At 37.1% G+C, this 69,937-nt stretch overlaps 1 protein-coding gene across 1 annotated transcript; it reads right to left on the bottom strand.

The window, feature by feature from the left end:
* Window positions 1-25,884: 25,884 nt before the first annotated feature.
* CCDC172 (coiled-coil domain containing 172) lies at window positions 25,885-51,285 on the bottom strand. Its single transcript, XM_039352086.1, has 8 exons — window positions 51,157-51,285; window positions 50,155-50,240; window positions 45,943-46,059; window positions 44,957-45,122; window positions 42,688-42,789; window positions 40,560-40,662; window positions 28,550-28,637; window positions 25,885-26,567 (listed from the first exon to the last, which is right to left on the bottom strand). The coding sequence occupies exons 1-8, from the start codon at window positions 51,233-51,235 to the stop codon at window positions 26,535-26,537; spliced, it is 774 nt and encodes a 257-aa protein (XP_039208020.1). The 5' UTR covers window positions 51,236-51,285; the 3' UTR covers window positions 25,885-26,534.
* Between the last annotated feature and the right edge of the window lie 18,652 nt (window positions 51,286-69,937).

Here is a 69,937-nt window from a genome sequence, read left to right as displayed (position 1 = left end):
GTGAGTTTGTAAACAGAAATCTCTTTCATGTTAGCCACTATATATGAGTACATACAATATTCTCTTAAGTGCCAAAACTGTCTGCTGCCCAAAAAAATTGCTTAACATTACATTAAATTAAGGAAAGCGAGGCAAGGTCAAAATGTTGTTCCATTAATAACTAAGCCAAATCTTGTTTCAATGTTTCCTTTAGTAATAGACCAGAATTAAATCAAGCCTGCATATTCCCTTGTGATATGGCAAGTGGTAGAAACACTATTATTTGGCCATGGAATCCAGCAATACAAGTCTTGCTCTAGAGTAGGCGCTTTTAAAAATTGTGACCACCTCATTGGCAGGTATTTTTCAGATTAGAAAATAGTTTTGTTCCTAGCCGAGTAACTTAAAGATTTGTTTCTAGTCAATAACTCCATGTCAGTTTGAGCATTCATATGTAAGACTCTGGTCAAAAATTTCCCTTGCTTGGGAGGCTGTTGAGAATAAATATTGTATAGAAAATCCATGGTATGAAATGACTTTGCTAAGCCAGCTCACCCAGGAATTGTTTAGCTAAGCATCTTTGGGGAAGTCTTTCAAGAACCATAAAATGAATCCTTTGCCAGTATGTGAAACTTTATTAAATCACTATGTATGGAATGCATACGTGTCTCTGCTCTAACCACAGAGTACTGTAGATTTATTCTTATTATTTTCCAATATGCATCTTAAAAAATGGATCTGAACTCCCACAACTTTTCATCCTAGATCAGCACTGGGGCTATTTTTATCCTAAATACCTTTAGTACAGAGATTGAGGTACCTGAGTAATTATAGTTAAATAATATAACCTTTTAGTACCTTATCCCTGCCAAGCTTCTTTTAAAATGATTTATCCACAACACTTTGTTAGGAAAAAGAAATCCTAAATAGCAAATAGCATTTTTTTTTTTTTTTTTTTGGTTGAGAGGACCCATGGCATGCTTCTCTCCTGCTGGATTTAGAGGGATGGGTAGAAACATCAGGGTAGAGGTGCTGCTGCAAATAATCTGGCCCTCTGTCTTGAATGACTTTACTGTATAGATACCAACCAACATCTTGAACTGCACCCAGAAGCAAACTGAAAGCCAATGCAGGTAGCTTGTTGCACACACTTGGAGAGTGCATGGAAATAACTAGTAATAGTGTGTGTTAGAAATGAAAATCTTTGATAAGTCCTCTGTTCATCTGCTGCCATGTTGGCATTACCAGAATGCAGATTTTGTTGTGGGAACAAATCACGGGGTGGTTTAGAAATTATTTTTAAGGCAGTAAATAATTTGTGAGACTTATGATCATTAGCAAACAGGGGTATTTGGGAGAGACAAAAATAGTCTCACCCTCCCTATTGAAGCTCCATTCCTTCTTCTCTGTGTTGATTGATTTAAAAAGGAGACAGGTCTTTGATCACCTCTCGTGACGTGACTGCCATCTTGAGATGTTTCAACTTCCCAGCAGACAACCTTGTCATCAGTTTTTCAATGAACATTCAGAAACTTTTAGAAAACTGATTTTATAGCATATAACATTTAGTTCCATAATGAATTGCACTAATTGTATGCATGAATTATATTTGGGAAGCAAAAGTTAATATTTTGATAAGAAGTCACTTGAGTCCCACTTTAATTGGTTTCTAGAGCTCTGTTCAGCAGAAGACAACAAATAAGAGCTAAGGAATAACAAGTTTAGGGAACTAGGAAGCAAAGGATTTTTCAATTGCTTGACGTGATACCACCAAGAAGAAATACAAGATCTATCCTCCAAGAATGCAGGATACAGAATAACCTAGTCTTGTGTTATAGGAATCCTGCGAAATGCTAACAAAATTTCTTAAAAATAAGATATATTCTGAATGCTAGTGATTAGACATCTCACACCTGCCCTGTAGAACAGGGTGATTCAGATTAGAGACATTTAGTTACCAGGTGTCTCCTAACCACTTGACTTAATAGTATAACAATAACTAAGCCAGATCTTCCATACAAATTTTAAAAAGTATTATAATTTATTGCTAAGAAAATAAAATACAGAAAGGATATTTAAATTAACCATATACACATGAAGGGGAGAATGTTCTCAGTTTAAGTAATATACTTGATGTATCTCTTTTGCTTTAGCTGTAAATCAATCCGAGTAATAATCAATCATTGGTTCCTTTGGACATGGAAAACATTCTCCCTAATGAAAAAAGACATGCATTTAACACTCCAGATGGTTCCACAGATAACCTAGACAAGCCCCAGGCTGTGAAGGACTATAGTAATTCCTACTGGCTCAACAGAGGTGCTTACTCTTGTCTCCTTCAGTCTGTGAATCAGAAAGAGCTACAGGACCGAGACTCTTACACAATTTGTCTTGCTCTGAAATCACCACCAAAATTGAGGTTGGGTGATAAGAGGTAATCACTCTCTTTACACATGTCAGCCTACCAAACCTCTGAAATGCCTCCCACTCCCACCACACACAAACTGCTGAAAGTATCCTTGCAATAAAATATTTCCCACAAGGTGAGATGATCTTGCATGGCAACGGGGAAAAGATTCAGTTAGGAACATGTGAGCCAGTAAATCAAACTGTTTCTATTCACTGACCATATCTCAAAGATAGTATGGCTAGCATGCTGGCTTAGTGGGAAAGGAATAATAATAATAGTAGTAGTAAATGGGCACAAAACTTTGATGAATCGGTTTCATTAGATACTTGGGAGATTATTTGGGTGAGGAATTCACACAAGCCCAAAACTTACGGGAAAACTTTTATAAAATGTTTTATAGATGGCACCTTGATCCACAAAAAATGTCTCGTATGTATCTAAACTTGCAGCCTAAATGTTGGAGATGTGGTTGCTTGGATGCTACTTATTATCATATTTGGTGGTCATGTAAAAATATAAAAGCTTTTTGGATTAAGATATGGTGGAATACTCAAAGAATTTTTAAAAGAAGGATAAAATTTACTCCACAATTGTTTTTGCTGGGTATTGTTTCTGACTGTGACAGTAGAGAAACTATATTAATGTTAAATTTAATTAAAGCGGCTAGGTTGTTAGTAGGGCAATGTTGGAAGAATGAATCTTTGCCTACTTTGCAAGAATGGTTTCTTAAAGTTTCCTACTTAGTGGAAATGGCAAAGATTTCGGCTTTTTTGAAAGATCAATTGCAAGAGAAGTACCTCTCGGTATGGAAAAGATGGATAAATTTTATACAATATAAATATGATACAAAAAATATTATTTAGTTTTTGAATAATTTATATTTAAAGTTTAAGATTTTTTTTCTTTTTTTCTCCTTTTTCTTGTTTCTTTTCTTTTTCTCTTTTTGTTTTCTAAATATGGGTGTTAAATTTTAATTAAGCCTGTATTCAGCTCTGGGAAGGTTGGGGGAGGGCTGGGGTGGGTTGGGAGGGTCTGGGGAAGGGAAATTTTTTTTTTGTAAAATTTTAAAAATTTTCAATAAAAAAAATAATAATAGTAGTAGTAGTAATAGTAATAGTAGTAGTAGTAATAATAATAATAATAACAACAACAACAACAACAACGATAATAACAACGATGATGACGATGATGGTGATGATGATGTCACACAAATGGGTTTAATCTGAAATATTTAAATGTTATGCAGTAATTCTCACTCTGTCTGCCTTTTTCTTTGTCTCGTCTTTGTGGCCCAAAGGTATATAAGCTTTTCCTCATGGCCGTTCAGCAAAGTATCAAAGCTTTGTTGGGGGCTTAATATATACTATATTATTGTTTGTGTGCATGCAACTAAAATTATGCAGTATTTTCAAAGTGAGTTGGTAGCTTTGGGTGAGGCGTTGGCTACAACAGGTTTTACCCTGGGAGCGAGATATAGGGGCTTATATGACAGGAGCATATATAGTTTGTTCTGAGGCGTCTTCAGCATTAGACACTGTGAACAAGATAATCAGAGGATTAGCTGTAAGGAAGGCTTCAGACAATAGAACTACTATATTTGGACTGCAATATTTCAAACAGCCATCAAAAAGTTTGTGCATGTCTTAGATGTCATCCAGGTATCATCCAGAATTTTTCAGCCCAGTTATAGTATGGCTAAGTTGTAGCAGCATCTGGCAATGGCTGGCCTACCCGTATCAGATCCTTTATGCCACACATGTCAAATTCGCAACGTTACGTGACGTCGCGCAATGTATCGGGACTATTTTGCCATTGCCGGCAATGGGATGGGTGCAGCTTCCTCATGACGCATCCGGCCGACGAGCCAGCAGTTTGACACCTCTGCTTTATGCAGTCACTGTGGCTCAGTAATTTTGCAAGAAGGTAGAAGAATGGATTATTTCATGTATAGGCAAATAAACTGCTATAGATGTTCTCAAATCTACTTTAGAGTTCAACCATTATTTTTCTTTTGCTCATGGTATTTCTCTTGCACATCAGTCTGCTACCTTTCAGTTTCTTAGGCCTCTGTAATGTATGCACTCCTTCTGAACAAATTTAAGTAATCCTGCCAAGGGCAGTGAAACAATCGTATAAAACTTTCTAAAAATATCACCACATTAGAATTCTTACTCGGAAGCCTCATATATTGAGGCTTATTTATTTTAGTGATTTGGGGAAAAGAGAATGTTTATCTTAAGGTAGTCCACAAATAAGTCAGCTTAGCTCCAAGAACATGGACGTTTTGCGCTACTTTCAACTATAAATTAACAGTATCAGCTTTCCAATCCACAATAGTGCAATTTATAACTTCTTTTAGCCAGAAGGCCATCCATTAATATATAAACAAAACAAATATTGTGCCACTTTGAGCATTCAAAAATATTATAGATTTTTTGCCAGACTTTTTGGTCTAGCAAATGCTGGGTAAATAACTACTCTTTCAAAATCAGCAATTATTTGGCTGATACATTTTGTGTTCTATTACATTTAAGAATGATACAAGGAGAATGAAATGTTGGAAACTGGAGTATTTCATTATTGGAATTAACTTCCTTTATCCTGCGTGAGATAAAAGTCTCTGCAACTTACAAAGCAATGTTTGATTCTCTCTTTCTCCAAAACAAATGATCTGCCCACCCTCACCCCATCAAGACCATGATTTCAGGGACCTTTTAGCTAGCAACCCTTCTATTTAATTTACCATTTCTTTTTCTCCTTTGTATTACCTAGTTGCTCTTCATGTTTCAATTAGGAGACAATAAAACATACTTCCCAAGGCTATAAGCGACACTTTCAATTCTGCTGTTCTTATTTCAAGGCCTACACATTGACACTAGTTCTCTGTCATCCATGTTCTCAACGGCATTCAGACGATACGGGTTATTATTACTAGGAAGCAGACCAGTTTTAGTAATTGCTTATCAACAGTCAGTGAAATTATGGAATATTCACTTAGGGAATGCTTGACATCTGAACGCCAGAGATTAGGAGGCCGATCTGGAACTGAGGTACCACGTGATTTTAAGACATTCTCAGACCACTTACCCATTTCATATAGAAAAGATAAGCTCACAAACATGTATCAACAAGCTATAAGCTTCTTAGAAGCACTGAAAAATGAATAAAATGAGTCTAGGAAGAGAAAGTATTCATAAAAAAAGTTCAGCAATCCTTTAATCAACCTCATCATTCCACCCTTTGGATATCTTTTATATGATGGATAGTATCTGTTCAGGACTACATAGCAGGACTATTTCAGAGTGTGAAGACTGAGCATATTCTGGTTTGGTAAAACTTTCATTCGTTTAGTTCTGTCAGAGCTGGGTATTTTTTATATTTAGCAGAACTCCTTTAATATTTGCAAGTTAATACGGAATATCCAGAAAACATGTTTCTACTGCCACCCAATGAATCTTATGCCACATTGCAGTTTATTGTGTCTCCAGTTAATTACTAATGTGATAAAAGTATTGGCAAATCATGGCTATGAAAAGTACATAATATATATATAAAAAGTCAAATTTGGGGAAACCTCAGCCTATTGCTCAGATTATATCTTGTATTCTTGAGGACTACATTCAGATTTAATTATGTATACTGATAAGGTTAGGTTTCTTTTTAATATCATTTAATTTGTTATTTGTTTTAAAATGTTAAATGTTTATAGTATTACAAATAAATAATCTTTATGAAATAAGGGGTTACATTGTGAAATACTTCCTCTTTGTTTAGATTCTGACACCTTATTAAATGCTGGCTATTCCAAAGATCAACTGCTTTGATTGTAATTGCAACTTGATGTGTTTGTGTGTCATTTTTTATAAATGTATTTTTTTAACATTCTTACAAAACAAGTTAATCTGCTGAGAGTTTTTACTGATAAAAGTTGTCGACTCTTAAGTAAGGATTTTAATAAGTAGAGAATTCTGAAATGCCATTTGTTGCAACTTTAATTCTGAAGAACAAAGAACAAAACTGTGACTTGCTGTGACTCTTTCCCTTTCCATGCGCACCAATATTAAAACCCCCACCTCTCTTTATGCCCACTGAAACAAAATTGTGATTATTTTCAAACACCTTTGATCAGAGATGGTGGCCAAGAAGGCCTCTAGTTGATGCTGAGCTACAGATTTTATTCTAGCTGATGTCTTTGGGGTTGTAACTTGCACTGTTCTTATATTCCCTATTTTGGCATCTATGCTTCCATCATGCTGATGTTGTAGAATTATATCAGACCCTTCCCTCCCCTTTCAAGTGATATGCCATGGCAGTGTGAATCCCAGCTGAGTGCCATGCCCTGTTGGTAAAAATGCTTCTATGCGTCCACTGAAGCAGACATTCCAAATCAGAGCCTTATGGGCTGAACTGGAAACTTAGCTCTTGACCTTATACTGTTAATTCAAATGCATTTATAGTCCTGAGAGAAGACCTCAGTGCTACATTGGGCTCCGATGACCATACCTTCTATGTACATTACAAAAATCCCATGGCCAACCCTATGGTTAATGAATTCTTCCTCATCCATTGCTCAAAACAGCAGAAATCAAACTTTGCAGAGCTTTGCCTGTCTCTAACAGCAACTAGTGCCCTTGAAAGTGACAATTCAGCTGAATTCACTACCTATTTGGCTCCTGACTGAGCACTATTGACTATAGAATTGTCTCTAGGACCTTCTTCTTATGCCCAGATTGTACCTAAAATTGACAGTGATCACTTCCTAAAGCCTGCTCCAGTTAAAATTCTTTGCTCAACAGACACATACTAAGGCCCGTTACTATCTCTTTATAATGCCAGAAGAAAGCCTCTTTGACTGATCAACCTCTGCTTGATTTAATACATATGCTACATATGAAGGATTTCATTCAAAGTAAGATGAACTCCCAGGGCCATCTTACCACTACCAACGAAATTTAAAAGAGTCCGATGCAAGGCGGCATGTTGGCTCCACTTTTATTCAATCAATCAACTCAATACTGAGCCATCTCCACAGGGAGTTTCACTTCACCATAACTTACTGAACGACACATCTCTGTTCTACTCTTTGCAGATGATGCAGCAATATTTTTAATAACATCCACTGGCCTTAAAAGAGCACTGAAAACCCTAGCACAGGAAAACCCAGGGAGGTCAGCTACAATTCAGTTATGAGAAAACTAAAATCATGGTACTTGCCAAGAAGCCCAACAGCCATTCCTGGAGTATAGAGGGCAGAAGATTCAGCTGGTCTCCTGTTTCAAATATCTGAAAACAATCTTTTATTTTGCCAGCAGTAGGAAAGCAATAGGAAAGCCCACAGGGACTATGTTGCTGAAAACACACAAAGGACTTAGCTGTCATTCGTAAATTCCTTAAAACAAGAGGTGGTGACTTTATGCCCACAGTTCTCAAATTATTTGAAGGCAAGCCAATAGCACAAGTTTTCTGGGATGCTCAGTTGGCTGCCTTCTCCAACTTTGCACTGTTAGAACTCCTACAAGCCAAATGTTTAAGATCAACCTTTCAAGTCCCTAATTGTGTCTCTAATGCCTAGACATAGGCAAGATATATAGATAGATAACCTTTATTGTCATTTTTAACTGTGGGCACACTGGCACACATTAAAAATGAAATCATATTGCTTGCTTTCAAAAGATACACATACATAACACACATATAAACATGCTATTTACAACATATGTATATACCTATATCCTTACATATAAATACATATAAATATTAATCACTGTCCATCTTGAACACATAGCAGAAGGAGAAAGCTTGAGAATTCACAAGGTTAATACTGTATGGAACAAAACTGTGACTGAATCTGGATGTTCTGCTTTGAATACCATGAAGCCCCCTCCCAGAAGGTAATAAGGAAAACAGGTCATGAAGAGAATGTGTAGTGCCCAGACAATCCTGCAGACCTTGCTCAAGCAACGCTTATATGCAATGTCCTGAATGGAAGGGAGGGAACTGCCAATAATCTTTTCTGCTATCCTCACCACTCTCAGCACTGCCTTCCTGTCTGAAGCAGTGATACTTCCAAAACAGATTGTAATGCTGTATGACAGGATGCTCTCAATTGTCCCTCTATAGAAAGTGGTAAGGACAGGAGAAGAAAGATGTGGTTTTGTCATTTGATGCAGAAAATGCAGGCGCTGCTGTGCCTGCTTCACCAGTATCTCGCTGTTGAACAGCCAAGCCAACCTACTCATTAACTGCACAACCAGAAATTAGATGCTGGTAACCATCTTTACAAATCGACAATGATCTCTTTGGTTTTTCCAATGTTTAAAACTAGGCTGTTTTTCTTACACCAGTTCACCAAGCCTTCCCCCTCCTTGCAGTAAGCACCTTTATTGTCATCTTGAATAAGGTCAACTACTGTTGTATCATCCGCATACTTCACAATATGGTTGGTGGTAAACTTAGCACAACAGGGTCAACAGGGTGAACAGCAGAGGACTTAGGATGTAGCCCTGAGGAGAACCTGTGCTCAAGAAATGGTGTTAGAAATATTTGTCCCGGCTCACACATACTGGGGATTGTCAATAAGAAAATCAAGAATCCAGTTGTACAAAGGAGTGTTTAAGCCTAAAAGGTCCAGTTTGTCTACTGGATGCTGTGGAATGATTGTATTAAATGTTGAACTGAAGTCGACAAACAGCATTTGCACATGAATATTTCTTTCCTCTAAGTGCTCCAAGTTCAGATTGCTTCATGAGAGTGGAACTAGAGCAGTGATGGCGAACCTTTTAGAGACCTAGTGCCCAACAACTAGCCCTGCCCCTGTTCCAACCCCCTGCCTTCCCCCACTCTGCCCCCCCACCCCCACCCCACCTGCCCACAGGACCACTCACCGCCTCCAGGGCCCGCCGCAGATCACCCAGGCAGCCCAGCAGCACTATGGCGGCCAACCCTCTGCCCGCGCCCTGCAGCATCAACTGCATGATGGGGTGTGAGGGCAGAGTCTTGTCCACGCTGCCTGGCTGCCATGTTCTTGGCTGCGCTGCTCCATGTAGGCCACGCTCAAGGGCGAGTCTCTTTCAGGGGGGCTGCTGGAGAGGAGGAGGTCATGGGGGGAGGCAAGGCTGGGGCAACGGCATGTGTGCCCACAAAGAGGGCTCCGAGTGCCGCCTTTGGCACCTGTGCCATAGGTTCGCCACCACTGAACTAGAGTATGGGTCACCATAATCAAGTATTGGCTCAGACTATCCTTTTCCCCTCCCTTGGCCCTGCCACTGATTATTTTCAGTCCACATGGAAATAGGCAATTAAAATCTCATCCCTGGGTTTTTTTTCCAGGTCTTCTACTCAGCATGGGATATGATCAGGCCAAAGCTCTTATTAAACAGTATGCAGCTGACACAAAGTTCCAATGGGATCTCTGCCAGAACCCCAAACTTTATTACCAGTGAATCCAGCAGATATTCTGACTCCCCTACGACACACCTAACTAAACCTAAGTATCTAAGTCTTGGAGCGCCTTTACTCTGCCACAAATGCCTTGCCTTCAACTCAGCGGTCCTTAAAGGCTCATACAGATTCCTTACTTGAGAAGACAACGCCCTTGTGATAAAAACAACAGAGCATCTACTTCACTGGGGCTTGTACTGCAGATCCGTTTCTTTCAGACCAACCCAGCCACATCATGCAGTATTGCAGGTTCTGTGCAGTAGCACGCAAACTTCAGATTTCCCTGCTGTAAATTATATTTAATGAGCATCTAGTTTACCACATTACAATGCTTTATAACTTGGATGAAAGTGTAATCTTCTATGCACCAAACATTTATGCTCTCTTACGTCCCTCTAAATGCACCTACCCCCTTTTTTAGATTGGCTTTTTATATATACTTCTATTTTTTAAGTCATAGATCTTTTATATCTTGTAGCTTTTTTTTATAGCTGCTTAGATTTTATGTTGACTCTTGATACATCCTTTATGTTTTGTTAATGACTGTACCCCCACCTTTCTTATGCTGGTCTATGACCATAATAAATATTAGATTTGATATGTGATTAATAAAGAAATACAACTTTTAACATTGTTTGGAAGAGCCCTCTCTCAGCCCTTCCAGCTACATATCTCTATTTATTACTAGAAGGTCAATTTCCTTCTAGTTAGAGCTAATTTATTAGAAGAAGTTGGATATTGAACAGTAGATGGATGCCTTTGGAAAGGTTTATCAATCTGCATTACAATTACACATTATTTAAATGATTGCATGTAGCTTTGATTCTTTGTTTTATTCAGAAGTGAACTGAGAAGAATCATCTGGATTGTGGTGCTAACGTTTTTTTTTTCCTTCCAAGTTTCACTTTTTCTCAAATTTTCTCTGATGGCTAGCATTATTAAAGGAATAAATAAACCTTTCTTTAGTGTATGTCAGTATTTTCCTTTGTTGGAAATTAAAGCTATGTATTCCACGTCGGCTACCTAGAATATGCTTTAAATATTAAAGGAAGTAAATATGGCAAAGGATACTTGCTTAAGATTTCATTTACAGCCTAGTAACTTTCTGTAAGCAGAATGGGGGTGGGCACCAGCTGGCTTTCACCTGGGGCAGCAAAATGTTTTGCCCATAGGTCTCTTAAAACAGCTGGTATTGAGCATTTTCCCATCAATAGACTCCATGAGCTGAAGAGAAACTCACTGCAGCATGAAAAAACAGGGCAATTTAAATTAGCCTCAGTTTGAAAGAAATTGCCAACTAGGGATAGTCTAGGCTAGGCTATTTGGTAATCAGGATCCCTAGTAGTTTTCTATCCAGATCATTGAAATATAATTAGCATCATGATTAGGATTCATGTTTTGGTATGCTTTGTTAATTCATGTTAAACAATCCCTAGCTATTGCTATATTTAAAGCTTAGGGAAATTTCAGTAGAAGGATTGCATGTTTTAAGACCAGTCTCCTTCTCAGAATTTGGAAACAGGTACATATATTATAGCAGCACTCCCCAACCTTTTGGGCACCAGGGTCTGGTTCCATGGAGAGAGGTTTTCCGTGGACCGGAGGGGGTATGGTTTCGCATGCTACCTGCAACCCGCAGATGGGGCTTTGCTTGTTTGCACGGCCCAGCTTCTGGCATATCATGGTCCAGTGCCAGTCCACGGACTGGGGGTTGGGGACCTTTGTATTACAGGATTCTTCTTGTTCTCCACCAGCCCCTGAGACTGGTTGTAATAATTGCATGAGGAAGTGAAGCTTGGGTTTTTTGTCTGCTCTTGGAAAAAGCAGCTGCTGCCTGGCAAAACTGCTTCCTATCCCTGCTTCCTTGAGGATCAGCATCATGCCTTTTCCCAAACTTGTACAGTCACAGAAACTTGAGAGATTAGTCCGTCTTCCTTCCTTCCTTCCTTCCTTCCTTCCTTCCTTCCTTCCTTCCTTCCTTCCTTCCTTCCTTCCTCCCTCCTTCCCTCCCTCCCTCCCTCCCTCCCTCCCTCCCTCCCTCCCTCCCTCCCTTGCATTAACAGCTGGTGCATTTGCAGGAACATGTTGAGCTCCATCCAACTTTATCTGAAAAAAGCCCTTAGCTTAGAAAAGCTAACACTAAAACAGAGCATTTGGGGCGGTGAGAGTGGGGAGGAAAAAAGGAAGTAAGAACAATCAGATGGGAAAGTGGGAGGTAACATTTGAAGATTGACAACTATTAAAGGTGGGCAAGAGGACTATCAGTGAACTGCCAGGAGCACAAGCTACAATAAGAAGCATATCCTGGTTGGATTCCTGCCTGGAGTTTAATGGCAACAATCAAAAAAGGAGCAACCGCACTTCATCCAAATGAGTGCAAGAACTTTTAGAGAGAGTCAAATGTCTGGTCGAAATGTCAACAGGCTCTTGGGCTTCTTCAGATGGTTCTGTATTTGAGGTTCTGTCACCAAGTATTAAGTTGTTAGCCAGCCTTGCCTCATCTCAAAATTAGGGTACTATGCAGTTAATACTTGGATAGGAAATCATCAAAAAAGAAAAAGAAAATTGTAGGCTAGCTGAGAAATTGAAAAGCTCAAATTCAAAGGTAGCAATGGCAAATCACACCCATACTGTTTCTAAGGAAATTGCATACTCATGAGGGTGAAGTCACCAGAAGTCAAACTTGGCTTAGATTTTACTTTTCAGATTTTCCATCTGATAGTTACACCGTATCAATATCAATACGTATTCTATCTTCTATATAGAGCACTTGAGGAAATATGTGTGTCTATAATATATATATATATATTAAAATCCAGTAAAAAGAGCTACATTTATAATTGAAAGGTTTAATTTATTTCCTGAAGACAAAAAGGTTGAAGGAAGTTTAGGAGCAAAACAGGATGTAGATTTTTATTACATACCTGACAGAGTTTCTTTTCCTGTGAAAATCATATCAGGTTCATATCAAAATCGGTAGTCTCTCAAATAACTCAATTTTTTCAGAGATTAAAAACATTAAACCCAACATCAATGAAAAGGGGTTGAAATCAAAGCAAGTATTTCAAGATGAACATTATATAATTCTGATACTTAGACTGATTAACATCTAATTCACACATATTAAAGGAATTGTTTTAGACAATTTATAACTATCCTGCTTCAGGTGTCAAATTCTCACACAGTTGCTAGGTAAGAAAAACAATTTACTGAAGGCTGATAACAACAAAGAAGGGAAGAAACGTAAATCAAAAAAGTCTCTTTGGAAAGGCAACTTGCATGAGTGGGTTTTGCTTTCAAAAGGAGCCCACAAATGAATAGTCAAAATCCAGTCCAGAGAGCCAATTCAGGTGAGAATTTCAAAAGCAAAATTCATAGGAACATGTCAGGTGTGAAAGACCAGTTCTACTCCTAAAGGTTCAATTTAACTGATTTATTGCTAAAACACTATGCACAGGAATCTTCTCAATTAACAGTACTTGATAAGGATTAGATAAGGGTCAACAGCAGTCAAGGGAGGGGTTGGAGTTAGTCATTTGGGGCTATGTAGTATGATAGTCTAGGGCAGTGGTTCTTAACCTGGGTGATATTGCCCCCCAGGGGGCGATTTCATTTTTCAGGGGGGCGATGGAACGAAAAGGGGCAACACGGGGGTGAAGGAACAAAAAAGGGGCGATATGGGAGCGATGGAGCGAGACGTTTTGGGGACACTTTTGAGACTTTTTCGTACAGTGAATGGCTGTATATCTGTTGTACAAAAACATCAGTTTGCTCGCTATTAGTGGATTGAATTGTGTTTTCAAATGTTCCTCCAGCTAGCTTCAGTACAGAACACCGTACATATGTGAATACGCATCGCTTATCTTCATGCGTGTTGCATAGCAGCCTCTACCCATACAGTGGCACGCCATTGGCCAGAATATGGGAGATATGGGAAAAAGACTGGAAATAAATTATTTGCATCGATATGTCCTGATGACAATTTTAAAGAAAACAAAAAAAGTGTTTGCATAAATTGAAGAATTATTTCCTATGTTGTGACTGAGAAGTTATGTTGGGGAGGGGGGCGATGACAACTTCCTCATTGGCTCAAGGGGGCGATTCGTTCAAAAAGGTTAAGAACCACTGGTCTAGGGCAGGGGTAGGAACCTTGGCCCTTTTATGACTCATGGACTTCAACTCCCAGAATTCCTGAGCCAGCATGGCTCAGGAATTCTGGGAGTTGAAGTCCACGAGTCATAAAAGAGCCAAGGTTGCCTACCCCTGGTCTAAGGTTATCCCTCTTTTCACCCTTCCTCCCCGGCTCCTACAGAACAACACTCCAGAGCAGGAGGTCAAATAGTTGTTTCCAACAGAGTAACACAGGACAGGGATGTCTTTTAAATCAGGCCACAGCCCTCTGTCTGTAATCAAGACCATCTTTGTTCTACTCTCCAATGTATAGGTCATCATCTGATTTTTCCAACTGTTCTGATGGTGTCTGTGTTTGATCAGCCTCAGGTGATTTCAGGTTTTGATTTTCCCAAGACTGGTTCAACTGGAACAGCTTCTTCAGAGTCCAGATCTGAGTCCTGGGTCATGGCAATAACAGCAAAGAATTTTTGAGAATTTATCATTGTGCTGAAAGGTTATATAATCAATGTAACATGTACCAATTTTATACTGCATATTTATAAAATATTCAAAGTGTCCACAATAAATGTGCAAGGATGATTTGCAGCTTGCTCAGTAAATTTTGGGACCCTGTTTATTTTCACTAGTTCCTTCTTTGTTGATTTTTTTTTTATTATTTTCTATCCAATTTGAACATTCCCTACAGGAAAATTTTATTTTGTTTTTATCAGAAATCCAGAATTCTTTTATATGATAATATTAGAATTTTTAAATCTGGGCAACAGATTTCTGGATGACCACTTGATGGGACCAAGAATTTTCAACCCAGATCTGGTAGCCCTAGTTTTATTGTGTTTGATCACTGTTAAACATTCCTATATGAATAAGCTTAATGCATAGGTTAAGGCAGGGGTGTCAAACTGCTGGCCCGGGGGCTGGTTGCATCATACAGAGGTTGCGCCCACCCCAGCTCCAGCAATACAAAAATAGTCGCAACACATCGCCACACGTCATGTGACACGGCGAGTTTGACACCCATGGATTAAGGCATTAGGCTACAAACTAGGAGACCAGCTGGGAGTCATTATACCCCAGCCCTGGAAAAAAGGCAACAGCTAGCCACTTCTGAAAATCTTGCCAGGAAAACTGCAGGGACTAGTCCAGGGACCTGTTAGGAATCAACACTGATTTGAAGGCATACATACACAAACATTCTCTAATTTGTCTTTAATACTATGCATACTTATTCACTTCACTATAATATAATTTTATTGGGTTCTGTTTTGCTGTTATATGTCAAACTAGCCATTATAAATACAAACCATGTTTTATGAATGAATGTTATATAAGAACCAGGCCAAACTATGGTTGAAAGGGATAAAATAAACTTTTGTAAAAGATTCAGTAACGTAGCTACTGTGTTCAGTGATCTTCTTGCTCACAGTGAGTATGGTCTGAAGGTGACTGAATTGCTCTGGCAAACAAAAACAAAATCAGAGCCAAATGCAAATAACCCTGCCTTCTGCTGGAGAACATTAATTTCAGCCTTAATAGCCAAGCCAAGGTCCTTGTCAATTTCCGTCAGGAACTTCAGTACATATAATTATTCTAAATGCAACCTGTCATTAGTGAAAGTAGGGCATTTCATTTGGGATGCTAGAGCTAAGGTTCATTTGATATCCTGAATGCTATGATAAATTTATATGCTTTTAGAGAGAGATTATGCTAACAGCATTGCATTGCAGTTTATCTTGAAATATGTGACATCCATCTTGACTGATTACATGGACAGTATATTGATGGCACTTTAAGACGGTAAGCTTCTGCAGGGCTGTCAGTTAACCGTTATCTCTTGGGTTCTCTATCTTGTTCTCCTATCACAGTTTAGGAAAGATTAAACTTTATATTATGAACAGAATTACACTTGAATAATGCATTTGAATAAGCTTTTTAAAATGCTATGTAAGATCCTGTTGAATGCCAAGGCAATGTACCAATAAAAGTCTCTCCTTGGTAAGGTTGCCTTTAAGAATCTTATCCACTGAGACAGTTCTTTCTTCTTGTTTTTTTGGAGATTTATATTTATTTTAATGTTTAATCAGATCTATATCTGAATAAGTAGATATACAGGGGTGCTTAAAAGTTTGTGAACCCATTTAAATTTGAAAGAATCATGATTCTTCCAAACATCTTCCAGATAATATCATACCTAATAAACTTGCCACTTAGTAATTTTTCCATTCATTGTTTCTTGCTTTGTCTGTGCATAGAGCAGACATGTCAAACTCGCAACGTCACATGACATTGCACAATATATCGGGACGGTTTTGCCATTGCCAGCAATGGGGTGGGTGGGGCTTCCGGATGACATGTCTGGCCCTTGGGCTGGCATTTTGACACCCCTGGCATAGAGGAATAACAACAGAATTCATCTGGTTATCAGGCATAGATGCAGTCTTCAGTTGTGTGTGTTATATGAATCATACAACCACACAAAAAAACCACTCCATGTTTTAAAATTTCTCCTGCTGCACTATCTACACCTCTAATTGTTCATTTTTCAATGCTCACACTATTTAGGATTTTCTTTTTATAACTTATTATTATATACTGACCTTAACAAGTTTCTATATCTCTTTGATATCAGTATCATTTCTACTCAAATCTGTAAAATTCACTTTTCAAATATCCTTTCTTCAGGTTTATCTGAAATAATTTTATTACTTTCATTTTTAATTCCACTTCCTTTGTTAGAAAGCCCCTTAATTAGTTCTCACATACTTTTCAAACACTTATTTCCATCAAAATTATTCTGCCTCTTTTAATTGTCAGTGCTCTTTGCACTTTTTGACTAGACTCTCTAACTCTGCAACTATTTTTTTCTGTCTTATGAGTATTATAGAGCCAATCTGGTATAGTGGTTAAGGCTTCAGGCTAGAAGCTGAGAGACTGTGAGTTCCAATTCTGCCTTAAAACCAGTTGAATGCTTTGGGCTAGTCATTTTTTCTCAGGCCTAGGAAGGAGCAGTAGCAAACCACTTCTGAAAAATGTTGCCAAGAAAACTGCAGGGATACAATTGAATGGAAGGGAGAAATACATTATATCAGGAGTGTCAAACTTGCAATATCACGTGACATGTCGCAACGAATTGTGATTTTTTTGCCGTTGCCGGCAATGGGTGCGGTTTCGCTATGATGCATCAGGCCTGTGGACTGGCAATTTGACACCCCTGTATTATATCCTGCTTGGGTGCAGGGTTGGACTAGATGACCTACAAGGTCCCTTCCAACTCTGTTATTCTATTCTATTCTATTTATACAATATTTATTTCACCCTTATTCTTTCTAGCATTCATTCTCTTACATGCGTTTTTCTTATCTATAACCTTCTTCATGCGATTATACCATAAGCATCCTTTTTCATACTTCCCATTAATATAACCCCACATATTTCTATGACAGTTCCAAGTTTCTTGCACCATTTTTTATTTTTGGAGACTAATCTATCTAATAATTTTTTTTCATATGGGACAGTTTTGGAAATATTCTGTTTGAACATATTCTACTTTCACTCTTATTTCTTCTACTTCTTTCTAGGTCTTACAAGCCATTTTCCCCTTAATGTGGAGTTATTTACTCCACATTAGGTATATTATATCCTTCACAAATTATCTTAAATGTGTGTAATAAATAATAAATTGGGCTTTTAGATTGAGAGATCCTTTCTTTGCTAGAATAGTTTAGGCTTAAACTATATGTTCAAAAACGTGAAACAAAGCAAAATGTAAGCAGGGCTATCTCATTCTTTTTTTTGTCTAAGGTCCAGGAATAGCAAATACTTTTTTTATATGCTTGTTTCATTTCCATTCTTTCATGCCTCCTAGAAGAATTTTTCCTCCCTTTAAATTGTATTAATTCTAAGTGATGTACAATTTCCCGTCCAAATTCATTGTATTACCATCTTTCCCTGGAAATATCATGAAACTATCCCCAGCCTATGGATGTTAAATTCCTATTAAATTCATACCCCAGGTGACACTAATTTTTACTGACAAATACATGTTTTAGCCATTTCATTCATAATTAAACCTGCATATCCTTACTTCCCTACCTGTATTCATCAACTCCATAAGATCTATCTTTATTAAGATCCATTACAGCTTTCTCCTTTGCCTTATTATGCCATTGGCACACATATATCTATTTTTATTTTTTCCCCATTTAATTCTTTTGGCCTCTTAATAGTCACAATCTTCTATATGCTACAGTGTTACAAGATGGGCCCTCTGCCACCCACCATGGTTTGGTCAATTGAAGTTTTGACAAAATGCTTTTTACTAAGGTAAAAAAATGCAGAATATGTTTCAAATGTTAGTCATACATATAGCATTTTTGAGCTAACATGCCATATGGGTTTTACTCTAAGCACGTGGACAAACCAAAATCAGGCTAAGTATCTTGCAAGTCAACATACTGTAGCCTAGATCTTGTCAATTACAAGTTATATGCATTGTTCCATTCCATTCAGGATACAAACATTCCTATTTATATACAGCCTTTGAATGCAACAGTTGCATTTTTGTTTGTTATTCAGGGTGTTTCTAGTTTAAAATTTATACTTGTGTTTGTCATTATAGTCTGTCTGTGCTCTGGAACTCTGTCTCATGCTTTGTTACGTCTTTGCCTATTTTGTGCTGCTGAGAAGACTTCATGGATAAGTGGATTCTTAAAGTGAATTATGTAAACAATGAAGCTTTGACTTCCTTTCATTTCTCCAGGGAGAGTTTGTTTTCCCATTTAATATCAAACTGTTGTTGTCCTACTTTTTAAAAGACTTTTTACATCTGAAACAAGTTGTAGCTTCAGTGCCTCTACACCAAAGGCATTCAGAAACTTCATTAGTAATCTTTTCAAGTTTAATGGGAGAAAGTCTGTAATAGATGGAAGAGGTATCTGAAGAGTTATGCTCTGTAGTTTTTTGTTTTCTGTTCTCTTGGGTAGAATATAGAATTCTACAGAAGGCCTATGAATCATCACTAGAAGAGGCTGAAGGTTAGAAACTGTTCTTCATAATTTTAGCAATTTGGGGTTGATAATAATACACAATATGGGTGAAGGGTCTTCATAAAGTACCAAGCTGCAGGAGGAAATAGCTAGCTTGGCCACAGAAGTACTTACAATTCCAAGAACCCATAGCATAATTACCAGAAGGGGCTTCAGAGTGAGGAATGGAAACATTTGAGCTGCAAAATATCTGCAAGAGGAAATTGCTAGCTTTAGCCACAAGAGACAAGTATATAAATTGTGGAAAACACCTGATATTCCCCCCCAAAAATAGGTGGTTTTTGTAAGAAGAAGTGGATCACAATAGTAAGCAAAGTGCATGCTTAAAATATTGACACACCTTGCATATATAATCTGCTAATTATAATGTACATGTGTTATGTAATGTAGTAGCTCTAGGGAGGGTTTCAGGAAACATGTAGGAGGCAGTCAGAAAAGAGTGTAACCTCATAGTACCTCAGCCACTGGGGAATGAGGAGGGATGTGGCAGTTGGGATAGTGGTGTATAAAGAAGGGAATAGTTTGAGTTGAAACTTTGGAGAGAAGCAAGCTATGATAGCTTCTCCCCGCTTATTGCAATAAATGAAACAAAAAGATCTTCCCTGTCTTGGCTGGTTATTGGTCATGCAAATTTGCCACTGGTTGTGAAGAAAAGTAGCTGAGAAGTAGCTAAGGAGAAAAATATCTTTATTCCTTTATATTTTATATTTTTTCTGTCACTTTCTACTCCCCACTTAGGGGAGGTTCAGTGGAGAAAATTCCACCTTGAATGGACTGAAGTACAAAGTGTCAGGTAAACAGCCAAGTGCTCGGCAGATCAGATGGAAACTTTTTATTTTTTGCTGCTTCTTAACAGAATGTATGTTCCCGAAAATCACATAAAAATGGAATTTTGTCAGTAACATGAATACACTGAAATATTTACTTCTGGTATTCAACCTGTCCTATATAAAGTTTGAATTATTTTATGGAATTCTAAATATTACTAGAATTCACATTTTAGTAATATGTAAGTGGCATCTATAGGAATATTGTATTGCTAATGAAGAATGTTCAGTAACAAACAACTATCGGTGTAAGACTATAAACAAAAATTCTTCCATTTTAACAGATATTACCAGTAAATAGAGACTTTACAGAAACATATTGGTTCAGCTCTTGGGACCAGAATAGCAAAGGATCTTACTAATCTTCTTTTTACTATTATAATAGTTTTAACCACCAGATGGCGGAGAATCATTCTTTTTTCTCTCTTTTTCTAACAGAGAAAGGGACATATTTAAATATTTCTGACCTTATGTAGAGGTTAAATTCACTTTGATTTCTTTTATAACCTTTGATTTGTGGATGGCAATTATGATGGCAGGTTTTTCAGGGTGGTTCTGCCTGTGCCCTGACTGCAAAAACCTGACATGGTTGCCTGGATATGATTTCATAGTTTATGAAAGCAAATAATTAGGATTTTGCTGCTTTCATCTTGATAGTTATTAAATAAAATATTAGTTACTATGAAGTAAAATTTAAGTGGATAAAAAATTGGGGAAACTGTAAAGCTGTTTCAAGAAAAATATATGTGTAATTGTTTTACTTCTATAAATACACAAGAACTTATAAACAGTATACTGTCCAAATGTTGGGAGCAAACTATATTTTCTCACCAGTTTTGTAATTGGGAAACTACCATTATTCTCTCTCTGCCATATCTGTTTTTTTTTTTAATGTACAACATATTTTCAGAAGTCTTTGCTTGTAATATGAAAAAGTGATACTGTTCTGTACATTATGGAGGATTTGAGGTGTCCTAGTAAGAATGCATTGAATGGGCCAATTCAGGTAAATGAAAATCTTCATAGGAATTTTTCAATTCTTATGAAGATCCTATAGGTCTTGTATATTGTTTTGAATTGCTGTTCTCCAATTGGGATAATTCCCACAAATTAGGTTACAATTCTCGAGTTATTAGTCTATCTCAAAGGGAATTTTGAAAAAAATCCTCTCTGCCCTATCTGATACTATAAATAGAATCAGGGTAGATTTATATTATGAGTTTCTTTTTCATATTTTTCACTTTCCTAGAACTGAACTGGTTTTACCTCTTTTAATGGTTATTTTATTCTATTTATTTGATTTTGATGCTGCCCGATTCAGATTTTTTCCAAAGTTTACTTTCTTTTGCCAGAACCTACCATTTACCGAAAGCTTCTAAATCAGGGCAGTCCCTTCTAACACATAGTTTAAAGTTTTATTCTAGAAGTTTTAATGCACTGATTCTAGTTTTGCCCTTTGAGCAATAGACAATATATTCACTCTGCTTTTTGCATGACAATCCTTCATATAGTTGAAGACTGTTGTTTATTTATACATCAAATTTATATAGCCACTCATCCCCCACCTCCTCAGGGGATATGACTGTTATCATGTCTGCCAGCTTTTCTGTATTGATAGATATACAAAGAGTTTTTAAATGTTCCTCATATACTTTGGTTTTTAGACTTTTCCTCATTGTGCAAGTCTTCTCTAAACTAACTCCACGTGATATCATCCTATTTGAACTATGTCGCCTATAGGTAGACACAAAAGACATCCTCTGGATCCAATACCTTTGTCAAAATGACAAAAAGAGTGCAGTATAACCTCTGCTCCTTTGGTATATGTGTGCAATAGAAAAGGGATGCAACAGTGTGTGAGAATGGCCTTTGGAGACAAGAGGAACAGCTGTAAACTGGACAACTGATATGTAAAAGATATCTCAGTACACAATACAGAAGACATGGGAAGTTTCAGAAGGGAGTTTTCCAGAAAGTAAAACTCTTGCGAGAGTCTACTAATATATAACCTTACAATAAAGACAGAGCTACTATTCACTACTGTGTTTCTTGTAGAGATTGCCTTGAAAGAGGTGCAGAGCTCACATCATTATGCATGACACTGCTTTGGCCCCTTGATCCCTTCCCCAATGCTCTACTTGGAGAGCAGAGTGGTGATCGGGACACGATGTTCTTATTAATGCTCCACAAGAAGTACAGTATATGTGCTTTTAACAGTTATGACTACTTTTGATTCATGTCTAACTTGTAAAGACACCTATATTTCCTCTCACATGCAATATGGGCCAAGCCAGATCTCTGACTTCCTGTATTTATGCCTTACCACTTTTCTTACATGCAAAACTTTACATTTGTCCCTGATAGATTGTCTCCTATTCATTTCATCCCACTGTTCAAGTCTGTCTAGACATTTTCTTCTTTATTTAGACTGTTAGTCACCTCTTCCAGCTTTGTATCACATACAGACTTTACAAGTATGCTCTCATCTTCTGAACACAAGTCACTTATAAAATTGAAAAGCATAGGAGCCCATTTAAATTGTGGATCATAAGATGAAATTATATGAAAATTAACATTCAATACACAAAACAAACCATTTCAAAACTTATGTGTGAACTGATGGGCATTTGTCTGAGGTAAGAAATGTGGTTAATCTGTGAGCCCAGAAGAGAAACAAAAGTATTGCTGTTACTAATGTAAGAAAAAGAAAGCTTCATGTGCAGATATGGTTAAAAAAACCCAGAAATTTTTGAAAAATATTTTCAAATGTTTTCTCTATTCTATTTATGCTAGTAACCTATCTGTTGTCTGTTACCTGTCTATATCTTTCCATCACATATATATGAGCTTGGCTAAGCTTACAAGTGGCTGCTTTATAGCTCTGAGGTGTAAATTTAGAGGGCTTGTTTTACTCAAAATTTAAACACCTTGTCAAATTAGTTGCCTAGGCCTACTATGTCTATATTAGTGATAAGTAAGGCTTCTTTCATTGTCTTTAACAACATTGTACAAAAAGCAAACAGCAAACTTTTTGTCAGTAAAAGATTATAAACAGAACTGATAATGTCTTCAGAACAGTAAAAACTAAGTTCATCTCATTAATAAACACAAGAAAATTATAAGTAGAACTGGAGTATAGTGAGCAAATTTCCTACACTACTAAAAAACCTCTCTCTCCTGATGTAATCAAGCCATGAAATATTTCAAATCAGCTAAAGTCAGATGATATCTAGAGATTGACTTGGAATAGATTAGTGCAGATTTAAATCTGAAAGTATTAGAAGGTTATCTGGTTTAATCTATAGGGTCTTCCACATCCAAATAGCTAGCCACATTTAGTGTCTAGTGGAATCAATCAATTATATCATTCTAAAAAGAAATAAATAAAAAGTGGAGACAAGGCCAAAATGAGACCATCTTCATTCACTGTTTATTTGACAAGTAATGGAAACAGTATATTTCCTTTACCACTTACCTTTTTAATATTTTCTCCATGTCAAAAGATCTGTTTAGATTATTGATGTTCTTAATCTTTTTTTTAAAAAAAAATCAAATATATTTTGTTTCATTTATGAACATTTAACTTTATTCAGGATATGTGGTATATTGCTAATAATCCTATGTACTCAAATCTAGAAATGTTCTGTACTGTAGCAGTCTAATTAAAATGACATAAGATTCATCTTTCGCTTCTTGTTATTTCAAGAATGACTCATCTTTGATTTAAAAATTGCACATGCAGACATACCCACGCTTTGTGCACAAATAGATTAAATGAGCCTGAGATTTCTGTATGAGTAAGATAATGGTGCTAATTTCAGCATCTGCATATACAACACACTTGCATCAATTAAGTGCCCCTCATAAATGTTTTTGGGATCATAATTCTATTCTTCTTCACTGATGTTTTATTTCTTCTGTTCACTATGATTGATATGGGCCATAATTTTGTTTGTCTGAAAAATAAAATTTATGAACTTACTGATTTTGAAAGTCTATTAAATTTTGCTTGAACATTGTATTATATAAAAAATTTAAAAATGGGATATAGACATTATGAAAATAGATAGGATAACTGTTATTTTATTTTTATAAATACATTGCTTAGAGAATAAATGGATTTACCAGATATTCTTTTAATACTTTCTCTAGTTTCTGGTTCAGATCTTCTTCAGACTAGAGTTGCAGTATGAAATATACAAAGTAGAGTGTACATACAACTTCAAAGCTTATAACACTGGAATTTTATTTCTTACCACTTTAGTTATGACCTTCAAAGTCATAAAACAGATAGAGGCAAAATGGTGCTGTAAACATCTCATTTGGCACCTAACAGACTTTATGCTTGATCTGATCTTTTTGTTTTTTTTAAAAAATGAGAAATTAGCAGGCTCTAACAAGGCATCATGATCTGGAATGGGTTTCCTGGTGTTAAAATAAACCACTTAATATAAAACAAAGTTTGAGCAGATTAAAGTATGCTCACAAGCCCAGAAGGAAAAAAAAAAGGAAAGAAATTAAATTGGAGTATTCTGGTGAGCTGGAGAGAGGAAATTAAAGGAAGCTATTTTTTTTTTTATTTTTTTTGCTGATATACTAATATTTCCTATTTGAACTTGCCTACTGTTGAAGAAAAATCGGGTCCAGTTCCAAGCCGGGAGTAAATAAAATGAAGGCTAAGACACTGGAAATAAAAATGAAGGCTACTTAAGAAAGAAGGTTCCTGTTTATGGATGAGCAGAACCAGCAACAGTATGAAGTTCTGAGACACCTGACCAACTGGAGCTGAGAGTAGGTGGGTTTTTATACCTTCTTTGGGCTTTGTATTTGAGGTGCCTGTTCCTGTGCAATGTACTTTGATCTGAGCTTGAGTGTGCCCTTTTGGTATTCTAATGGTGGGGGTTAATCCTATTATGTCCTAAAGGTCCTGTCCTGTCCTTGGAGTTGGATGGGGAATGTAAATTCTTAATCCCATCAGTTGTGGTTGCTGAAAGTGTTTTGCTTATGAATACTGTGCCCCAGTATTTCTGAATGGATTACCAAATCTGCATTTCTAAAGAGTGGCCTCAGGTTTCTGCCTGAGGAAAGGGAGACTGGAGCTGGTTTCTACCTTCCTTAAGATTTTTCTCCTTTAGGGGAAATATTCTGTCCTGCCTTTTTTAATATTCCCCAAAATATTTCATTCTCTGGGGAGTGGGTACTGACTCCCTACATTACCATTTTGTGAATAGATAAGCTCCCCCCCCATTTATGCACTTTATGAGAATGGCCATAACATGTCTTCAGAATTCCATTAGTGTGTCTGGCTCTAAAGATTGCTGCCCTTTGATCAAAAACTAATGTATGATGAAATATCCATCTTTTGGATTGAAAAGAAGCTGCAAAAGTATTATTTAAAACAAGTATTTACAAAGACTGTTAAGATGTTTGGAAGACCAAATATTTTTGTGAACAGCTTGTGGTCTTCCTACACTACATGGAACAGATGTGAACTTCCATGGAATTATCAGGGTTGGTTTTATGAACCTTGCATGATTAATTAACCTTTTATCTTTCAGACTATAAATTTAGCCTAACATTAAACAGAGGTACAGAACAAAACTGAATTGGTTCAATGCAAACTGTAATATAAACTGTTAGGGGCAAACTTTCAACTTTTATATAATTCAACTTTTATATAATGTATATAAAATTTTATATAATTTTGATCTTTCATGTATTATATTATCTTTAATTGCCAAAACAAATTGTCTTCAGGAATAGTTTAAAAATTATAATTGCTCATTAACTAGGTAATGGTTACAGACCAAACAAAAAAGGTTACCATAGTAAAACATGCATAACCATAGCAATGCATAATCTGTACACAGTATAACAATATAACATAACTTGGCCATATTTATTTATTATCACAATTATTTATATGTTGCCAAATTGATCAATTGTATATTACATTAGAAATATACAATTAACATGTGAGAACTTTTATACTAAACAGTTTAGAAAGATGGAAATTTCAAGCTGGTGAAATGAATTGAAGTACCAATTGTGAGCATTGGTTAACCCCTCCCCCATGAAATATATATTAGTATAAATATTGGCTATTTATGTAACAATTGATTTCATAATAAAAATGATAAAGTAGCATGGCAACGTAAGTACAGATATGTGAAAACTGGAATAAAATTACATTGGAGATATTGTGAAATTCAAAGTTTCACAAGTTATTTAACCTTAAAGAAAGGAAACATTTAAATGTCAGGAGAAACTTATTAAAAATAGCAAGTTATACTGTCCCAGAAGCATCAGCTTCATTTATATTTTCCAACTTTTAAAAAAACTATACTACATGACAACGATAATGTCTATGTTCTGTGTGAAACTGTTAATGCCTCTGTCACAACTGATAAAAACAGTATGTAGACAGGTTTTTACTGTTGAATATGGGAATGGGAACATAACCAAGGAAAAATCCCACTGTGCGAAAAGAAAATGATTTGTATACAGTTGTTAGACATTTGTGGTAATAAATATCCAGAAGCAAAGATACAATATGTGTAGTGAAAAAGCAGACTCCTTGCTCTGCTAGCAGGAAAAGCAGAGGATGATAAATTTAACCAATAAGGATGATAAAAGTAGCATTTTTCCAAATACTACAATATTCTGCTCCTCTGACATTTGAATCAGTTCAAAATACGTTATTTATTTGGCTGAAGACTTTTTTTGTAACAATTCCTGCAAGGGAAGAAAAGAAAAGAAAACAGAGTGGGAATAATTAGTTGTCTGAAGTTCCTTGCTCCTTACTTTAAACTGAATAACAAACTAATTTTTACTTGATATTTACTAACATAAACCTGAATCCCTAATAAATTCTGCAGAGTGCTGACAGGTTGAATTGTAAGCAGAAAGGGGTGGGGGACTTTGCCCTGCTCCCCATCACTACTGATAGATTATTTATGAAAGAGACAAAGGAAATAGTCTGGGATCTGCAAGTCATTTTCTTATAACTGCTTTCTTGCATCTAGCATTTGATGGAAGGTTTTGATTTCATGAGCAGCACATTAAAGGAAGCCAAGTTATCTTTTGTCAGTTTGAATGTGATGGAAGACTTTGTTCTCTCTATCATTTGGAACAACTACGAGGTAGATTGCAGGTATCTCTTTTATTTTGCAGATGAAAGAAGTATGTATGAATAACCAATAGCTGGAACTGTTTTCAGCTTGAAGGGGAAGAGGGAGGTTGGGAGTTCTATTATTTTGTTTTGGAAGAAAGGGATTTCTACCAATTAGAAATGTACTAATTAACTACATATTCTAGTGATGAAATAAATAACTGTTATATAATAAACTTATATAATAAGCAATGCACTCCAATAGCTTTATCTAGTTACTTAAATCACTTCTGTGTCATCCATCTGTCTCTGCATCTTCAACCAGTATATAAAGGGTTTCTCCTTGTGTGTATTACAGTTGCTTATAGCTAGTGTTCCTGTTGCAACTGGAAATGTATACAAAGATGAGGCTGCTGTTCTCTATAGCAACTGTACAGATGAACCTCAATTTACAACCATAAAGACCTTCCCTGTTATGGCCATTAGGTGTGATGGTTGTAAAGCAGGTCACCCACATGACTCACCTGACATTACAACCTTGTTTGTGACATTTGTTATGCAAACACCAAGGTCATTAAGCAAACCCATTGTTTACTATGGGGTGTTTTTACTGAAAACTGGAAATAAATATTTTTTGACAAAAAGGTTGTAAATTACAATCATGTCACCATGGCTGCTGCAAACAGCTGAAAAGATAGGTTGGTGGTGAGGTGCCCTAAATATGGTCCCATAACCAGGAGAACGGGGCTGGCCATTAGAACTCTGGAACGAGATTATAAGTACCTTGGGGGGGGGGAGATTTCCATTCTAACTTTAAGTGGTCTCTAAGAAACCAGTTGTCAGTCAATGTATGTGTAGAAGACTGTGAAAAAGAGACTAAAGCTGCTAAGGGCTAGATAGGCTGAATGAGAACAGGGTTAAAAGTCTTGATGATTAAGATAGAGAAGGAAAAGGAATAGTAAAAGTGGAAGAACAACAAATTGCCCAAGTTACTGTACAATCAACTTCTCCATCCTGTAATTTGGCCACCATTGCTTTAAAAGTGAAATCCTATGCTATTTTATAATTGAATTTTCAGTTATTTTAGCTGCTGTGGTCTCTTAATCATGACATCAGATTGCATTGCTATGAATATAATTGCCTCATGTTCCCATTTATATTGTGGTCTGCCCATTGTTTAGATTGCTCTTTCACGGTCTTACAAATGTTTAGTTTGAAGCTGTTACACTAACAAGGACTAAAGGGCTCAGATATTCCAGACTGAGTTGAATGTCTATCCTGAACAATGAATTGCATGAGGGCACTGAAAGTAAACAGACAGAATTACCCAAGATGGAAAACAAAGACCAATCTGATTTCTAAGGATAACCTACAAGCAATAAAATGGATTTCCTATCTTTCCAGAAACTACTTTTGAGCAACATACTGATTCTAGTAAAAGGAGTGACATGTGTATAATGGGAAATACAGATAACTGTCTATAAGGCCTGTAGATCTACCTGCCTGATAGTACACTATTTATAAAGAAGTATTTTATGTGCAAGATAATAGAATCTATTTCCCCACCTCACACCATAATGATACATGTTAAGTTAAAAGAGTGTACCATCTGCAGAAATTCAATTTCCATTTGAAGAGCCTCACAGGCATTTTCCGTTTCATCGTCTTTATAATTCTCCAACTGCTTTTTAAGCCTGTGCCAATATTAAGAAAGAAAAATATCGTGTCACCTGATATGGTGAACTTGTCAGCTTCCTCTTAACTGCAAACCTAATCCTCATTTAAGCTTGATTATCTTAGCAGGAATTTACAAAGCTGCCCAATAATTGGTGGGTCATGCATTAATATACAATTATAAATTGCAACCAAAATGTGTTATGAGGTAACAACTATATTCAACACCCTAGAAATCACAAGGCAGTTTCAGAAAAAGATTAGCAGTATGTAGAAATTAAAATAATTTGGGGAGCAGGGGTAATGATGTTTATGTCTTAAACTTGTATTACAGATCTTTGTATAATTTATTCTGGCTGGATCTCTCAAGCCTTGGGAGAAGATGGTTGTTTATCCCCCTTTAGTTAGTTTAGTTTAACCAAAGATTAAATATTTGTTCTTGTGGTCAGCCATATTCTTTTTTATATCTGTTATTTCATTTATAAACTATCCAAAGTCATTGGGGAGTCAAGTAGCCTCAACATTTAAATAAGTAAATAAATCTACCATATAATCATATGATAACAATGAGAAAAAATGTTCTACAGGCATTGGCTTCAGAATATTTTGCTAGAGTTATAAGCTTCCTATTTTCTGTTTTCATTCTGCCACAAGACAAAAATATGTCTATACGATGGCTGGGTAATGGCAGCTCAAGCATTTTTATGGTACTTGGCTTGATTCATTAAGCATAGTGTCATGTGAAACGACTTCCTGTTGGCTTCTCCACTGACTTTGCTTGTTGGAAGCAGGCTGTGAAAGTTACAAATGGCAATCACATGACCCTAGGATGCTGCAACTATCTTAAATGCATACCAGTTGAAAAGAATTCTATTCTGTTCTGTTCTGAGCAGAACACGGCAACAAGCTTAAATTTTATTGGAGAGTATTGAATTCACATACAAAAACGTGTAGGAGCAGGACAATAACATTTTCAAAACAAACTTTTAAAGATGAAGCATAAGTCTATCCTTCCTAATAGATTGCTGATAGAATCGTAGTTCAGGTGACACACTGAATATTTGTCATAAAATGTCCTTAATGTTCTTTAGTTGCACATGGCAAGTTATTCTCAAAATGTTATTCATAAAAAAATTCTGATTTTTCTGAAATAGTTTGAGAATCAGGTTACCTAAATTCATAAAATATTTTTTTAATTGCAGACTAGCCAATTCAATTTTAGAAAGAAAACACCTTATATACCACAGTTTACTTAATAATACAGGCTATATAAGGGATATGTTTGAACTAAATCTTCAAAAAGAATTTAAATGTATAATGCATGGACATCATATTACATGAAATGTTTTACTAGCATAGAGATTACTTGAAAAGTTAATTGAATGAGTGATACTAATTCCATTGGTGACAAGTTAATATATGATCTTATAATACAAAGGGCAAATTTTAGTGGTACCATAAGTTTAAAAAACCTTCTGAAATATGGGAGTTATATTAAATTTATTCTGGCTTTCTTTTTGCAGCCTCTGAACTTGTCTTAGAATTTCGACCTGATAGAAGGATAGAAGACAATTGAAGAAAGACAACAGAAAAATGAATAGAAGTGAGAAAAATAAATATTTGTAGCATCTCTTCTACAAGAAATTAAAAAGATCTAAAAACCAAGAATCCACATGCAGTATACTACCTATTATGTAGTATGCTGCATGTGTAGCTTAAGTAGATACTTGCTGGACCAAGAAAAGGCTATTTCAGATCATTTAATGGCCCGTAGTATATGCAGCAATAAAGTTATACTGCACTGCTTGTCATACTTGTCAGGAGACTGCAGAATGAAAGTTAATTATAAAATTGTATCAAATCCATTCATAATAATAGGGGAACAAGAAATCCCAGAAATTGGGATTTTGTGAGTGCTAAGTGAGCTTATATAAGAAAGTATTGTGTTCTGGGTACAGTATATCAGTTAGAACATGGGATGTTGGCTGAGACTTTATAGCTATATTAGATACTAATGAGATTCACAAGCTTTCTGTTTAGAGAATGGTACATTATTGCATGAATGCTACTTCCATGCATACGGATTCTGTTGAGCGTAATGGTAGCATGCAGTTCTGAATTAAAGATGGCTATTTTAATGAAACATTAATTCAAAAACTAGTTTCCCTGTAAGTATGCCTTTATCCAATGTAGATTTTTTTATAAGGCAATCTATACCCTACTGGCAATTGTGAGAAAAAGGATCAAGCAGCTCACAGAGAGTCCTCAGTAATATACTCACTAATAAATGAGGGCTGGAGTATACTTATCCACTTTCCAAGATTACTGTCAAACTCCTAATCATAGCACACCAAGGAAGTTGGATTCACAGTCTTATTAATGAAGTTTAGTGCCAGAAAAAAAGCAGTTAGGTTATGAAAACTAGATAAGTATGTTCTAGCTTTCATTTATTATTATAACACTCCATGATCATTCCCCCCCCAAAGGACACATATGCAAATATTATGCATATTTGTTGGCGTTAAGCATTCATGTACACAAACATACCATGTTTCCCCGAAAATAAGATCTGTTTTTTTGGGGGGGGGGCTCCAAAAGAGGCACCAGGTCTTATTTTGGGAGGGGGAGTCTTTTCCACTCACCTCTAGTACCGATAGCCCAACCCAGTCAATCCACTTCTGCAGCTGATGGAGCAGCTTCATTCTGCAGCTGAGAATGGAGCTCCGGCCTGCATTTCGCAGTCAAAGTCCTTTCCAGAAGGCAACTGTAGCTGAGAATCGAGCTATGGATTCAGTCCTTAGCTCAGTTCTCAGTTATAGAGGCCTTGAAGAACCGAGCTATGGATTGAATCCATAATTTGGTTTGCGGCTGCAATGGCCTTCTGGAAAGGCTTCTGACTGTGAAATGCAGGCTTGGGGTAGCTGCAGAAGAAGTGGACCAGCAAGGAGAGGCCTGGCTGCAAGGTAAGTGGGTGCAGGGCACAGGGGGCAGTTCCACACCCCCACCTAGCTTGATGTTTAGGTATGTGCTTCGCCCCAAAACTAGGACTTATTTTTGAGGTAGGGCTTATGTTAAGCCCACCCCCAAAAATCAAACTAGGGCATTTTCAGAGTAGGTTTTACTTTTGGGGAACCATGGTAGATAGATCACTTTTAGCAATTCTGATACAGGAGTACAGTGGTTCACAAGGTTAGGATGTTTAGCTGACAATTGGACAGACTCGTGTTCGAGACCCAATTGCTGTCACAGTGTGCTCCTATTATCCAGTAGTTTGAAAGCAGGCAACTGCAAGTAGATAGATAGATAAACTTCGGTGGGATGAAAGGATCAGCTGGGCTCTCAACCCAGAAGTGTTTTGATATTCCTGACTCAACTGTAATAATAGTAAGACAGATTTTAGAAAAATTATTATCCTTTATTTTACTTGAAACTAAGCTAATATTCCCCAATAACAAACAAAGACTCTGAACACAAACATTAAGTTAAAGAAAACAAATTCTCTCATCAGGCCAGTTTTTTCAAATCAGAAGAAATAAATCCTGCCTAAGATCTGATTACAGTTCTTCATATTGCTGCAGTTTATTCTGCTATAATGTTCAAATTTCAGGGACATATTTTTTCATACATGAAAAATCTCCTAGAGGTATAAAATCTTCTCACTAAATTCAGAATAGCTAAAAATGTACATATTATGCATCAACTGTGTGCCTGGATGTCTAAGTAACAGAAGCAGTTGTGAATATCATAGGTAACAAAACAGGAAACCAAAATACACAAGCTGCAGTTAAAATATGCAGTAAAATGGGTAACAACTAGGAGGAAACTGGTTTAATTAATTTAAAGAGTATATTTATGCAGGGTCAAATAATCAGTCCCGGAGGTTTGTAAGAATATATGTTACATATCTGCAGTCAGGAAATCACCATATCTAACCTCATGTGACTATATCTAACTTCATTGAATAGGTATGATTTATGATCTCATCTAGCAGGGAAGCTACAATCTGTAGTTTTATCAGAAACCAATGATTTGGACAAAACAAAAGTCAGAATATTAATTCCTTCCTAATGTCTATTTAGATTGCAACTCATTTGCTTGAAGTAAATATGAGTTTCAACATATGCCCATGTGTTGAAGAGCTACTGCTGGTCAGTTAGGTAACTAGTGCTAGTTTGCTCTAAAGACCAACTTAATATACTTGGCAACCAGTCCCCTCCAGAGCAATCACTGCAATATTTTTATAGATTACCATAGTCATTATCCTTTCCTGACCTGTTATTATAAGACCCACAACCTGAGTGAACAGTTTTATAACAGGGTACATAATTGTTGCTCCAGTAGGGATCGGTAATGCACACCAGATTTGCCTGTTTATCACATCATTGCATTCTTATTGGAACAAGCCTGGAATTTACAAGCAGCAATTCATCTGCATGTGCCCAGAATAGAGGCAACTGGCTTAGAAGAAGAGAAAGTGTAAGTTATCTTTCTCCTGTAATGATCTTGTTTACTCAAATTCCTTTCACAAAGGACTCCTAAGCTCCATCACAACATAATCTCCACTGATTGTCTCTCTATGGAAATCAGCTGTAGTCAGAATTGGTCACAACATTGGTAGAATGGCAGTCACTGTTTGAGTCACTGTTTATTAAAGCAAGTAGTGGGAGAAAATTAGTCCAGGATAAGAGAGGCAGAAGAAGAAACTTTAAAATGACAGATCATTGAGAAAAGGGAGATGAGAGACAAATTAGTCTAATTCTAAAGATTTCCTCCTTCATGCTGCTTGTGCTCTGCTATCAAACCTTCAACCTGGATTCATAAAGAGGGGCTGGGTAGCAATTTCCACATGTGGAGGGAATGATCCAATAGGTCAGCTGGAGAGAGTTTGTTTTGTCCTCATAAGAGAGTAGGGAGAGCCGAGTGTGTGACAGTTGGTGAAGCTGATCACAATCTAAATACAGATAAACAGCCCATTTAGATTTGAATTAGAGGCAGTAAAGAGAAGATACAATGGGGCTCAAGCCCAGGAAAGAATGAAAAGAAAGAAAGGAAACTGCTCCATAAGATTTTTGCAAGACAAATTAGGATGTTGAATTGTATAAATATATTTAGGTTTTAAAATGATTTAGATTTGAAAAAGCTTGCCTGGCTGTTGGGTGACAGAAGGGAGAGATCATTTTCCAATACTACTCAATGTTTTAAAATCTACAGGGAATGACAAATGGATCAACAGCTTTTCTAAATTAAGTTTCCTGTATGTGCATCTGAATAAAGAAAATTATTCCCACGTGAAATTCCAACATCACAATGTACCCTAGAGTAAGTTTTTATTTTTGGATGACAAACACTGAAACTGGAGTCCATAATAGAAACTCTGACACATCTCTCACTTATAATGGTTCTATTGTGCATTGATATAAAAAGTTTTAGGAAATCAAAGAGCAGTTGTCATTACAGAAATTCATTCTGTATCCCAGAGATTACTCCAGAGATGAAAATTTCCTTGCTTATAAAATTAACATTAAATTAAATTGAAAATATTTGCTTAAAACCAACACAATCATGGCCTTAGGCAACCTACCACTAATATGAAGGATTTGTTAAGCTCTAGTGGAAATATTTCCTTGCAGATTTTTGTGAATGCAGTGTTCTTTGTTATTCTATGGTTTCATTAATATGGTTTCTTTTCCAATAATAAGACATAAAAAATATTTTAGATTAATCAAGTAAACAGAACCCACATCAATGAAATAAAAAGCATGATATTCCAATGCTGCAGCAACTCACATCTCAATCAGAACAATTCTTCCTACCTAATCTGTCTCTAGAAAGGAATTATTTTAAAACATGAGAAAAGAAACAAGAGACCAAAAATGGAGTAGTGACATACAGCTCATCTGTCTGAAAATGTAATTTAGACGTATACATACTAGGAATATGAAAACTGCTGTAAATCATGGATGTGAAAATACAAGATTTGAAGGGCTGGGGCAGGCATGTTAAACTGCCGGCCCGTGGGCCGGATGCATCATATTGAAATCGCACCTACTCCATTGCCGACAATGGGGAAAAAGTCGCATTACGTTGCGCAATATCACATGATGTCGCGAATTTGACATGCCTGGGCTGGGATGTAAAGATTGAGTCCTTTATAACTGAAGTAATACCTAATAGAAAAGAGGAGTTCTAATAAGAAAATTTAGTCCAAGGTCTATATTTATCCTTTACCAGATCAGATCTCCCTCTCTGGGGCTCTCATATACTGAGAAGCAGTCAGTAGTGTTCAAAACCGAGCTTTCTCACTGGTATCTTTTCCAGCTTGGGACCTAGAGTGTCCCCCACAGAGAATCCCAGATGCTATTCTGAAGTTCTCTGAGAGGAAGCCTGTTATAATCTGCAAGGTCAAATTACAGCTCTTTCTAGTTATGGTAATATTTTAGTATAAATGTACTCTATATTTAATTATGTGCCATCAAGTTGTTTTTGACTCCTAATAACCAAATGAATAGATTTCTTCCATTATGATCTATCTCTAGCCAGGCCTTCAACATTATACCAATTTCCACTGTAAATAAATCCATCCACCTTGCCATTGGTCATTTTTCCCCCAGCATTACGGTCTTTTCCAGAAAGCTAGCTGGGGAAGTAATGACTTACTGACTTAAATTCATCTTCTAGCAAGAGAGGTTCTGGTATGTGAGGAATATTTTCTAAGACAGGGGTCCTCAACCTTGGCAACTTTAAGACTGAGGAATTCTGGGAGTTGAAGTCCACAAGTCTTAAGTTGCCAAGGTTGAGGACCCCTGTTCTAAGGTATATTATCATGCCAATTTGCTTTAGAACCTTTTTCTGGGTTCAGAGATCTTTTCCTTGTTCTTCCCTGCCTGTTTTCCATTTTCAGTGTCTTTGCAAATGTTATTGTAATACTGCTTCTTGTCTCTTTCTAATAGCTCTCTGAAGCTTTTTGTTAAGCTCATCTCTGAGAACTTTTTCTTTAATGGTGTTAGGTTCCCTTCTCTTGACAATTTTCAGTTTGTTCTGACATCCAGTTTGCTTTCTTCTCTTTCCTCATTTTTGGTAGTTTTTCACCTTTATTGACTTATTTGATTAATTACTTATTTAAGTACATTCAATAATCCTTCTGATTCTGAATCATGAGATTCAGGACTTCAAAGAGATTCCTGATATTCTCCTTCAAAATGGTGGGTTGATATTCAACATTGTATTGTGGAAACCAATTGTTCTTCAAACATATTTAAAGAACAGTGACAAAACTTGTTTGAAAGTGTTTGGAAACATTTTCTAATATATGCTATATTGGTAATTAATTAGTGAATGAAAAATTATGTGAATTGACTTTCCAGAATTCAACAGGTAGATGTATGTTGCTTTTAAGATACATGGAATTGCTCTAAGCAAAAGGAAGTAGTTTTAAAATATGAACTATATTGAATATGTCACCTGCTTATTATAGCATTATATATGCCAATAAATCAAATCATACAATGGAATTTCAAAAAGGACACTAGCAAATCAAAACAGCTAGTTTAAGCTGGTATTTCCTGAAGCAAACTTCATTTTCTAACAAAACATTGGCATCACATATACTGCAAATAGAAAATAGTTAATTGATTACAATACTTTTCTTTATTCTAAAACTATTTATATTGAACAAATACATTTTCCTAAGAATAAAAATGTGCTTTATGATATATATTATTTTTGCTTTCACAACTAAGACCTTGAAGCTGTGTATGTTGTTAACGCTTTCTTGAAATGTATTTGTAGTAAACAGAAATCTAACGATTGATTTTTCAGGGCAGGAAATAAGGCAATATTTTGTGCTGGCACATGACCGTATAATCCAGAAGGGTAATGGCCATTTTTCAAAGCAAGCTATATCCCAGTTTCCAGGCTTTGTGGATTTTTGTTATCAGTGCATTTTGTTACTGTAATGCTGCTTTTGGACTAGTTGACCTACAAACCTCCTGAAACTCTCCTATGATGCTTGTGTAAACTAGTGTTAAATTAAAACATTTTGGAGTAAAATAGCTGCTAATATATAATCCTTTTATTTTTCTCAGCATTTTAAGGATTTCTTTATATCCTTAATATTATTTTCCTTTATTAGCATAATTGTAGAATATATCTATTTAATGTGTGTTTTGCTTTAGAAAGTATCTTGAAAATGCATTTTGATGCTATCTTCCACTTATATGGTTTTATATATGAGGATAGTAGAGGGAATCAGAATGTTTTGCTAACCTAGTCAGATTTTATAAAGACCTCTATAGAGTAATAGTTAATTTAAAAGCTTCTTAAATTTCAGTAAATAAATTTCTTTCTCTTCCTTAAAATATTTTCATTTTGCTATATAAAACAAGACAATGAATTCAAATGCAGACAGGCATAGCATATATCATGTCTCTGGTCAAGGCTTACTATAATCTTTGGGCAAGATCACAGTTTTTGCTTGAATTGCTAAGGTGAATATTTTAGAAAATGTTATAGTAAATAACCCCCCCCCTTTTCTCTTTTCTCTCCAGTCTTTGAAAAAAAACAAACCCATAACATATTTGGTTTAAGGATCATGCCAAAATATGGAATGTATTTAGGCTATTGGGCATAGCAAAAGAGCTGATTATTCTTCTGACACTAATCTTTATATATAAAAAAGCTATTGTAAGAGTTAACATTATTAAAACAGAGTGATATAGAATAAGAAATGAGACACTGATTATGTAAGTAAGTATTTTCTGAAAACTATTTAATTTGTACAGGCAATATAGTATGACAGAGTTCAAAAAATGGGTCTGGGTTAATCTTAAATACAAAGAGGGAAGAGGTTATGTAAACCACGAAGCCTTATTTCATCAACTCTATGAAAAATCTCAGTAATTTTGTTACTGACCACAAAACAATGAAAATAATAGTTTTATTTTCTTGGTTCAAGAATAGTTAAAGATGGATATTGTTTCAGAGAGCTAAAGGAAAAATCAAAGACAATGATTAACTTAAACAAAATTGTAAAGGACAATGAAATTTCTTGAAAAACAAAAATCAAAATATATTTAAAGCAATTATTTTTCCAGTGGCAAACCATGGGTGTGAATTGTGGCCAGTGAAAAAGGAGAGGAAGAATATATATTGCATATCACTGCATTATGGATTTGAGGATGGTAATTAAAATATTACAGGCTGTAAGAATTAAACAACTGCTCCTGAACAGGACCAGATTGACTGTTCTCCTAAAGCTATGTTCAGCAAGTACTATGCACTACAAGTAAAAAGTCTGTTTGAAAATAATGAAAGTAGAAAGAAAAGACAAGACGGATGTTAAGGATCAAAAGATTACTGAAATATCATTTAAAAAGCTGCACATTATCACTAGGAATAAATATAGTGGACACCAATTCATACATCTACCACAGGTTAGGTCTAATTTAGTGCTAACTTATTAATTAACTTATTTGTTCAAAAAATAAAAATCTCAATTAAGAAGATTCCACACTGTTCCTGGCCTAATAAAATAAATGATTAAACATTGGAAATCATTTAAACAACGAATGAACTGATAGGAACAGAATTATTTTTCTGCTGAATTTCTGCTTCTCAAGTTTACTTATATCTTCTTCAGTCAGTGCTGGTTTGTCACTCATTATGTATTCCTTATCACACTGAACGATCAGCTGAAAATTTGTAGAGTATATAGCAAAAATGTAATGATAGTTAATGTAATTTGTAATGATTCTTGGCACATGAGAAGGTATCATTCAAAGATTAATTTCTTCATCTCTAAATATGTTGCACAAATCTCTGTCCTGGAAGCAAGCTTTAGACATTGCAATGATTCATAGTAGAGACTCTCAAATTTCTCTTGAATTCAGCTTAAAATCCTATGTAATAAATTCTCAGGTCTATTTCTCTTTCCTTCTTCTCCAAAAGCTATTGTTTTCTTCTCTCAGCATTGCTTTTTCCTCTCTAAAGGCTAAATCAAGTTAACCTCCAGCTAGACAAGGAACAGCAGAAACAGCTCTCCAACTTTATCAGTCAAAAACAAATTTCCCCCGCTTCACCTTCTCTATAAAATTCACAGAAGGCCTCAAGGATTCTTGAGAAACATCATTTTCTCAGCCACAGGAAATAACTCTATGCCTGCCTGCCTGCCTGCCTGCCTATCTATCTATCTATCTACACAGAACCATTATTCTGAAATGAAGAAATGAGGGAAGAAAAAGATAGGTGATTTTTTTTGGGGGGGGGGGTAATGTTCATAATAGTTAGAATTAAAACTTTTTAGGAAAGGGAATGACCCTTAGACCTCATATATAAATCAATCTACAAAGTTTTCTGACCTTCTGGGTATTTTTTTTACAGGTATCAATATGGATTCTTGATATCATCCATGCAGAATTGCTGAAGCCTATACCACCATAACTATCACAGCCTTATGTCAGATATTTTGAAAAAAGTACATGGCCATAGGTTTGGAAACAACCAGTGTTCATTCCATCACCAAAAAAGGACAACTCCAAGGATTACTCCAATTACTACACAATTCCACTCATAATTTACACTGGCAAGATTTTCCTTAAGATCATACAGCATCTAGTGCTGCCCATCAATAAGGAATTACCAGATGTTCAACCTTGTTTCGGAAGGAGTCATGGCATTTGTGACCATATTGCATGTCTACACTGGATCATGAAACAAATATATCAAGAATATCAAAAGAACATTTACATGTGCTTTATTGACTACAATAAAGAATGATATAGAAAAGGGCCACTGGGCGCATTGCAGACGCAGTAAGGAAAGAGAAATAACACTGTATTGCTGTTCTTACTATCATAAAAAGGCCTTAATAGCAGCTCTAAATTGTATTTGGCCAGAATCATCTTTCATATTCCTCCAGCAGTGCTCTATATTCCCTTTTTTAGAGCTACTATTTGCTTTTTGAATAATGTGCACTTTTGAGTTTTAATTTAATTAAAAATAGTTTGTCCATGGTTTCAAATGATTGAATATCACTTAAAAAAAATCAATAGAAATTGTGGGAAATCAGAGATACAAACTAATAGAGTTAATGTGCCAGTCATACAAACATAACTTAATTTACACAGTTAAGCAGGGTAACAGATTAATGAGGATAATTAATCAGATAGTTAATTAATAAAAGTTATACACAGATCCTTTCTTGTTAAGGGGAAAACATAAAATGCATGATTTTTAAAGATAATACAGGAGCGCGCAAAAAGTTTAAATTATAGAAACTAAAATTGTTATGTTAAGTTTCATATATACCACTTCTATTGTATTTATAAACCTTTATTTTACATAATGTTCATTAATCTGAAAAATGATACATCACTTTCAGTTTTTCTTGCAAACATATCAGTGTTTTTCAAGTATATACCCTTTACATCTTAGCTCTGCTTAAACTTTTTTTTAGCCCTATCACAAGGGTTTAATTGCAAATTCTAGGATAGTAAGTACAGTAACCTTGATCCTCAGCACATGTGTACTTAAAAGTCAATAACACTTTCCTCGTTATACTATACTGAATGTGAAATGATAGAATAATAAAAAATACTCTAAAGGAAGTATATTATTTAGAAAAAAGATGACAATTTCATTCACAAAAGTTAACTTACCATAATAGAATAAATAATACAAAAGTGAGTTGTAGTGTATATTGTATCATAGGCTTACAGACCTGAAACGGATCTTATCATTTAGAGTTTCTTTGTAATGTATGCATCAACAAATCATTTTCTCTATCTACACACAAAAACTGAAGCAAGGTATATTTATAAAATTTTATTTATGTTTCAACCTCTTGTGAAGATAAGAAAGAAAACCTGGCAGAAAAGAATCCATTATGCTTGGCAAAAAAGTAAATATTTAATACAACTTGCTACATTATAAAAGAGTGTCTTTACCTTATATATTCTGGATCGGTCTGAAGTTTTTCAGAAATTGTTATTTTTTCTAATTCTAAGCAGTTTGTGAGAGATTTAGTTTCTGCTATTTCTTTTTCAAAATCTAGAAAAAAAATGACAGTTTATAGTTTATAATAAACTATTATCCATTTATACTAGATACTTAAAAAACAACAATAAACTCAATAGATTTGTTCTTTGAGCAGTTCCAGACCAATGGTGGAGTACAGTCTCCACATACCAAAATTCCAAGGTTCAATTTGCAGTTAAACCAGATTAGGGGCAAGAAGGTTTCATCTGAAATCCTGGTCATTTCTGGCAATGAATGCAGACTCCTGAATGTCAAGCATAGAAGGGAAGGGTCTGGGTCAGGAGGTACAGGGACATTTTGCATGTCCTCTGTTGGATATAAATGACTCCACCTGCCTAGACTTATAAAACAAATAGATAAAAGCAAGGATTTACAGCCCAAATGGGAGTAGTGGGTATCAGGCATGGGGATTTTCCTTAGATCAGTGATGGCGAACCTTTTAGATACTGAGTGCCCAAACTGCAACCCAAAACCCACTTATGCATCATCGAGTGCCGGGTGGGTGTGGCCCATTGGGTGGGTGTGGCCAATTGGGTGGGCATGGCTGCAGTGGTAATGGCAGACTGGGTGGGAGTAAAATGTTCAATCAATCAATTCCAACTTTGCAAGAACTTTTTTTTTCCCGTTAGAAGTTGAAATTGACTGATTGAACCTTTTTTTTTTGCACATGGCGGCAGAGGCCTAAAGCGAAAAGGTTTTATAAAACCCAGCTGAAGGCCTAGGACTGGGGCGATGACGCGCGTGCCCACAGAGAAGGCTCTGAGTGCCGCCTCTAGCACCCATACCATAGATTCGCCACCACTGCCTTAAATGCTTAGAATGGGTGGAGAAAACAATAAGAAAAGCTGGTCTTTGGAAGAAGGAGCCTTTTTGCTTTAAGCCCCGGAATAGAAAGTTAAGCAGTTGCAAACAGAAGGAAACAGCAGCCAGCTAAGTATGTCCAAAGCTACCACAGTCAGAACAAATAGAGCTAAAGCAGCATCAAGGTCAGAAAAGGACAGTAGGATTTGAATGAGTCCAAATCACCACCAGTAAAACAGCAACAGCAGCAGCCTTTGAAGAACTTTTATATGGATTAGTAATGTAATGCCAGAATCAGTTTTTGGGCGAGGCTTAGCAAGAGGTCTGTAACTTGAGAAATGCAGTAGGTAAGGTTATCAAAAAAGCCCTATAGACCATGGGGGAAGCTACCTGGACTACTAAGAGACCTATCTGGACAAACTACTCTAGTTGAATCGAATATAGTAGCAGCTAATTACAGAAGAGGTCTAGGGTAGAGCTCTTACTGTCAACTGCTAACTAGATTGAACCTCCTGGGAAAGTGAGGTGTATGCAATACAGCCCAGGAGGAGGAACTTCATAAAACTTGTGATACCATTTGCCTGTGTCTTTTCTATTCACAACATACCAATTGTAGCAAGTCTTAATATTTATAGAAAGAATAGTTCCTGGAATTTATGATTCAGCCAGTTGAACTGGCATTGGTAGATTCCACTTGGGCAATGTAATATTGACTTATATGAATCAATAGTTTGAACTAAAAATAGAAGAGAAGCTTTAAGAGAGGAAGCTCAGGAGATTGAGCTTACAATACACTTAATTTATAAGGTTAAAGTTAAATTAGGATGTGATTAATTCATAAAACTAATTGATAAAACACAATATATGTTAAATCTGTTGATAATAAAGAATGAAATACATTTAACAGTATGAGAGTAAAAAGCGAAAAACCAGAGCTTATTTTGTGGGTTCCGTTATAATATCTTATAGAAAAAATGAGAAGCTATACTTCATTTAAAAAAAAAAAAAAAAGATTTCCCTTTTTAGCAATAAAATTTGCTAAAATTGCCAAGAAGTGCAGGATAAGTTATTTTATTTGTTTATTTATGTCTTATTATGTAGTCATTTTAAAATAATTGAATATATGATATTTTTTACTTTCTCATAAAATGTCTTCCAGTGAGGATAAATTTCAAACTCTATTTCTCAAATCATGCTTGAACATTAAATCAGCTGAACATCAGGTAAGCAACATACCTCTGAGTTTCCTCTGTAGAGTAGATAAATCCTGCTTTAATTCATTCTTCTGTAGATGAAATCTTTTTAATTGAATTGTTTCATGCTCCATTGATTCTATTTCTAAGAAAGTAATAATTTTCAAGTTAGAAATCTATTAACAATGTAATCTTTATTACAAAACTTTATGGCATGCTCTTTCTGAATATTTTGAAATAGAACTATATAAAGAAACTAATAAAATCTAGTTCTGCAAGAAACTATATACAGTATACTTCTGCATTTAATAATCACATATAGAATTATTTCCAACTGATACAATATATGCATAATTTAACTATTGCACAGGATTACATCTTATTCTTTGTGCATTTTTATTGATAGTTGTACATTTATAGGAAAAAGTATATTAATTTGAAAAATGTGACTAATTGGAACCTAAATGTGAACAAAAAATAAAATATCAACAACAAAACAATAAGTGTTCAAAAGTTAATCTCCCAACTAAGAGAAAAGTAATAGAAGAAAAACACTATATATAATTTCTTTAGTAGCAATGATGCACTGCAGATGCTGTTTTAGTTAATCGTGTGTTGGAGAGCTAATAGCACGGTTTGAATCATGTGAAACACTAGTTTAACTACTGCTTCTCACTGGTTCATTTTAAAATTCACATTTTCTCATACAAGAGTTTGCAATTATATAGCTTTATTTGAATAATTACCTTCATATAAAAATGATATGAAAATTAGTGTCTGCCTATCTAAGTCATTTGATGGACACATTATGTTGTATCAAACTATTGAACACGCTACCTGTGAAATTAAAGTTTGCCTCTATTCACTTTGCTTTCAAAAGTTTTTTTAATACAAATTTTATACTTATTTTAGTAAATGTGGTAGTTTAATGTGGTTTTGTTTTGTATTTTTGCTGTAAGTGTTTCTAAGCACAATAATGTTTCTTATCCCAAAGGACATAATATGGTATCCTACTCTATTAGTACTTGTTGATCAAAGCAGTATATAGCATATGATTCAAAATTTCCTCCATTCCATGATATTATTTAAGAAAGCATTTCTCAGTTAGCAGCAGGAATGGTTTTATGACAAAATCTGTAATTCTTTCTCCTAATAATTAAAACTTTTTTTAAAAAAAATGTATACTCAGTGTTGCATTTTTTCATGTTTATTATTTAATGATATGTCTTTTCTTTGGGGTGAAGAAACTTTTTTTGGTGCTTTTGATTTTCTGTTGGAATAATTTTACAATCTAACATCTTTATCCAACTGTCAGTCTGTAACACTATATGCCACAAGAGAAAAATTGTCCCAATGTGGCAGTTCTTAGGAGTTACATATCCTCAATGAACTGGTAGACCTTCTGCTGCTAGATGCTGCTACTGCTACTGCTGTCATGAAGCTTTCTTGTGTGCGACTGCTGCAGTTATCCTATCAGCAATATTGTGTGTTGCAGCTGCCATCCTTGTTGTGGTTAATATTCAGTGTTCATAGAGAAGGCAATGAAAGAATGTCAGTGAAGCTATCCTGAAAAATGATCAACTTGACATGAAAAATGATCAACTTGTCTGCTATCTATGCTAATTACAGCTCACACTGACTCTTAACTCTCTTTGGGATTTGCAAATGTTAAAAAAACTCTCTTTGGGATTTGCAAATGTTAAAAAAAAATTACAAATCAACCTTTATTGTCAAAGTACAACATGTGTACAATGAGATTGGCTGAGCCTCCCTTTGTGCACCCCCCCAACACCACTCACAGTGACAGCAAACCCACCATCTTATTACACCATGTGAACTTATTGCACAATGCACCGGCCCTGCAAGTCTATCATACATGGAGTTATTTCCCATTCAGGAGTCTGACAGCCCATGGGTAGAAATTGTTCTTCAGCAAGTTGGTGCGGCTGGCTATGCTTCTATATCTCCTTACATACAACTAATATTGTTTTCATATTCTAGTATTTATTAAGGATGCAGTAGGATACAATAACAAATGGAAGATTGGAAGATAAATAATAATAACTTAAATCTAGCCTCCAATATATCCTACATAAATACAATAGAGTGTCAAAATCCACAGTTAGTTTTCTGCAGCAGATAGGAAGCTTCAATACTGTATAATGTACCATTTTTCACTTTAGGCAAATTGTTGTAATAAATAAAAATTTTAAAGTCTGGAAAAAATATAAATCTATTTTGCCAGAGAGTTTTAATACAAACATTTATATTCTCCAGTAATGTAAGATAAAATGTTTAAACTGAAGGCCTACCTTTTCTCAGAAGACTTTCCTTCTCATCTAGTTCACATATTTCAGTCTGGACTCTTTTTTTAATTACAAGTTCCCGATTTAATATTAACCCATATTCATTATTAAAATTTTTAATTTCCTTCAAAAATGTTTCATCTTCTTCAGCAATTCTTATCTTTAGATTTTTCTTATTATGTCATAAAATTAAAAAAAGTGTAAATGAAAAAATTAACCTTAAATTATTTTTAAATATACATTTTGATATATAGAAAATAAATATTGAGGGATATGTCAAAACACTATAACACCTACTGTACTGATCTTAGAAATGGAATATAAACATAAGTATATGCATTTTAAGAGCATAAAAAATATTCATCTTATATTTGGAAAAATCACTTATTTTTGATGCATGGCCTAAACTGCATTTTCTCATAAACAATCTCAACTGATTTCAGTATAATTTATTTCAAAGTACATTTCCTTATAAGAAATATATTTTATGTTTGTTAATATTACAAGAATAATAGCAACCACATTCACTGAAAACTGCCAGCATGAAAATGCTCAGGAAATAAGTAGCATTATATCCTTAATTGAAAACAGAATGAATTGCCTTTCTCTTAAAACAATCTATCCTTTTAAGCTCATATCATTTGAATCAAGAACTTAAATTCCTTAAGAAGAATAACATAAAGTTATTTTGCCTTGGGTTCCTTCACAGACCTGCCTACCCACTTATCTACCTACCTGCTTAACTTCAGTAACCGATAGTAGCAATTTATTAGTTACTAATAATAATATGATTGTGTTAAATAATACATTTATTTATTTTTTTTATTTGTGGAAATAAATTATCATAGTTAATTGTAAAAATCAATTATCTTGAACTTATGGGCTCGAAACCCATTAATTGTTGCCTCATTAGAACCCCAAATCTTTGGGCTAAGTGTAATTCTAAAAAGGTTGAATAGTACATATTTAAAATGCTACCACTGGAAACATACATATGCTTCAAGATTAATATTCTTCTGACTTAGAAGATCAGCTTTTTGTTTTTCTAAACTCTCTTTCCGTTTTTTGAAAAGTTCCAAGCTAAAGAGCTTTTCAGATAGCAACTGAGCCTATAAACAAAACAAAACAAAACAAAAAAAATACTAGTTGAGAAATTAAAAACAAGTGGTATTTTTTATGGTTTTTTGTTAGACAGAGTTATACATATGAAGATCTTTGTAAGATTTTAAAAACCAATATAAACACATTTTTAAAAAAATGTTATTATCTCTTAAAAGTATGCAAAGCAATCTTAATAATATATGGTCAAATCACCACAAGCTATATTCATTATTTCCCTACTTGAGGTAGAAATTTAGTTAAAGCTTAATGCATTCTGAATTTAACACTGTGTGATTTAACAAAACTCAAGACTGTATTACTTATTTATTTATCTAATATGTATTGTGGTTACTACAGTTAGTCCTCGACTTACCACAATTCATTTAGTAACTGTTTGAAATTACAACGGCACTGAAAAAAGTAACACTTACGACTGTTGCAGCGTCTCCACAGTCACATGATCAAAATTCAGATGCTTGGCAACTGACTAATATAACTAATGCAGATTTACATACAAGTAGCCCTTGATTTACGACCATTAATTCAATTACTGTTTAAGGCTACAGTGGTGCTTAATAACTTGACAGGACATGTCCAGTCCCTGAAGTTATGGCTATGGCAGCACCTCTGTAGTCATGTGATCAAAATTCAGGTACTTGCCAGCCTGTTCACACTTACGACCTTAGGAGCACCTCATCTCTCCCCCTCCCACCTACTGTATCTTACTTCCTCGTATGCCCTTTTGGCTTCCTGTACTCTGCAGCTCCTGCTGTTCTAGCTGACCTTTGCCATTTTCTTGGTCCCAATGCTGAACATGCATGCCTGACCTGACCCATTGACAGGCAGTTGCTGACTGCAAGAGGCCTTCTTCCCCAGGTTGCCCATGACAGTTTCCTTGCAAGACCTCAGGAAGATGGTCTCATGTGACCCGAAACTGCCTTGCCTGTTGAGGATATGCCTTCTCAGTGGGAGCAAGAAGATGGCAAAAGTCTGCTGGGAAACAATGTGTAGTATGCCGGGAGGCCTTGAAGTGCAAGGTGACAAAGGTGACTATGTCTGGGACCAATCTGGGTAGCTGAGTTTTTCCAGGGCAACTGTGTCTTTTGTCATGCTGCTGGGGCAGATGAGGTTTCCAGGGATTTTTGCAGATTTTCATTGTGCTATGGCTCAGAGGCTTCTTGTAACTCTGGAGCTGTGGTGCACCAATAGGCTACTGAGACACAGCATGGTAAGCAGCCCTAGAGCTATGCAATTCTGGGGCTGCTTGCCACCCTTCAGGGTTCAGGGTGGCCAAAAGGGCAGAGATGGGTTGGGGAGATAGGCAGTGGGGGAGCTGAAGAGGAGAAAGTCTCTTATCTTACCAAGGCTTGGGGCTGGAAGGGACAAAGCCTGAATGGCTTAGATTGGGATGAGTCCTTAAAAACCTCTGAAATTCAGTTAACAATGGCAATGAGGAGTGCCAAGATTGCCATCACTACATGATGTGCTCGTGTGATATTGCATTTTATAAGCATATCATGTGGAAATTCTGCTCCCATTTTGGTTGTAAATCAAGGTCTAATTGTTTAAATAGCATTTAAGGCTAAAATCTAGTTCAAGGACAAAATAGATTAGAAACAAGACTTTTGATTTGACATGTGTGGAAAGCCAAATATATTTACACTGACAAATTGGGCACAGTACTCCAAGGTATCATCAGACCGCATATAAGTAAAAAAAAAAATTCTCTTATGATATTCAACCTCTGTTTTGGTCATGTAGGAGAAAAGCACCCTCCATTCCAACTGACCAAAATAAATCAAGTCTTTTTAAAAAGGTAGGGATCCTGCATTTAGATAACCTTTCTATTTCAGAAGAACTTGAGATGCAGATCCAAGTTTTGTCTTCCAAACCTCTTGCTGCCAAACTTTCTCTCTGGTTCAATTCTCCTTACATTTGAGACTGCTTGATTGCAAATGCCTTGGAGATAGCTCACTGTCAAGGAGAAACCGAACATTCCATCTCCCAGCCAGGACTCACTGTTAGTAAAGGACTTTGTCTCTTTGGTCATTATAGAAATGGGACATGCTGGCTAAGGAACGACTATATTTATATTGGATTATACTGGTGAGATCAGCTGTGTCCTAGACTACTTACGCAATATATTCTTGAGAGCAGCATTTTTGAAAAGAAAGTACTGAACCTTGAAAGGTGAAATGCTATAACTCAAAGTTCTAATTACATGCTACCTAGTTTTTCACAAGAACATACCAAAAATGTATACTTCCTTGCTCAAAAGCAGTTCAGCCACATGAGCTTTTTTTCTCTGTGTTTCCATATATATTTATAATGTCTTGAATGCATGAAAATTAGAAATAAAATTTGTAGAGCAATCCAGAAATGCAATTTAGAGTGCAGTCAACTTAATACACACTGCATTAGAAGAACATATTTTGACTTTTTTCACTATCCCAAAACTGATAAGTGGTGACAATTATAATGGTGAACTGAATTTATTTCATCCAGCAGAAGTAATGCATATTGGCTTTTCCAGGATTGTGAATGCATGCATAGGCTTTTGAAAAATAAATTGAGCCAAATATATAAGTTAATGTTCATTGACCTTTACGTAATTAATTATGTGAGTTTAAAGTTATAATTGGTTTAGGAATGCTTTTCTAGTTTTCCTCATTTGTAATTCATAGTAATTGTTTTCCCACTTTCACCAACCTTCTGTATCTGCCATAGTAACCAAAACTGTAAATCAGAATGAGTCAATAGCAAATTAGCGATGTACACGTGGAATTATGATTGTCATAAATTATTTTATAAGCAGCAACAGAATGAATGTCATTGCCTGGCAAAAATGGCAATAGGGTTCTTGTAATTTTGCAGAAAGGACAAGGGGTTCCTGTTCTGTGACCATAGTTTACTGCTAAATGAGAGATCCTGAAAAATTCAAGAATATTAAAACACATTATTTTCATAAACTCTGTGGATTCTGTATATTTGTATTATATCTTCTTAACTTATTTATAATCTTTAGCGTTGAACACAAGAGATATTTAAAAAATGAGATATAACTGGACAGTCTTCTAATTGAAAGCAGATTGATTTTAAATAGTTTTAGACTTACAACTAAATAGGCAGTTATAGGTTTTATATCTATATGATTTTTTTACTATTGAAATGAAATTACAGAGATGGAAAATTCTGAATCCTGCCTCAGACTAATCTAAAAAAACTCCCTTGAGTTCTTGCGATTGTGATTTCTCCTAATTTTTTTTCAAGGTGGTCTGAAAAGATCTGGAAAAATGATCTGCCCATTTTTTTTTGAAGAACTCTCCAATGGAAACATATGCAATCAAAACAAATTCTAAATTTGCAAAGAACTGAAGTAAGAAAAATTTGGGAGTCTTCTAATGCTTATTTCTTCTTTAAGAATTCCTGAAAGTCTTTTCTAAACATGCTTGAGAGCACTTCTTATGGTTCCTTAAATGATAACTGTGATAAGTTAAAACATAGCTTATCTTATCCTCCTCTAGAATAGCTGCAAGGATGATATCAAAAAATTGTTTTTAGTTTCAATTATTCACATATTAGGTATTGCCAAAACATAATTAATAGATAATATTTTCTGTTATCTGGTTCATTTTTGTCAACACTTTGACTGAATTTGATGTCCAAATTTAACCACTATCAAGAAACATGACAAAATTTAATACCAAAGATAAGAGAATTTTCCTTCCTTCCTTCCTTCCTTCCTTCCTTCCTTCCTTCCTTCCTTCCTTCCTTCCTTCCTTCCTCCCTCCCTCCTTCTCTCCCTCCCTCATGTGATATTATATTCTTTCTAAATTTGACTAGGAAAATGTCCAGAATTTCACAATCTGAGCATGCAAATTGAAGGAGCTTATGTTCAGTTCATGTATATCTTCTATGCTTTTACAATAATCCTGTTGAACATTGCTGATACTATAAAACAGAGATGCTCTGCACACTAACACATATGTATCATTATTAATTCCACCTGTTTTTAATATAAATAAGTTGATATATAACAAAAAGAAAACAGTAAAAGATATCAAAGGTTAAAACATTAGTTTAAAAAAAACCATTACTCTTACTTCAATTTCCAGTTTTTGTTTTTCTTCACCAAGTTGTTGTGTAATTTGATTAGCTTTTTCATGATTTTTGCTTATCTCCTGTTTTACTGCAATATAAAATTAACATTTATACATCAAACATATTGTCGGAACCATGACATTGGATGTTCTTGCTTTGACACATATTTGGAAACAAACTTTCTTTTTTCATAAACATGAAATAGTTAAAAAAATCTCAAAAATATTTGATCAATGAACATTTTATGGTAGCAAATTTATTATGAATACCACGGTGAATAAGTCAGCACCAATCAGTTTTAGGAAAAATAATACAATCTTTTCTGAACCCAATAGACTGTCCTGCATTTGGAATAAGATCAATCCAGAGAATAAAAACCTACAATAATTTTGGTGAACCAGGAATCTTTGAATACTCTCCCCCCACCCTCTCTCTCTCTCTCTCTCTCTCTCTCTCTCTCTCTCTCTCTCTCTCTCTCTCTCACACACACACACACACACACACACACACACACCATTTTTCCAGTTCTCTCAAATCAGTCCCAAATCCCTACAGAAATAAACACTTTACCATCTGGCAATTGAACAATACAAAGGATTGTTAGGATATCGTAATTCTTCTTGATTGCTGTGATGTTCTTTTATTCAAGTAGTTAGTCTCAAAGGGACATTTAAAGTTACCATGTTGTGCCAATTTTTTTTTTAAAAATCCATGATTTTGAAACAGCAGGAAAGTTTGATCAGGAAAACTTGGACAAAATGAGTACCAATAATAACAACAATAGCAACCACAGCAACAACAAAAACTGTGCCTCCTTTGAGTAGTAACTTCTTACCATCAGATGAAGTAATCTGTGGCGCTTCTATATACTGGCCTCTCTGGATTTATATCACAGATCAGTCTGAAGCAGCAAGCCTGCTTTATGTATTTAGGCCTCCCCGCTTATAAAGATGCCTGTGTAGTATCTGTTTCTTAATCTTAATTAAATAAGGGTAGACCCTGACCTTGATGCATCAGGCACCTCTTTTCTTCAGCTTTCTGTTCTACGAGGAAGATTTGCTGGAACAAGGAGTCTAGGTTCATTTTGATACTTTGGGGTGTGAGGAGAGGAAAAGAGTAATTGATTTGCTGTATTTTGGCTGTGGAGCTACAATACAGAAGCCTTTTCCCCAGAGGTCATAGAGAGAAATCTGGACAAAACCACATCAGACTGCAGGTGTGCGTGTGACTTTAATTTTGCACTGATTAATAAACAAAGTCCAGCATCTATTAAGCTAGCATATGACAGAAGGTTAACTAACTCTGGCCTGGCTATGTAATGTACTAAGGCCCAAGAACTTTTTCTGATGGGTAAGGTTTTAAGATTTCTCCCTCACCTTTAGTTTAAAGTGGTACCACCCACATGCTACTCCCTCCCAGGACTGTTTATTTGTTAAATTCACTTGTATGGCTGCCTAATTCAAGCCAAGTAATTCTGAATGGCTTACAAAAGGAAAATGCAACAACATCTAACAAAACGTATAGAAAACTGTATTGCGTACATCAAAAGAAAATAATACAACAATAAAATGGTGACTCAACAGAGCAACCCTATCATCCAATTGGGGCTCTGGCACATCAGGGCCCAAAAGCCTGGAGGAAGAGCCAGGTTTAAAGGCCCACAGACTCAGAGCCATCTGCAGTAAGGAGAAAGGTCATTCCATAAGATGGGGTCATCACCAAGAAGGCTTGTCTTCTGAGTCTCACTGAGTCTTTTCAGTGAAGGGTCTTGGAATATCCCCTCACAGTGTATGGCAACCTAGGGAAAAGGCCGTTGTACAAGGACTCAGATCTATGCCATGTAGAGTTTTAAAGGTGATAATCAGTACTTTGAACTGCACCAAGAAACCAATTGGAAGCCAATGCAGCTTGCAGAGTAGGGGTGTCAAATGGGCCATGTGACAGTGTTTCATTTTGGACCAGCTCTAGCTTCCTGGTGTTCTTTAAGACCAGCTCCATTTAAAGTGTATTGCAAATGAGAGGCAACTGAGAAGTGAAAGACTATGAACAAGTCCCCCTAATCCAGAAGCAGGTCAAGTGGCACTTAAGACGAAATGTGCAAAGTCTCCTCAATTCCAGTCATCTGATTCTCAAGTAGGAACTGTCCACACAGAAGGTTCCCAAATTCTTCATTGAATCTGAGTGGGCAATGCTCAGAGTCAAGGATGGGAACCCTCCGATTCTGGGATCCAAAAAGCACTAAATTCACAGTCATGTAGTCTTGGCAGCACTGAGCACTGTTCTTTTCCATCCAAGCCTCCGTTGCCTCCAAAAAGTCAGGGCCTGCGCTTGTTTAATTGACATTAAGATATAGATACAATGCAGGAATCTTTATAAAAGGGGAAGCCTAAATACAAAAGCAGGCTTGGTGCTTCAGACTGGTGCTTCAGACTGGTCTGTGGTATGAATGCAAGGAGGCCAAGAACATGTAGAAGCGCCACAGATTGCTTCATCTGATTGTAAGAGGCTCCAGGGGGCTCTAACCACAGATTACTTCATTTGATTGTTAGTGGTCAAAGAAGTTCCAGTCTTTTGTTGTTGCTGTGGTTGCTATTATTGTTATTATTGTCAGGACAGAATTTTGGACTGTACTCAGGTATAGTCACATGAAAAAGTTAAGTACACCCCATCGCACTTTTAACTTTTTTAACATACAGATATTTAATCTTTATACCAATGATATTGATAAATGGGACATAATGTAACAAATATTGTAGACCATCTATATTTTATAGACTTCAGACATTACAATTCTATAAGCAATAAACAAAATAGACTAGAACTGATAAAGTGCTTTTTGACCTAACTTATCTTCTCCTATTCCTATATAGATATCAGTTTTTGAATAATAATTTTGTTAAGTTCCTTTTTATAAGAACTTAACTTGCACATTGCATCATATATAGGATGAAAATAATTTATAATATTTTTTAATCAAACGGGGCAGCTTAAGATCTTGGAGTTAAAATTTCAGATTTTAATATCTTCTTATTCATTCACGATTGTAGTTTTGATTTAGAATTACTCTTTTTTCTGGCAAATTGTTTATCTTTAACAATTAATGCTAGGCACATTCTTCTCACATGGAAATTATAGCTATTGAATTTGATTGAGGAATTGAGGGGAAAATGTATTTACTTAAAAAATAGTAATTCAAAATGTATTCAGTAATGATTGACAAAGATGAATAAGAGAAAATCTATTCTGAATGTTTCAAGAAAATAAAAATGTTAAGTGTACAACATAGACAAACACAGTCATATAAGAACAAGAGGAAAAATGGGAAATATTAAAATTAGAATGCTACATTTAAAATTAAAGGATTAAGAAGAAAAACTAAATTTCAATATGTATTACAAATTAGGAGAGTAAACAAAAACATTTTAAAAAATGGGATTAGATAAAATAACTTAGGGAAAACAACAGGTTGCTATAAAATTAATTGTCTCACAGAAATAACAATTACAAGAATTTTGGCAACCTTTCTAGAAATATTTGCTCAAAAACTGCATTTACCATAACAAAAACCTTCATTGTGAAACTGATTAAGGTCTGGTCAGTTTCAGACAGCAGATGCCAGCTGGCAGAGGGTTCTAATGAACTAATGAAGGTTAAAGGGCTGTTAAGTTGTGATTAGCACTTTTTAGGGAAATGCAGTGCTGTGGCGAAAAGCATCTCAGGAAAAGAGAGCTTATTTAAGCAGTCTCTCTTTCCTGCAATAGGACAAATAAAGAGGGAAAATAAGTCAAGCACAAGATCTTATCTAAATCAGGGCTTTTCAACCGGTGATATGTGTACCACCAGTGGCACTTTATCACCTGGCAGGTGGCATGTGACTCCTAGCCAAGTGTAGCAGGGGAGGGATCCAGCTAAAGTGGTACCGCACAGACCTGGAGACCAGCTGGAGCTGCAGGGCTTGGTAGAAGCCCCAGGATCTGAGCGTATGGCTACATGCTGATTGGAGCTTCTGGCACACCCGGAAAAGGAGGAGGAGGGCGGAGAAAGGAGAAGCCATAAAAGGAGCAAGTATTGGTAGGAGAGAAAAAAACACACAGAGAAAGAGAGAGAAGAGGCTTTGTTGGTGAAGCAGTGAGGAGAGAGAGAGAGAGCAGCCTTTGTGAGCGAAGGGTGAGTGAAAGAGCAAGAGAGAAGCTCATGTGGGCAACGTGTGAGTGAATAAGAGCAAGAGAGAAGCTTTTGCGAGCAACGTGTGAGTGAACGAGAGCAAGAGAGAAGCTTTTGCGAACAATGTCTGAGTGAATGGAGCAAGAAAGAAGCTTTTGCAAACAACATCTGAGTGAATGGAGCAAGAGAGAACCTTTTGTGAACAACATCTGAATGAATGGAATGAGAAAGAAGCTTCTGCTAGCAACATGTGAGTGAATGGAACGAGAGAGAAGCGTGTGAGCAACGTGAGTGAATGAGAGCAAGAGAGAGGCTTTTGCTAGCAAAGGGTGAGGGGGGTTTGTGAGTGAAGGGTGAGAGAAAAAGGGAAAAGTGAGGGGGGAAGAGAAAAAGAAAAAAAAAGGCATTGACTTCTGAGTTGCAATGTTGCAGTAGGAAGGAAGCATTAACACTGAACATCAACTTTTTACTTTTCCATAATATTATAAACTAGTCATTTCTATAACAACAAATAAGAAATATCAGGGTCATAACCTAGAATGGGAAAACAAAACAAAACAACTCATTAATAAACCACTTCCATTTTGTTGAAAAGAAGAGTCAAAGGATAAGTCAATGCAACAGGAATCAAGTTCAATTCAACGAATCCTTACTTAAGGCCTAAAAAAACAATTTTAACTTCCTACTCTACTTACAGTAGTTGTAAGGACCCACCCCACTTTGCATCTTAAGAAGACAGAACTTTTGGAATAATTCTTCCAACAAGCATCCTTTATTAAGAGAAAATGGTTGCAGGCGTTCTAGACAGGACTTGGGGTCCAAGCTCTCCCATTCAGGGTTTTAAAGGGTTCCCCAGTAGCCCACCCAATCACCCCCTTCTTCCAGCAACAGTCTCAGGCATTACACTCCCACCCCCTTTTCCTTACTGCCGGCTGGATGGAGACTTCAGAGAGAACTACATGAAAGGTAATAGCCCCATTCTTATGGTTAGTCCTTTTGGCGATATCCACATTCAGTCTCTTTGAAGTGTACTGAAGGAAGTGAGGGCCATAAAGCCCCTTTGTTCACCCCCTTCCTTTCACCGTATGGCAGAATCCAGGGAAGGCAGAAATGGGGTTTTCTATAGTTGATAATTAGAGATGGATTCTGACATCCTGCCCCCTTAAAAAAAGACAGATCCACCTGAAAGAAAACAAAACAGGTATAAAAGTTAGTCAGTCTTGTTAGGGTACTCTGTGTGAAACTTCTTTAATAGCTTCGGGGCTCTGACATGACGTTTATGGACCCACTCGTTTTGTGAGGCAGGGAGGTGTTTCCAGGCAACTAGGTACTGAGTCGCTCCACGATATCTCCTAGAGTCAAGGATTTCCTTTATTTTGAAATGTTATTCACCCTCCACCATGACTAGAGGTGGTGGGGGGGATTTTTGGCCGTAAAGATGACTGATGCTCTCTTTTCAGCAAGCTGCAATGAAAAATTGGGTTTATTTGCCTGAGATTTTTGGGTAATTCTAATTCTACTGTTACTGGGTTTATGATTCTTTTAATTGGAAAAGCCCTATATATTTTGGTCCAAGTTTTTTACAGGGCTGTAGGGACTTTAGGTATTTTGTAGATAAGTACACCATTTCTCCTATAATGAATGGTGTAGGCTCAACCCTTTTTTTATCGGCTTGTGCTTTGTATGCCTGCCTAGCTTCATCTAGTGCTTTTCTAACTATTGGCCAGATATCTTGTAATTGTTCCATCCATTCTTTCAGTGATGGGATCATTGGTTCGTTTGGGGTTAATTCTGGCATGGGGTTGAAACTTTGACCGTTGGCTATTTGAAAAGGAGTGTAATCTGTGCTGGAGTGGACTGCATTATTATAGGCAACTTCTGCAAAAGGGAGTAAGTCCGTCCAATCATTTTGCTGGAAATTCAAAAAACATCTCAAATATTGCTCAAGTACTGAGTTCATTTTTTCAGCCCTCCCATTCCCCTGAGGGTGGTGGCTGGATGTCAGTCCCTGAGTGGTTCCTAAAAGGGATAAAAATTCCTTCCAAAATGCAGACATAAATTGCACTCCCCTATCAGAGATGATGCATTGGGGTGCCCCGTGCAATCTGTAAATGTGCTGGACAAAAAGTTTTCCTAAGGCTTTTGCAGTGGGAATCATTTGGCAAGGGATAAAGTGCCCTTTTGGCAAGGGAAAACAAGTCCATGACCGTCCAGACCACAGTATTCCCATTGCTTTCTGGCAATTCCACTATAAAATCCATGGCTATTTCCCTCCAGGGGGCTGAGGGATTTGCCACTGTTTGTAATAGTCCTGGCGATTTCCCTTGCAACCTCTTTGCAGTAGCACATTTTGGGCAGCTGGCTACATAACTTTCTAAGTCCTTTTTTATTGATGGCCACCAAAATTGCCGTTTAATTAAGTGTAAAGTTTTTACAAATCCAAAATGCCCTGCTGATTTTGTGTCATGGCAAAGCTGCATGAAAGTGACTCTTTGGGTTGCTGGTATATAACTTTTCCCCTACCCAAGGCAACCCCTCTCTCATTGTGCACACAGTTTTGTTTTTCTGGAACCATTCATCTGTTTCCAAACTTTTCTGGAATTCAATTCCAGTTTGGCTGTCCAGTTGTGGTTTTAATTTAGCTTGGGTTCTTGTGGTTACTGGTGCTGCCAGTTGTGACTATGCCATCATTGGTTTAGAGTCTGTGGCTCGTGCTCTGTTATATTGGGGCATGCGAGATAGTGCATCTGCCAGGAAGTTCTTTCTCCCTGGTAAATGTTTGAGCTTAAATTGGAACTGGTGAAAATGCTGGGACCAGCGGGCTTGTTTGGGATTGAGTTTCCTGGGCACTTTCAGGGCTTCCAAATTTTTGTGATCAGTCCATACCTGGAAGAGGATTTTGTTGCCTTCCAGGAACTGTCGCCACGTGAGTAATGCCCAACTTATCCCGTATGCCTCCTTCTCCCATATGGGCCAGCGCTGTTCTGTTTCTGTGAGTTTCTTGGATGTATATGCAAAGGGTTGCAATACTCCATCATCGTTTTCTTGTAATAGAACAGCCCCTACTGCCACATCACTTGCATCTGCCTGTATTACGAAGGGCTTATCCATATCTGGGTGCCTTAGTACTGGTTCGGCAGAAAAAAGTCTCTTTAGTCTCTCAAATGCTGCTTGGCACTCCATTGTCCATGTTAGTGGCTGGCTAGGTTTTACTGAGGATGCTCCCTTCATTTTTAGTAAGTTAGTGAGGGGCAAAGCTATGTGGACAAATGACGGGATGAATTGGCGGTAAAAGTTTGCAAAGCCCAGGAAACTTTGTGGTTGCTTTCTTGGGGTGGTGCCCAATCTAATACTGCTCTGACCTTCTCTGGGTCCATTTCAATGCCCTGGGGGGATATGCGATAACCTAGGTAGTTTATCCTTTCCTGGTGAATTCGCATTTTGAGAGTTTGGCATATAGGTGGGCGGCTCGCAGTTTCTTTAAAACCGCTCTGACAAGGTTGACATGTTCCTCTTTTGTTTCGGTGAAGATAAGAATATCCTCCAAGTAAACAAGGACCCCCTTAAACAGGTGCTCCCTTAGAACGTCATTGATTAATTGCATAAAGACTGCAGGACCCCCTTGTAATCCAAATGGCAAGACTTTGAATTGATAGCCCCCTTGGGGCACTTAAATGCGGTCTTCCATTCGTCCCCTTCCTTAATTCTCACGCGATAGTAAATTTCCCTTAGATCTAGTTTAGAAAACATTTTCCCTTTCGAGAGGTGTGTCAGCATGTCTTTCATGAGGGGCAGAGGGTATAGGTTGCTTTCACTGATTGTATTCAGGGCCCTATAATCCACGCATAAGCGTAAAGAGCCATCCTTCTTCTCTCTAAAGAGGACCGGGGCAGCCACTTTAGGCTTGGCTGGCTCAATGAACCCTCTCTCTAGTTTTTTTTTATGAATCTTTCCATTTCCTCCTTCTCCTTTGGACTCATGGAGTATAATCTGGGCTTCGGGAGTTTTGCCCCAGCTTGAATTCAATGGCACAGTCTGTGGGTCAGTGGGGGGGGGAGCTCATCCACCCTCTCCTCACTGAAAACTTCAGCAAGGTCTCTATATTCCTCTGGTATTTCTGTTAGTCCCTTTTCCTCTCCCATGGATGCTTTTTCTATTCTTGATTCTGGTAGCCTCCCTTGGGGTTTTAAGTCCATAGGGTCCCCCTTCGGGAATTTGATTTCTGTCGTCCTCCAATTTACCCAGCGGTTCCATTTTTTAAACCATTCCATCCCTAGGATCATTGGGCATTCCATGCCTGGGGTCACCACAAATGTTATGTCCTCCTCATGTTTGCCCAGGGAGAGGTGTATAGGTAGAGTGGCTAGGGTAGCTGGCACCCCCCCTGCTTTGGATCCATCTAACTGGCCAAATGAGATTGGTTGTTCCAGTCTCCTCGACGGAATGCCCAGATTCCCCACTAGTGTCGGGCTAATGAGGCAGTGGGTGCAGCCAGAGTCTATTAAGGCTTTCACCTTCACGGCTTCAGGCATGGGGGGAATTAATATAGTCACTGTCTTGAGGATGGGTGCGATGCGTCCACTTACCAGGGGTTCGTCCTCTGAGCTGTCATCTGAGGTATCCACCGGCCCTGCGGTGTAGGCTGGAGTTCTTTCCCCCTGATGAGCAGAGGTGGGGGGTTCCACAATTTCCATCATTCTCATGGCAGTTTCTTTTGGCTTAGCTGAAGACTTTCCAGATTTGCTGATTGGGGATCTGTCTGGGTTGTGCTGGGGGGCTTTGGAGTGGCATTCTACAACTCGATGCCCTTCTCTTCCGCCCTTGAAACACCCCATTTGCTTCTTGGCTGTAGCCAATGGTTTCACTGGTTCATGTGTCAACTCAGGCAGGGAGCAGGTCCATTATTTTCCTCGGCGGTGTCTCTTTAATATGTTGATCTCTGCTTCCTCTGCCAAGACGTACCATTCCTCAAGTTGGTGTGGGTCCCCTTGGGGCAGGCAAGCATCATATAGGTCATAATTTAGTCCGTCTTTGAAATGGCTAAGGAGGATGTCTTCTGGCCAGTTCAGTTTGCTGGCAATGGCCCGGAATTCTTGTGTATATTCAGCCACCAGGCGTTTGCCTTGCCTCATTGTTTTTATCCTTTTGTGGGCTTTGCGATCAGCCAGGGGGTCTTCAAATCATCTTCTCAGAGAGGACATGAAACGGTTGACGTCATTGAGTTCTGGGGCATTGGAGTCGTGCAAGTTCACCACCCAATCTGCAGCCAGTCTGTCCAGGGCAGATTGCACGATCCGGATGCGGGCTTTGTCGATGGGGATGTCCCGCCCGTATTCCTCCATGTAGCTGAGGACTTGGGTTAGGAAAAACCCCAAGCGTGTTGGCTCCCCTTTGAATTTCACCTCCAACAGCGGACGTCTTGGAATCGGTGCCTCCATTGTTGGTAGTAGTCCAGATCGCCATCTGTGGTTTAGTAGGGGGTAGGGACTACTGGATCAGCAGATGTCCCCGGGGCTGCAGTCCAACTTCCCCTTCGGTGTCTCTCACTTTGCGGCTCCAGGAGCTGGAGCGGCTGTAGGGCTCAGGATTCTCATCTCCTAGGGAGCTGAGAGTTCTCTTCATCAGGTCTCTTCTAGGATCCAGTCTGAGTACGGTGCCCAGCTTTCTCCCTCTTCACTTGTGTGCAGGGATTTCTCCATCTCCTGCTTCCATACTGGTTGCTTGGCCCCCCATCTCAGGGTCACTTTTCTTGATTCCTTTCCGCACTCGCTTTTCTTTCCAACACCCATTGACCAGCGAGGCTTGTGGTCCCATGTCTCCACCACTTCTTCTCCTGAGGAATCTGACCTCTCGGATCCCAACATCTGGCAAGGTTCCATTGGGGCAGCGGCTCTCTTTCCAGGGAGTTTTCCCCCTTTCTTGCTCCATTGCCTGACATGGTAATTTTTTGCAAAATCCCCCGGCAAGGGTCTCCCTTCCAGGTGGATTAATTTTCCAAGTTCTGTCTAATGTAAGGACCCACCCCACTTTGCATCTTAAGAAGACAGAACTCTTGGAATAATTCTTCCAACAGGCATCCTTTATTAAGAGAAAATGGTTGCAGGCGTGCTAGACAGGACTTGGGGTCCAAGCTCTCCCATTCAAGGTTTTAAGGGGTTCCCCAGTAGCCCCACCCAATCACCCCCTTCTTCCAGCGACAGTCTCAGGCATTACACTCCCACCCCCTTTTCCTTACTGGATGGAGACTTCAGAGAGAACTACATGAAAGGTAATAGCCCCATTCTTATGGTTAGTCCTTTTGGTGATATCCACATTCAGTCTCTTTGAAGGAAATGAGGGCCACAAAGCCTCTTTGTTCACCCCCTTCCCTTCACCGTATGGCAGAATCCAAGGAAGGCAGAAATGGGGTTTTCTATAGTTGATAACTAGAGATGAAATATAATTGGATTCTGACAGTAGTCTTCTTTTACCATTTACTTTTCTCCCCTAGTTCTTTTGTGAAAGTATCTACACTGCAGGGATTTTAGTTCTACATGTAATAATAATAAGAATAACAACAACAAAACAACAACAACAACAATAATAACAACAATAATAGTAGTAATAATAATAATAATAATAACAACAAAAAAACAGAAGTTGAAATGAAAGAACTAATAATAACAACAAAAATGGTAGAATAAAGAGCAAGGAAAATCAAAAATTGGTCAGCACCAGGTGAAGATGAACTGCATGGGTTTTGGTTGAAACATCTAACTGTTATACACCCATTCATTGCCAAGTAGTTCAACAATATACTACAAGGAGGAGAAATTGAAAAGTGGCTAACAACTGGGAAAACCTACCTAATAATGAAAAATCCAGCAAAAAGGGCAACACCAGGCAACTAGAGGCCAATTACCTTCTTACCAACAACTTTTGAATTACTAACTGGTGTGGTAGCTGATGCAGTACAACAGCATCTAGTTGAAAACAATCTCTTTCCACCTGAGCAAAAAGGAAACCGCCCCAATAGCAGAGGAACAAAAGATCAACTCCTAATAGACAAAATGATCTTGGAAAACTGCAAGAGAAGGAAGACCAACCTGAATGTGGCATGGATTGACTACAAAAAGGCATTTGACTCTCTGCCACATGATTGGATAATAAAGTGCCTAGAAATACCAGGAGTCAGTAGAAACATCAGAAAATTTGTGCAAAGATTGATGGCACAATGGAAGACACAGTTGCAGATCAATGGTGAGAGGCTGGGAGAGGTTAATATCAAGAGAGGAATATTTCAAGGAGATTCATTATCACCATTACTATTTTTTATTGCACTGTTTCCTCTGTCAACAATACTGAATAACTCAGGACATGGCTATCAAACATCAAAAACATCTGCTAGACTATCCCACCTCCTTTACATTGATGATCTGAAGCTGTATGGAAAAACATCATCTGAAATAGAATCGCTGCTCAACACTGTCCGTATATATAGCCAAGATATTGTAATGGAGTTTGGCTTTGACAAATGTGCCACACTTACTATCAAACAAGGAAAAGTAGTGAAAACTGAAGGAATCAAGATGCCCCACAAAAATAACATTAAGAGTCTGGATGAAGAAGATTACTACAAATACTTGGCTATCCCTCAAGCTGACAACATCAAACACATTGAAGTCAAGAAAAAGATCAGAGGTAAATACATCAAGAGAGTGAAGAAGATCTTAAAATCCAAACTCAATGGAGGAAATACCATAAAGGCAATCAACACCTGGGCAATTCCAGTCATTAGGTAAACAGCTGGAATAGTGGACTGGACTCAAGCAGAACTAAAAGCAGGGGATAGTATTTTACGAGGAAAAGTAGACAGGGCTATGGTAAAAAAGCCAATACCCTCCTTACCATTCCCAAGGACGCTGGGTTTGTTGGTGATATCCACTTTGCTCTACATGTTCATGGTAACCTAACCCTAACCCTAATTGGAATTTTCCGAAATAACATTTTCACATGTATTTAACCAGGAAACACAGATGGGGCAGTGTAAAAAAGCCAATACCCTCCTAACCATTCCCAAGGACTCTGACTTTCTTGGTGATGTCCATTTTGCTCTATGGGTTCATGGTAACCTAACCCTAACCCTAATTGGAAATTTCCAAAATAACATTTTCGAATGTATTTTACTAGGAAACACAGATGGGGCAGTGTAAAAAAGCTAATACCCTCCTAATCATTCTCAAGGACGCCGAGTTTGTTGGTGATGTTCCTTTTGCTCTATGATTTCATGGTGACCTAATCCTAACCCTAAGTGGAATTTTTCCAAATAGGATTTTCCCATACATTTTACAAGGAAAAATAGACAGGGCTATGGTAAAAAAGCCAAACTCCTCTTTTCCATTCCCAAGGACTCCGAGTTTGTTTGCGGTGTACATTTAGCTCTACAGGTTCATTGTGACCTATTCCTAACCCTAAGTACAATTTTCTCAAATAGGATTTTCCCATGTATTTTACTAGGAAACACAGATGGGGCAGTGTAAAATAGCCAATAGCCTCGTAACCATTCCCAAGAAGTCCACGTTTATTCGAAATGTCCATTTTGCTCTATGGGTTCATAGTGACCTAAACCTAACCCTAAGTGCAATTTTCCAAAATAGGTATTTCCCATGTATTTAACCAGGAAACATAGATTATGCAGCATAATAAACCTAGTGTCCTCCTAAGCATTCCCAAGGACTCTGAGTTTGTTGGTGATATCCACTTTGCTCTACATGTTCATGGTAACCTAACCCTAAGTGGAATTTTCCCAAATAGGATTTTCCCTTGTATTTTACCAGGAACCAAAGATGGGGCAGCGTAAAAAAGCGAATACCCTCCTAACAATTCCCAAGGACTCTGACTTTGTTGGTGATGTCCATTTTGCTCTATATGTTCATGGTGACCTAACCCTAACCCTAAGTGGAATTTTCCCAAATAGGAATTTCCCATGTATTTTACCAGGAAAAATAGACAGGATCATGGTAAAAAAGCCAATACCCTCCTAACTATTCCCAAGGACTCCAAGTTTATTGGCGATTTCCATTTTGCTCTACGGGCTCATGGTGACCTAAAAACCTAATTCTAAGTACAATTTTCCAAAATAGGAATTTCACATGTATTTTACCAGGAAATACAGATGGGGCAGCATAAAAAACCTAGTGTCCTCCTAACCATTCCCAAGGACTCTGAGTTTGTTGGTGATGTCCATTTTGCTCTATATGTTCATGGTAACCTTACCCTAACCCTAACTGGAATTTTCCCAAATAGCACTTTCCCATGTATTTTCCCAGGAAACACAGAGGGGCAGCAGAAAAAAGCTAATACCCTCCTAACCATTCCCAAGGACTCCGAGTTTGTTGGTGATGTTCATTTTGCTCTATGAGTTCATGGTGAACTAACTCTAACCCTAAGTGGAATTTTCCCAAATAGGATTTTCCCATGTATTTTACCAGGAAAAGTAGACAGGGCTATGGTAAAAAAGCCAATACCCTCCTTACCATTCCCAAGGACTCTGAGTTTGTTGGTGATATCCACTTTGCTCTACATGTTCATGGTAACCTAACCCTAATCCTAATTGGAATTTTCTGAAATAACATTTTCCCATGTATTTTACAAGGAAACACAAATGGGGCAGCGTAAAAAAGCCAATACCCTCCTAACCATTCCCAAGGACTCTGACTTTCTTGGTGATGTCCATTTTGCTCTAAGGGTTCATGGTAATCTAACCCTAACCCTAATTGGAATCTTCCGAAATAAAATTTTCCCATGTATTTTACCCGGAAATACAGATGGGGCAGCGTAAAAAAGCTAATACCCTCCTAATCATTCCCAAGGACTCCAAGTTTGTTGGTGATGATCACTTTGCTCTATAGGTTCATGGTGAACTAACTCTAACCCTAAATAGAATTTTCCCAAATAGGATTTTCCCATGTATTTTTCTAGGAACGATAGACAGGGGAGCCTAAAAAAGCGAATAACCTCCTAACCATTCCCAAGGACACCAAGTTTGTTGGTGATGTTCCTTTTGCTCTATAATTTCATGGTGACCTAATCATAACCCTAAGTGGAATTTTTCCAAATAGGATTTTCCCATATATTTTACAAGGAAAAATAGACAGGGCTATGGTAAAAAAGCTAATCCCCTCTTCACCATTCCCAAGGACTCCGAGTTTGTTGGCAGTGTACATTTAGCTGTACAGGTTCATTATGACCTATTCCTAACCTTAAGTACATTTTCCCAAATAGGATTTTCCCATGTATTTTACTAGAAAAAAAAATGGGGCAGCGTAAAAAAGCTAATACCATCCTAATCATTCCCAAGGACTCCGAGTTTGTTGGCGGTGTACATTTAGCTGTACAGGTTCATTGTGACCTATTCCTAACCCTAAGTACAATTTTCCCACATAGGATTTTTCCATGTATTTTACTAGGAATCACAGATGGGGCAGCATAAAAAACCTAGTGTCCTCCTAACCATTCCCAAGGACTCTGAGTTTGTTGGTGATGTCCATTTTGCTCTATGAGTTCATGGTGAACTAACTCGAACCCTAAATAGAATTTTCCCAAATAGGATTTTCCCATGTATTTTTCTAGGAAAGATAGACAGGGGAGCCTAAAAGAGCGAATAACCTCCTAACCATTCCCAAGGACACCACGTTTGTTGGTGATGTTCCTTCTGCTCTATGATTTCATGGTGACCTAATCCTAACCCTAAGTGGAATTTTTCCAAATAGCCTTTTCCTATGTATTTTACCAGGAAACAAAGATGGGGCAGCATAAAAAAGCCAATAGCCTCCTAACCATTCCCAAGGAGTCTGAGTTTATTGGCAATGTCCATTTTGCTCTATGGGTTCATAGTGACCTAACCCTAACCCTAAGTGCAATTTTCCAAAATAGGTATTTCCCATGTATTTTACCAGGAAACATAGATTGCGCAGCATAATAAACCTAGTGTCCTCCGAAGCATTCCCAAGGACTCTGAGTTTGTTGGTGATATCCACTTTGCTCTACATGTTCATGGTAACCTAACCCTAACCCTAAGTGGAATTTTCCCAAATAGGATTTTCCCTTGTATTTTACCAGGAACCAAGGATGGCGCAGCGTAAAAAAGCGAATACCCTCCTAACAATTCCCAAGGGCTCTGACTTTGTTGGTGATGTCCATTTTGCTCTATATGTTCATGGTGACCTAACCCTAACCATAAGTGGAATTTTCCCAAATAGGAATTTCCCATGTATTTTACCAGGAAAAATAGACAGGGTCATGGTAAAAAAGCCAATAACGTCCTAACTATTCCCAAGGACTCCGAGTTTATTGGCGATTTCCGTTTTGCTCTACGGGTTCATGGTGACCTAAAAACCTAATTCTAAGAACAATTTTCCAAAATAGGAATTTCACATGTATTTTACCAGGAAACACAGATGGGGCAGCATAAAAAACCTAGTGTCCTCCTAACCATTCCCAAGGACTCTGAGTTTGTTGGTGATGTCCATTTTGCTCTATGAGTTCATGGTGAACTAACTCGAACCCTAAATAGAATTTTCCCAAATAGGATTTTCCCATGTATTTTTCTAGGAAAGATAGACAGGGGAGCCTAAAAGAGCGAATAACCTCCTAACCATTCCCAAGGACACCACGTTTGTTGGTGATGTTCCTTCTGCTCTATGATTTCATGGTGACCTAATCCTAACCCTAAGTGGAATTTTTCCAAATAGCCTTTTCCTATGTATTTTACCAGGAAACAAAGATGGGGCAGCATAAAAAAGCCAATAGCCTCCTAACCATTCCCAAGGAGTCCGAGTTTATTGGCAATGTCCATTTTGCTCTATGGGTTCATAGTGACCTAACCCTAACCCTAAGTGCAATTTTCCAAAATAGGTATTTCCCATGTATTTTACCAGGAAACATAGATTGCGCAGCATAATAAACCTAGTGTCCTCCGAAGCATTCCCAAGGACTCTGAGTTTGTTGGTGATATCCACTTTGCTCTACATGTTCATGGTAACCTAACCCTAACCCTAAGTGGAATTTTCCCAAATAGGATTTTCCCTTGTATTTTACCAGGAACCAAGGATGGCGCAGCGTAAAAAAGCGAATACCCTCCTAACAATTCCCAAGGGCTCTGACTTTGTTGGTGATGTCCATTTTGCTCTATATGTTCATGGTGACCTAACCCTAACCATAAGTGGAATTTTCCCAAATAGGAATTTCCCATGTATTTTACCAGGAAAAATAGACAGGGTCATGGTAAAAAAGCCAATAACCTCCTAACTATTCCCAAGGACTCCGAGTTTATTGGCGATTTCCGTTTTGCTCTACGGGTTCATGGTGACCTAAAAACCTAATTCTAAGTACAATTTTCCAAAATAGGAATTTCACATGTATTTTACCAGGAAACACAGATGGGGTAGCATAAAAAACCTAGTGTCCTCCTAACCATTCCCAAGGACTCTGAGTTTGTTGGTGATGTCCATTTTGCTCTATATGTTCATGGTAACCTAACGCTAACCCTAATTGGAATTTTCCCAAATAGCACTTTCCCATGTATTTTCCCAGGAAACACAGAGGGGCAGCATAAAAAAGCTAATAACCTCCTAACCATTCCCAAGGACTCCGAGTTTGTTGGTGACGTTCATTTTGCTCTATGAGTTCATGGTGAACTAACTCTAACCCTAAATGGAATTTTTCAAAATAAGATTTTCCCATACATTTTACAAGGAAAAATAGACAGGGCTATGGTAAAAAAGCCAATCCCCTCTTTTCCATTTCTAAGGACTACGAGTTTGTTGGCGGTGTACATTTAGCTGTACAGGTTCATTGTGACCTATTCCTAACCCTAAGTACAATTTTCCCAAATAGGATTTTTCAATGTATTTTACTAGGAATCACAGATGGGGCATTGTAAAATAGCCAATAGCCTCCTAACCATTCCCAAGGAGTCCGAGTTTATTGGCAATGTCCATTTTGCTCTATGGGTTCATAGTGACCTAACCCTAACCCTAAGTGCAATTTTCCAAAATAGGTATTTCCCATGTATTTTACCAGGAAACATAGATTGCGCAGCATAATAAACCTAGTGTCCTCCAAAGCATTCCCAAGGACTCTGAGTTTGTTGGTGATGTCCATTTTGCTCTACATGTTCATGGTAACCTAACCCTAACCCTAAGTGGAATTTTCCCAAATAGGATTTTCCCTTGTATTTTACCAGGAATCAAGGATGGCGCAGCGTAAAAAAGCGAATACCCTCCTAACAATTCCCAAGGACTCTGACTTTGTTGGTGATGTCCATTTTGCTCTATATGTTCATGGTGACCTAACCCTAACCCTAAGTGGAATTTTCGCAAATAGGAATTTCCCATGTATTTTACCAGGAAAAATAGACAGGGTCATGGTAAAAAAGCCAATAACCTCCTAACTATTCCCAAGGACTCCGAGTTTATTGGTGATTTCCGTTTTGCTCTACGGGTTCATGGTGACCTAAAAACCTAATTCTAAGTACAATTTTCCAAAATAGGAATTTCACATGTATTTTACCAGGAAACACAGATGGGGTAGCATAAAAAACCTAGTGTCCTCCTAACCATTCCCAAGGACTCTGAGTTTGTTGGTGATGTCCATTTTGCTCTATATGTTCATGGTAACCTAACGCTAACCCTAATTGGAATTTTCCCAAATAGCACTTTCCCATGTATTTTCCCAGGAAACACAGAGGGGCAGCATAAAAAAGCTAATAACCTCCTAACCATTCCCAAGGACTCCGGGTTTGTTGGTGACGTTCATTTTGCTCTATGAGTTCATGGTGAACTAACTCTAACCCTAAATGGAATTTTTCCAAATAAGATTTTCCCATACATTTTACAAGGAAAAATAGACAGGGCTATGGTAAAAAAGCCAATCCCCTCTTTTCCATTTCTAAGGACTACGAGTTTGTTGGCGGTGTACATTTAGCTGTACAGGTTCATTGTGACTTATTCCTAACCCTAAGTACAATTTTCCCAAATAGGATTTTTCAATGTATTTTACTAGGAATCACAGATGGGACATTGTAAAATAGCCAATAGCCTCCTAACCATTCCCAAGGAGTCCGAATTTATTGGCAATGTCTATTTTGCTCTATGGGTTCATAGTGACCTAACCCTAACCCTAAGTGCAATTTTCCAAATAGGATTTTATCATGCATTTTACCAGGAAAAACAGAATTGGCAGCGTAAAAAAGCCAATACCCTCCTAACCATTCCCAAGAACTCTTAGTTTGTTGGTGATGTCCACTTTGCTCTCTGGGTTCATGGTGACCTAAACCTAACCCTAAGCACAATTTTCCAAAATAGGTATTTCCCATGTATTTTAGCAGGAAAGATAGATGGGGCAGCGTAAAAAAGCGAATAGCGTCCTAACCATTCCCAAGGACTCCGAGTTTGTCGGCGATGTCCATTTTGCTCTATGTGTTCATAGGGACCTAATCATAACCCTAAGTGCAATTTTCCCAAATAGGTATTTCCCATGTATTTTACCAGGAAACACAGATGGGGCAGCATAAAAAAGCTAGTGTCCTCCTAACCATTCCCAAGGACTCCGAGTTTGTTGGTGATGTTCATTTTGCTCTATGAGTTCATGATGAACTAACTCTAACCCTAAGTGGAATTTTCCCAAATAGGATTTTCCCGTGTATTTTATCAGGAAAAGTAGACAGGGCTATGGTAAAAAAGCCAATACCCTCCTTACCATTCCCAAAATCTCTGAATTTGTTGGCGATGTCCATTTTGCTCTACGGGTTCATGGTGACCTATACCTAACCCTAGGTACAATTTTCCAAAATAGGTATTTCACATGAATTTTAGCAGGAAACACAGATGGGGCAGCATAAAAAATCTAGTGTCCTCCTAACCATTCCCAAGTACTCTTAGTTTGTTGGTGATGTACATTTTGCTTTATATGTTCATGGTAACCTAACCCTAACCCTAATTGGAATTTTCCCAAATAGCATTTTCCCATTTACCCATTTACCAGGAAACACAGATGGGGCAGCCTATAAAAGCCAATACCCTCCTAACCATTCCCAAGGATTCCGAGTTTGTTGGTGATATTCATTTTGCTCTATGAGTTCATGGTGAACTAAATCTAACCCTAAGTAGAATTTTCCCAAATAGGATTTTCCCATGTATTTTACCAGGAAAAATAGACAGGGTCATGGTAAGAAAGCCAATACCCTCCTAACCATTCCCAAGGACTTCGAGTTTGTTGGTGATATTCATTTTGCTCTATGAGTTCATGGTGAACTAAATCTAACCCTACGTAGAATTTTCCCAAATAGAATTTTCCCATGTAATTTACCAGGAAAAACAGATGGGGCAGCGTAAAAAAGCCAATGCCCTCATAACCATTCCCAAAGATCCCAATTTTGTTGGCAATCTCCATTTTGCTCTAAGTGCAATTTTCCAAAATAGGTATTTACCATGTATTTTACCAGGAAAAATAGACAGGGTCATGGTAAAAAAGCCAATACCCTCCTAACCATTCCCAAGGACTCCGAGTTTGTTCGCAATGTCCATTTTGCTCTACGGCTTCATGGTGACCTAACCCTAACCCTAATTGCAATTTTCCAAA

Source organism: Crotalus tigris, unplaced genomic scaffold (genome assembly GCF_016545835.1).
Source record: "Crotalus tigris isolate CLP2741 ecotype Arizona unplaced genomic scaffold, ASM1654583v1 scf7180000017536.10889498, whole genome shotgun sequence".
NCBI lineage: Eukaryota > Metazoa > Chordata > Lepidosauria > Squamata > Viperidae > Crotalus > Crotalus tigris.
The sequence above is the reverse complement of the archived record's forward strand: the minus strand, read 5'-3'. Positions and strand labels throughout refer to the sequence as shown.

Excerpts from the sequence above, each read along its gene's own strand:
- CCDC172 (XM_039352086.1), bottom strand. The coding sequence starts at position 51,235 with ATGAACCTAGACTCCTTGTTCCAGCAAATCTTCCTCGTAGAACAGAAA. Across the intron at positions 45,123-45,942 it reads ATATTAATCTTGAAGCATAT|AAAAATCTAAAGATAAGAAT; the intron begins GTATGTTTCCAG and ends TGACATAATAAG. Across the intron at positions 40,663-42,687 it reads TCTACAGAGGAAACTCAGAG|ATTTTGAAAAAGAAATAGCA; the intron begins GTATGTTGCTTA and ends TTTTTTTTCTAG.